Source organism: Tauraco erythrolophus, chromosome 4 (genome assembly GCF_009769465.1).
Source record: "Tauraco erythrolophus isolate bTauEry1 chromosome 4, bTauEry1.pri, whole genome shotgun sequence".
NCBI lineage: Eukaryota > Metazoa > Chordata > Aves > Musophagiformes > Musophagidae > Tauraco > Tauraco erythrolophus.
In genome coordinates, this window is record NC_141468.1 from 4,190,182 (window position 1) to 4,259,450 (window position 69,269).

At 48.7% G+C, this 69,269-nt stretch overlaps 2 protein-coding genes and 1 non-coding gene across 8 annotated transcripts in view; all 3 read left to right on the forward strand.

The window, feature by feature from the left end:
* The first annotated feature begins 289 nt into the window (after positions 1-289).
* On the forward strand, positions 290-16,141 carry RBM17 (RNA binding motif protein 17). Of its 2 annotated transcripts, none has more exons than XM_086610566.1 (12): positions 290-328; positions 2,920-3,060; positions 4,608-4,724; positions 5,652-5,818; positions 7,721-7,818; positions 8,798-8,854; positions 10,552-10,693; positions 13,157-13,308; positions 14,031-14,104; positions 14,462-14,560; positions 14,888-14,960; positions 15,105-16,141. In XM_086610566.1, the coding sequence occupies exons 2-12, from the start codon at positions 2,938-2,940 to the stop codon at positions 15,206-15,208; spliced, it is 1,206 nt and encodes a 401-aa protein (XP_086466692.1). In that variant the 5' UTR covers positions 290-328; positions 2,920-2,937; the 3' UTR covers positions 15,209-16,141. The 2 variants fall into 2 exon arrangements, with proteins under 2 accessions (XP_086466692.1, XP_086466693.1); XM_086610567.1 differs by having other exon boundaries at positions 7,724-7,818.
* A 1,581-nt stretch (positions 16,142-17,722) lies between these two features.
* Positions 17,723-17,794, forward strand: TRNAP-AGG (transfer RNA proline (anticodon AGG)). Its single transcript has one exon. It is a non-coding gene; the product is annotated as a tRNA-Pro (tRNA).
* Positions 17,795-54,851: 37,057 nt separating this feature from the next.
* Positions 54,852-69,269, forward strand: part of PFKFB3 (6-phosphofructo-2-kinase/fructose-2,6-biphosphatase 3) — a 19,231-nt gene continuing 4,813 nt past the window's right edge. For 3 of the 5 annotated variants that reach the window (XM_086609747.1, XM_086609750.1, XM_086609748.1), the window contains exons 1-13: positions 54,852-54,964; positions 60,575-60,700; positions 61,027-61,123; positions 61,599-61,665; positions 61,820-61,894; positions 62,200-62,256; positions 64,052-64,176; positions 64,945-65,152; positions 66,095-66,241; positions 66,615-66,719; positions 67,173-67,302; positions 67,510-67,572; positions 67,743-67,807. In XM_086609747.1, the coding sequence (XP_086465873.1) occupies positions 54,886-54,964; positions 60,575-60,700; positions 61,027-61,123; positions 61,599-61,665; positions 61,820-61,894; positions 62,200-62,256; positions 64,052-64,176; positions 64,945-65,152; positions 66,095-66,241; positions 66,615-66,719; positions 67,173-67,302; positions 67,510-67,572; positions 67,743-67,807 (1,344 nt within the window). In that variant the 5' untranslated portion in view covers positions 54,852-54,885. Of the gene's footprint in view, positions 54,965-60,574; positions 60,701-61,026; positions 61,124-61,598; positions 61,666-61,819; positions 61,895-62,199; positions 62,257-64,051; positions 64,177-64,944; positions 65,153-66,094; positions 66,242-66,614; positions 66,720-67,172; positions 67,303-67,509; positions 67,573-67,742; positions 67,890-69,269 lie in introns of all 5 variants that reach the window. The other 2 variants (XM_086609746.1, XM_086609749.1) reach the window with 2 other exon arrangements.

Here is a 69,269-nt window from a genome sequence, read left to right on the forward strand (position 1 = left end):
GGCCCCGCTGCAACACGCCGGTCAGAGGGGGCTCAGCTGCGGGTCTGACACCTTAATCAGGGCCGCAAGTGCAGGGGGCAGTCAGGGACGCGAACGATCCCTCCATTCCCGCCTTCTCGGGATCGGAGCCCCCTCGTCCCGCCCGTGGGGCCGCCCCTCAGCGCCGCAGCGGCGGCAGGACCGGCGGCCGCAGCGCGCCGCTAGGGGGCGGTACGGCGGCGGCGCCGCGGGGCGGGCGGGCCGCAGTGCGCAGGCGCGGCCGCCGCCGGGGGCGGCCCTTCCCGGCTGCCTCAGCGGCCGGCTCATGGCGGCGGCGGCGCCGTGACGGGTGAGCGGCGGGCCCCGGCTGGCCGCGCCTTCCCGGGGAGGCCGCCTCGGGCGCCGCGGGGGTACGGGGAGGCGGGGCGGAGCGGGAGGCGGGCGACTGTCTCCCCTCAGAGGGATCCGGGCCCGCGTGGGGAGTGCGGGAGGCTCAGGGCCCCTCAGCCCCCGCCGCGCGGCCCGGCTGCGCCCCAGGCCTCGGCCCCTCCGTGGCCGCAGGCACGGAAACAACAGCCCGCTCTTTCTGTCGGCGTGCTTACAGCCCGCCCGCTGCGCTCCCTCGCTTCTCCCCCGCTGTGGTGCCCTCCCTTCCCCGCCAGGCGCGCGGAGTCCCCTTCCCGCGGTGGCAGCACCCCCCCTGCGCCCCTACGCGCAGCATAACGTCCGCCGAGTGCATCCTGTCTGCCCTAGGACAGCTGCGCTGCCGCCGCATTAACTCTACTCCCTTGTGGCGGGTGGGAGTTGGTGTAGTGCCTCGTCCTCGTCCTGTCCCCGTGTGCATTACAGCGTTCCCCTGTATGTCTCATTCCTTCTACCCGTGTGCGTTATAATCCCCAGTGAATGCCATTTCCTCCGTTTTCTTGCCCTTAACTCTGTTCTGCTGAGCTTTGGTTGTTCGTGTTCCACTGCAGGATTAAATTGTTGGGGTTTTTAAAAATTTTTTCCAGCGCAGGGCCACAAAGATGATGAAGGGAGTGGAGCATCTCCCTTATGAGGAAAGGCTGAGGGAGCTGGGTCTCTTTAGCTTGGAGAAAAGGAGACTGAGGGGGGACCTCATTAATGTTTATAAATATGTAAAGAGTGGCTGTCATAAGGACGAAGCCAGGCTCTTCTCAGTGGCACCCAATGATGGGACAAGGGGAAATGGATATAAGCTGGAACATAGGAAGATCCGCTTAAACATGAGGAAGAACTTCTTCCCAGTAAGGGGAACAGAACACTGGAACAGGCTGCCCAGAGAGGCTGTGGAGTCTCCTTCTCTGCAGATGTTCCAAACCCGCCTGGACACGTTCTTGTGTGATCTGATCTAGGTGGTCCTGCTCCGGCAGGGGGATTGGACTAGCTGATCCTTTGAGGTCCCTTCCAATCCCTGACATTCTGTGTAATTCTGCTGTCTGCTGAATCCGAGGCTTTTTCCACAGGTTTAAATGAATATAAGTTATATCCATAGCAGCAGTCATATCCTATGTGTTAGGCAGGTTCCCTTAAATATAAGTCTTTGTCAAATCTGTGGGATCAAGATCGCGCTGATGAGTCTATAAGCTTTCTCTGCAGACTGTTAATCAGTCAGGTTTGATCCCACAGTCAATTAAGAAGTTAACATTTTGGGGTGAAGGTGCTGTAATCCAGGCCTGTCAGAGACTAAATAAAGAGTTTACAGGTTGTTCTGCAGGTGACAGACCTCTCATTACATGTGGATTTTCTCTTCCAGTCCTGTCAGATGCAATATCAGACAAAGTGATACTTTGAAAGTCATGTTATTGATGTTGTTACCTAGCTAATTTTATCTATATATCTGTGTATGCATGTATGAATTCAGTGTATTTGAGAGGCTTTTAAATGTCGTGGAAATAGTCAATAATACCCTGACAAGTATATTTAGTAGAAGAAAGATATTGCTTTACAATGATGCAGAAAATAGTCTAATTTAAGAAGATGGTTGAAGTGTTGGTGTGTCTGTGCAGACAGTTTTTAAGATCAGCAGAGACAGTAATTCCTCTGTGTTTGATTCGCAAGTCTGGGGGCTTGTGTGATACATAACACTGAATTTCTTTGTGAACCTGAAAATACCAGCATAGTCCACACCATAACTTCTTCAAAGACTGAAATGATTACTATATAATGCTCCAAATGTAATTTTGGGAAGTTTCCAACACCTGTTAACACTTGAACAGTATTCATTACCTTCCAAAGTTACTTCTATACAGCCTTGCTGTAGTTCTGTGTATCTCCTGCTAGCCAGAAAAAACGTCATTACTTTGAATTTTCTCTGACTTCGGAAAAAAAGATGATAAAAACATGGTATAGAAACACCTAGAATCATAGAATGGTTTGGGTTGGAAGGGACCTCAAAGATCACCTAGTTCCAACCCCCTGCCATGGGCAGGGACACCCTCCACTACACCAGGTTGCTCAAAGCCTCATCCAGCCTGGCCTGGAACACTTCCAGGGATGGAGCAGCCACAACTTCTCTGGGCAACCTGTTCCACTGCCTCACCACCCTCACAGTGAAAAATTTCTTCCTTATATCTAATCTAAATCTGTCCTCTTTCAGTTTAAATCCATTGCCCTTGTCCTATCACTACACGCCCTTGTAAAAAGTCCCTCTCCAGCTTTCCTGTAGCCCTCTTTAAGTACTGGAAGGCTGCAACCAGATCACCCCGGAGCCTTCTCTTCTCCAGGCTGAACAGCCCCAACTTTCTCAGCCTGTCTCCATAGCAGAGGTGCTCCAGCCCTCGGATCATCTTCGTGCCCTCCTCTGGACCTGCTCCAGCAGCTCCATATCCTTGTGCTGGGGACTCGAGATGCAAACTAGTCGCAGATAAACCCTGGACATAGGTTTGTTCTGTAATCTGGATTTTACCTTTTGTCTTTTAGTTTTAAACTGAAGAGAAAATGTCACTTTACGATGACTTGGGAGTTGAGACCAGTGATTCCAAAACAGAAGGCTGGTCCAAAAACTTCAAATTGCTGCAGTCTCAACTGCAAGTGAAGAAGGCAGCTCTCACACAAGCAAAGGTATCGTCACTTTGTATTTTTGCTTTCTGTTATTCGAACTTCTTTTGTGTTCGGAGCACTGAGGTAAGTTTGTGCCCTTAAAATACCGTTTTGGGGTAATTTTGCTGCAATTTGTCTATGAGTTTGTAGTGAGGAGCCTAGCAAAACTGAGGGGGGAAAAGGCAAGGTGCGTGTTTCTTGAAGTCTGTTAGAGGGAGTCGTGCAAAATTTGAACTGAATTAGGAACTGATGTGCACACGACAAGCCTCAAATCTTTTAACTAGTAAAGCCAAAAACTGATCTTCAAATCTAGCTTTTTTAAAGAGATTAAGCATTTTGTTGTGGTGGTGTTGTTTTTTTTTAAGTAAATAAGGGTCACACTGTGATTGATACTGGCAGTAGCGACTGTTGGTCATTCTTGGCATTTTGCATTGGTTGTTGTTTACGTGTTTACATAATTTTATGCTTGCTGTTTAAAAGGCTTTTGGTGCTAAAGTGCACATTGTCGTGCACTAGGAATTTTTGCAGAAACCATTTCCATTGTACATGAAATGGAGGAAGAGTGCAAGCTGATTACTTTAAGCTTAAACTGTGGCAGAGCCGTGTTGTCTTTCTACGTCTACAGTGTTTCACCCTTTTTCTTTAAGCAGTGTTGATATTTTGGTTCAGGCAGGACACATATGGGCTCTTTGTGGTATGTAGATTCTAAAGAAAGTTTACTTAATTAAAAGAAGTAGTAGGACAGATACGGAATACTTTCGTAGGTACAGCATTTTTTCACTCCTGATTTGTGCTGCTAAAATTGAGGGCAGGATTTGGTTGGTAATTGGAACTGCCTGCGTGAATGAAATCTAAATGGCTGCTGTATTAGTGATATTTTTTGTCTATGTAACTGATGTGCAGCGTGTGCATAGACTAATTGAAGAATAGAACAGAATTAGAAAGTTCAGAGTTCAGAAGAGATGGAATACATTATATCATTTGATAAAATATGAAGAACAGTAGATCTTCGTAATGAGTCTGAGGCCCTTTTTAAAAAAAAAACACTCGGTTCAAACCCATCTGAAGAGGTGGTCTGAGCTTTCATTGTGTGTTTCTGGTCCTAGTCCAACTGGAGGACCATTCACCTACCACTGTGTGTTCCAGCGCATGCACAAGCAAAGTCTGATCTCTCCTGCTTAAAACCAGGAAGGTGTGTACTGGTTTCCACTGGTTTCGCTGAAGTGTTCTTTGAAATATTGCATCAGATCTGTATTTGTGTAGCAGCTCTTTAACCATAGCTGGCCAGCATCTGTCTCAGAAACGAGCGGACTTTGCCGCTGCTAAAATATGCCATAAACCAAGTTATCCACATCAAAGTTAATCAGAAATGTTGAGAATTACTGTGTGTTGATAAATTGAAGAGAAATGATACATTGAGCTTTGCACAGTGAAGAATTTGAGACAGTGGTTTTCATCCCTGGAAAAAAAAAAAATGGAGATACCAGTTGCAAGTAAAGCAAGCTGCTTTTTAGAAGACTCTTTGGGTATCTTATTTTTAGACATTTTGTGTTTTGGTGTTTTTTCAGAGTCAGAGAACAAAACAGACAACAGTCCTTGCTCCAGTTATTGACCTGAAACGAGGTAGCTCTTCCGATGAGAGACAGATCGTGGACACACCACCTCATGTAGCAGCTGGCTTAAAGGTAAGACCAAGACAGCTAAAAAGTCCAGCTGTTAACAGATGTTTTGTAATTGGAGTTCTTTGTCTTCGGCGTGTATATTTTCATTGTCTTTTCTAGTGGTCAAAGCAGTGACAGTTTTCTGAAATTGATTTCCTCTGCTTAGAGGTTCTTTAATTAATGAATGTTTCAGCTTTATAGAGACTTCCATGTTATACAACATGGTATTACCAAGATTAATGTGCAGATTAATTAATTTTTAAAGTAAAACAGTATTCCTAGTGTATTTCTCCTGGACAGCTCCACGGTGCTCTGCAAGACAGCAGTTAGGTCAGGTAAGCAATGAATGTAATTGTAATTGCAGCAGTGTTGGAACTGGACCTGTATAACAATCAACTTAAAAATAAAAGCCACCTAACCTTTTAAAATGGATTTCTGGTGGTAAGGAATCAAAAGAAACCTTCTCCCTGAAACTTTTTCAAAGGTGATGGTTCCGAAATGTTTCTTTCAGATGAGAGCAGAACAGTGTGTGTACCTCTGCCAGTATTATATCAGTAGCAGGTGATGGCAGAGACTGATGAGATTGTGTGGGAGGACCCCTTGCAGATGGTTGCAACAGCAAAATACCAGAATACCTCTAATAATGAATTCATGGGTTTTGAAAAAATCTTGTCCGTGCTGATGTGCTGCTGCTTTGTATTTGGCAGGAGGAGTGGGTGGGGTGATTCTCCATGGAGAAATTTGAGACAGTGGGAGACTGAGTGAAATGTTAGTTTTAATAAAGCAAAGATTTCTTTTATTCTCAGTGGGGTTAGGATATTACCTGCTGTTACAGGAGTCAGGAATTGAGTTTCGTGGTGTTGGGAGTGAGAAGGAAGTGTTAAACTCTTGATGTGCAACTGGATGCTGTTTTCAGATCTCAGCTGAAAAAATTCCTTTTTCTTTCGTAAGGATCCCGTCCCTAGTGGCTTTTCTGCGGGAGATGTGTTGATTCCTTTGGCGGATGAGTATGATCCCATGTTCCCAAACGACTATGAAAAAGTGGTAAAACGTCAGCGAGAGGAACGACAGAGGCAGCGTGAGCTGGAGAGGCAAAAGGAGATTGAAGAGAGAGAAAAGTAAGGCTCTTGTTCAAACTCATGACATGCTGACTGCTAGATAACAGAAAAATTGATTTATTTAGTTACAGCCCTCTAAATGATTTCAGGGAAGTCCTTAAAAGGTTTTGGGAGGAATACTGTATGCTTGTAGAAGCAAGTGCAGTGTTTTAATGAATATGTTTTAATGGTCTCTCTAAAATCACCTAACAGTGCAGAAATTACAGGATTTATCAGCTTTGCAGCCTCTTTGGCTGAAAGACGTGTCAAGTTTTCCTACATTTACTTTATTTCATCAGTAGCAGCAGGGTTTGGGTGCTTCATGCATTGTTACCAGACTCTGACCTCGAAGGTATTTTAGAGCATTTGTTGTCGGTGTAACATGACTGCAGAAATACTTTTCAACACTCAATTATAAACCCTGGTTTCTGCTTTTCAGTGCTCCAGACTGATACAGGGGTATGTTTCGGTTTTAAAAATGTAGCGAATGCAGCCTTTGGGAGGCATAGTTGTATTTTCTTTTTTAATGTTCTGCATTCGGTTTAAGTAAGTTAATTGTGTATATATTGCTCCTTTGTCTCTGAATGAAAGAAAATGCTGCTTAATTACCTTAATGCCCTTTCTCTGGAATAAGAAGTCTCTCTAAGCGTATTAAAGATTCTGTGTCCTGTTGAAATAGGTGGTAAAGCATCTGCCAGCCAGGCAGTAAGGTTATATCTGCTTATTTTAAGTGAAATTAATAAGCCAGTTTCCTCATGTTACGAATCATCCAAAGTCTATGGCATTACAAGAGGGCTTTTCTGTTGCCCTGTTTAGATTGTGGAAAGTAATATCGAGTCATTTGGACTTCTCTGTCTTCTCTCAGTTACATCTTCATTGTTTAGTGGAGAAGGAATGCCTGAGGCTCTGTCTCACTTCAACTAGAGCGCAGGATCTCAGCAATCCGAGCTGTCCTTCCCACAGCTCCAGCATCCACTGCTGTTTAGTCATGTTTCTACTTTTGTGCGGGCCAAGAGGGTAGTCTTTATATACAAAATTAGAGTAAGGAAGTGAAAAATACATAATACATCCTGATTTAAAACTGGGGAAGCGATCTCAGTCAAACCTGCATCACGTGTGCTGTGTGATACCCTGGGTGTGTACACAGGCCTACGTTTGTTCTAAATTCACAGTGTAGGGATTCCGAAGTTGGGTCTGGTTCCACTGTAGTGCTGATTGTAGCGTCTTGTAGCATAGTTTTGATGACTGTACTGGCAATGAGATCGGATTTATGCCCCAAGCTGTACTCTGGACTTTTTGGGAAAAACACTTTCCCTCTTTTTTAAAGTATGAAAATGAGTAATTTCATGATCACAGTAAATAACAGTTGGAGTGCAAACAGTTCTTGAAGCATTTCTCACCTAAATTTTAAAAGTTTTAATAGACTTGCTTGAATCGTATTTTGATTACCAAGGTAGCTTCTCAAGAATCTGCTGTTTAAGCGTGATGATTATTCATTTTATTTAATTGATTGAGTAAATGATATTCTACTGTGTCGCCTGTGATGGGGAATTTAAGAGGGATTCTGTTCAAAGCAGGGTGATTCATTAACATCTCTATTACCTTCTTATCCATACCTTCCAACACCTCTTCCATTGTAGTCACTCCATTGCTGTAGCCAGTTTGGACTAGATTTATTCAGATGCTTCCTCATTTCCATACATTCTCCTCGGAAGTGGAAAATGATCTTGATTTGGCTTCGCTTCCCTGAGGATGAAAGCAAAGAAACAAAAAGTAAAGGTGTTTACTTACACCTTCATGGAAAACATTGTAAAATGCCAATTAGAATGTAGCAGTGTAGTTCACACTGCGAAGATGGTATCACAAATTAAAGCAAAGAGTTAACTTCGGTGGTTTCTTATCCTAACTTACTCTGTCTCCTAGAAGGCGTAAAGACAGACATGAAGCCAGTGGTTTTTCAAGAAGACCAGATCCAGATTCTGACGAAGATGAAGACTATGAAAGGGAGAGACGGAAAAGAAGTAAGGGGGGAGCTGTTGATGTTTTTGATGGGGAAAGACAAGAAAAAAAAGGGGAAGGGGAATTCACAATCTTATTCCTGTTCCATGGATTCTGTATTTCTCCGTTCTCAGCTGAGAAGTATACTGTTATTTCTAAGCCTTTAGAATAAATCTGGCATTTTATGACATCGTCACTGTTGTAGTGCAGAAAACTTCTTTCCATGGAGGCAGATGGCAGCTGAATTATTTATGGAAAGACCTCTTCTTTACATTAGTTTGTAGTTACCTGGTTTAAGTTTCTGCATGGTGTAGGTTCCAGGAAAGGGGTGAGGCATGAGATAAAATCAGGCTATGATCACTGCTGAGTTGTCACTGTTAAAGCTCACCATTCCTGCATTTGTTATTTGAATGCCCTTAGAACTAGTTAGAAGATGTGGATCTGGGTGATGACATACGTCTTTGCATAAATAAAATTCAACTTTAGTCTCTTTCAGCAATAAAGTTACAGTAAATAATTCAGGTTTGTTATTTTAAAAAAGAAAAGTTCTTACAGGGGACATTTAAAATATTTGCTCTGCCTTGGAAGTTTGGGACTACGTTAGAGTATTGCTTGTTAAAATATGGAAGGGGCTTTGTACTTTACAAAAGTGTAGTTAATCTTGAACAGAGTATCTTTTTTGGTTAGCTTGAGCAGTTTGGGAAGTGAAAGTTTGTTTCACTGTAGTCTTTGATGTTGAAATCCTGTGAAATATGTTTATGATGAACACAATATGGCGTACATCATTGCAGTTTGATGTTGTCTCCCTTGGTGTGCTTTTCATTCATTTCTAGTTTACCACTGTTGAAACTTCTCAGGCTGTCTCCTGCTGCTTTTCTGCTGACAGAGAAGTGTGTTAGGAATTGGCTGGTAAGGAGCCAGCAGCTGTGTTAAGATTCAGTGAACCTGTTCCAAGCAACAGAACCTAATCTAGGAATGTGGTGTTTTCCATTTTGCTCCTAGGTATGGGAGGAGCTGCCATTGCACCACCCACTTCTCTTGTCGAGAAGGACAAGGAACGTAAGTACACCAAAATCCTGTTCCCTAAATTTGCAGCAGAAGAACTTGCAGTAGTTGTTTGTGGATGGGGGGAAGCTGTGGGGAGCCTGTGACGTTACTGTGCTTCACATCTCTGTTCTAAAGGATTCTTTCTGTCCTGCTGGAGAAGTGGTTTGGCAAACTGGTCTCTCGTAACCGTGTTCAGTTACTCGTTTCTGATGTGAAAGAAGAAATGTTGCAGACAGGTTTCTCTGGGTACAGTAGAAACCTGCACAGCATGGAAAGGGAATTTTTCCACTACTCTTTGCTTTAGGAGGTACTTTATGATTATCTTTTCTGAAGGGGTCGTGCAGTACAGACAGACTTTTTTAAGTTTTTGAGGGACACAGTATCTGCTAAAGAGATGTGTACGCACTAGGGTTTCTTTTGGTGAAGACAGCGTTGCTTTAAGATAGCAATTACCCACTAGATGGCATAATCTTGCTAGAAAAACAAGTGTTTGGATTTTTTTTGCTTGTCTAATTGTCTTTCATTTTAAAATTAAAACAATGAACAGCATGTTGTGTATGTCATTAAAAAATAAAGAGAAAAAAGAATCCTAACACACACAAACTTTCCTTTGGGAGTTCTTATTTTATTTATGAGAAGATTCAAATGAAAAAAAAAAGCAGCATCTTGGTGGAGTAGGTAAATGATATAATGGTAAAAGCATTTGAAGCGTGTAAACATTAAAAGCAAAGAGATTTCTTTGATTAAATGATTAAGAGTGATTGAGCAGTGTCAAGGAGAAGTAAATATAGGCTGGAAGTGGTATAGATGTCCTGAGGGGAAGAGCTTTCAAAACATGACGTGGTCTCATAAGGAACCCTTTGTACAGCTTGTTACGTGATGCTCAAAACTCGGCTGGAAAAACCTGAGAAAATATTGCTGTAGCAGAACTCCCATAGTCCAGTCCATCTGCTGCTTAAACAAGGATTTTTTTTTTTTTAGTTTTTCCCCGCTTGTGACATCCCCAAACTTCATGTCTGACACTTTGCTTAGTAAGATACAAGTACTGGTTCACAAGAAAATAATGTAAAATGAAGTCAGTTTTAAAGTCATTAAGTACATTCAAAAGTGTATTCTGCATGTTTAGTGTTCTGCAGGCTGTTTTTATATTTTGCTGTTTGATTTGTCAGTGGAAGGAAGTTTTAATAATCTAATCAGTATGATTGAGATACAGATATGGAGACAGATACATCTCCATCCCCCAGGAGAAGCTGCAGCTCAGAAATTGTCAGTGAAATCTCTTAAGATTGTGTAAATACTTTGCTTCGAGTTGCATCCATTCCTTTTAATAGACTGATTTCTCTTTTGTGTGAACGTACAGTGTACTTTTCTTCACAGACCTCAAGCCCCAAGCTGTGTCCATTGATCCATTTTGATTGATCAATTTTGATTGATCCATTTCCATTGATCCAACTCAAGTCTTGTTTCTGAGAGAGAGATGAGGGGATGTTAAGGCAGCATGTGCAAAGGAAACATTCTTCTGATTTGGATTTATGTGGAAGACTTTTTTATTTGTAGTTTATTAGTATTAAAGCAGAAGAAAGTATAACTGGCAGATGAGCTGTCTGTAAATGAGTTAGATTGAAGGCATAGTACTCTAGTGTTCGTAATAAGTAGGTAGCTCCTCCAAAGTATTTTCTGGAAAAAGCAAATGTCTCTGTTTTCTTCAGCTGTAGCATCATTTCCGTATGAAGAGGAGTCAAGACCTCGGGCACCATCTTCCAAAGCAGCTATTCCTCCTCCAGTGTATGATGAGCCAGAAAGACCACGTTCCCCCACGGGACCTAGCAACTCTTTCCTCGCTAACATGGGGTAAATGATTGACTTGTGCACATTTTGTGGCAAAAGGCGTTAGAAAGGGCTGGAAACCAAAAGTTAAAATAGTTTGTCAGTAGAGAAGAACACGACCCACTGCATGTGTGTGGTTAGTGTGAGTGCATGTAGTCCTAACTGGCAAGACACAGAAAAATCAGTGGATTTACTCAATTGAGAGAAATATGTTTGAGGTGGTTGCATTCAGGGCTGTGCTTTTAAGCAACTTCTGAAGCCGCATTCCGAGTGTTTATGGCTTGTAGAAGCCAAGCTAATGTAGTATACAGGAAAACACAAATGGCATGTTAATTCCTCTAGGTTTATTTTCCAGCTCTGTCTTAAATTTGCTACATACCAGCGCAAATAATTTCAGCTCTGCTTTGTTTGTTCAAAAATTCCAAGTGTATTTGAATGAATGTAGCAGATGTGGCTGCAAATCTGTCCATTTACTTTTCTGCCTTGGATTAGCTTTGTGTGTAATGCTTGTGTTACTACTGTGGCAACGAAGTGAAGTCGAATTTATAGTTAAAAACAGCTTGAAAGGTGTAGTTGTTAGCTATGGTCCTCTGACCAGTCGCATTGGGTGTTGTGGAAACGCAGCCTCAAAACTGTATGCAGGATGAACACAGACATAGAAGTGTAGTTTATTACGCTATTACACTGCGTTTCCATTATGGAAACGTTTTTTATACATCTTTTTGATAAAAAACTTTTTTACATTATCCACAAAAAGGATAGCCAAACTTAGAACTGTTGGACCAGTTTATGTGTTGTTACCACGTCCAGTTAGCAATGCCCTGGGGCCTTCACTTCATGGAAGGAAGTGCTAAAAATATGACCTGACCTGCTGTACTTTGACTACACAATTGGCTACTGTTAATTCTGTGACGTAGTGTTTTAACTTGTCAGGGTCACGTAGCCAGACTTCTCGGCCTTTTTTGACGTGTCTTTATATGTTTTATGTAACATGCTTAGAAAACAGTCATGTAGTCACTGGTCTTGTGTTTTCTGTGTAATCTTATGTGCCTGTTGATAAAATGGAGGTGACAGTGGAGAATATTTGCTGTGGTTTAAACCTGATATACCATGGTACATTTTTTGTGTCTTGATCAATTTTGAGACCCCACCTGGAATAATGCATTCAGCTCTGGAGTCCCCAACACAAGAAGGACATGGAACTGCTGGAGCAGGTCCAGAGGAGGCCATGAAGGTGATCCGAGGACTGGAGCACCTCTGCTATGGAGACAGGCTGAGAGAGTTGGGGCTGTTCAGCCTGGAGAAGAGAAGGCTCCGGGGAGACCTTCCAGCAGCCTTCCAGTACCTAAAGGGGACCTACAGGAAAGCTGGAGAGGGACTTTTTACAAGGATGTGTAGTGATAAGACAAGGGGCAATGACTTTAAACTGAAAGAGGGGAGATTTAGATTAGATCTAAGGAAGAAATTTTTCTCTCTATGAGGGTGGTGAGGCACTGCAACAGGTTGCCCAGAGAAGTTGTGGCTGCCCCATCCCTGGCAGTGTTCAAGGCCAGGTAGGATGAGGCTTTGAGCAACCTGGTGTAGTGGAGGGTTTCCCTGCCCATGGCAGGGGGGTTGGAACTAGATGATCTTTGAGGTCCCTTCCAACCCAAACGATTCCATGATTCTATGTAGCTATAGTCTCCAAAGAAATGCCACACGTGTAGGTGTATTTTGATTCTGAATATTAACTCAGTGGGAATTTCAAAACCTGTCAGTGGAGGTGCTTTTTGTAAGGTACTTATAAAAAAAGGTACCTTTAAACAGCTTGGGGACTTTATTGCCTCAAATACCTTCTTGTAAAATTCAGAAAGATGAGACATGTTTATATTAATACTGAGGCTATTTAGATTTGTTACAAGAAAGGTTAGCAAAGCCACATACTCTGGAGCTTACGCCAGGTCTGAACTAGTGAATAGTGGAATGTGATCTAATGTGGGAAATAGATCGTTCTACATCTGCCATTTCTCTCCAGCTTTTGATACCAACCACTGACAAAGATAAGAATCTGCACTAAGTAGACCTTGGTCTAATCTGTTTTGTGATTTACTACCAGCAGCCTGATCTAGTGAAAGATGTCCCTGACCATGGCAGAAGAGTTGGGCTAGCTGATCTTTAAACACCTCTTCCAACTCAGACCATTCTGTAGAGTGTACGATGCTGACTTGCACTGCTAATGGAAGTTGGATTGTCTTTGTAAAAGTATGAACAATTTTATTTAGTCAACTTCTCTGACAGCTCTTCTATCTGTAATTCAGGGGTAACGTTTTTCATCTTCACAGGGTGCTGTGAAATTGCTAGGCTGTAGAGTCATGTAGATGCTCTTATGTTTTCAGTCTTTGTGTAACAACGTTTTAGGAGGTAGAATATTTGAGCACCCGGAAGAAATGCAATGCTAATGTTTTGTGGAAGAAACCTTTACTAACTGATGCTTTTTTCTCTTTGCAGTGGGACAGTAGCTCATAAAATCATGCAGAAGTATGGTTTCAGAGAGGGCCAGGGGCTGGGAAAGCATGAACAGGGGCTGAGCACAGCACTGTCAGTAGAGAAAACGAGCAAGAGGGGTGGCAAGATCATCGTCGGCGATTCTACAGAGAAAGGTAATTTTGTCCTACACTGATCAGTTTGTGAAAAATGGTCAGGGAAAAATAACAGTTCGGGCTCAGTGGAAGCTGCTGGATTTTTTATTTACCGTCTGCCATTGCAGAAAAAGCTAGTAAAGAGTTGGAAGAATGACTTGCATTCTTTCTTGTGGAAATTTCTTTTTAATCTTTCTTTAAAATGGTCCTCTATTATTTTTTTTTGGCTCATCCTCCCTTTCCTCCATCAGCTGTCCTCCTTTAATGTTTGGCAGGCTCTTCAAGGAGTGATCCTGCTCTGCTCCTGCTGGCTTTCCTCCCTATCATGTCCTTTAGACATTGCTCTTATTTTCCTGCTGTCGTCTGATCTAGAGACAACATCTAGGCTTACTAGAACAGCACCTCTGCCTGAGCACAAGTGTTGGAAGTCAGGAGACCTGATTTTTAGTTCTTAGGGAATCTGGTACAATTCTGAAGTTGTGAATGATTTCCCTCAAAGAAATAGTACGTTGCCAGCGTTCTAGCTTAATTCTCATTCTGTAGAAGTTATTTTTCTGCTTATTGTCCTTCCAAGTAGCTATGAGTTCTGAAGGACTGTTCCTCACCAATATGAAACTTACGTTTTTGTGGCTTTTATTCCATTGTTTGGTAAGAGAAAGATTCTGATAAAAGCCACTGTATAAGATTTAATTGAGTTTTAATCTTAAATTAATCCGTGATTCCCTGTTCTATCTCCCTGGCAGAAACGGGCAAGAAAGCGGATTCAAACCCATTGACTGAGATACTGAAGTGCCCGACTAAAGTGGTCTTACTAAGGGTAAGTTGAGAGTCAGGGAACATGTCGTGGTATTCACAGCGTACCTGACAGATTCCTTAAACCTCTGTTCCTATTACAATGACTCTGTACAGCTGGAACAGTTTCGGCCAGCAACTGCATGGTGCTTTGTGTTGTGGAGAAAATATGTGTCTTCCTGAGATACAGTCACAACTTGTGACTCAACACTATTTTAGGTTATCCAGTTACCTTGTCTCAGTGCTAGGGAACTGTCTGCTCCTGTCACTGGTGAACAGAAGCTTAAAGTAGTCATGGTCGCCGTTGCACACCATGATTTATCTACATAATCGTCTGTTCAGACTACATCCAGTGAGGTGGGTTTGTTGTTTTAACTTTCAGAACATGGTGGGAGCTGGGGAGGTGGATGAAGATCTGGAAGTTGAAACTAAGGAGGAATGTGAGAAATACGGCAAGGTTGGGAAGTGCGTCATCTTTGAGGTAAGAGAGAATCTGTCTCTCTCTGTGGCTGCTCTGAAAGTGAACTGGACACTTGTCTCCCTCAGGACTGGCTTGTTACTGCCTTGGAGAAGGGGCATGGATGAGAAGATCTCACAGGGTCCTTTGCTGTGTTGTGATTCTGTATTTTCCATAGCTGTGAGATGAAAACTTTTAATGTCAGAAACTAAGCAAAAATCCGGGTGTTGTGCTTTTGGAACCTTTTTAGTGTCTTCTTTTCACTACTTTTGTGAAGAACAGCAGTTTAAAACAGTATTTTTGCTACTTTTCTAATTACTTCTGGGTTTGAGGTGTTCTCTTTTGTTTCAGATTCCTGGTGCCCCTGATGATGAAGCTGTAAGAATATTTTTAGAGTTTGAACGGGTCGAATCTGCCATCAAAGGTAGGATGCTAAATTATGTTCTGTGAACCTCAGAGTTGCTTTTGTAGAGAGATTAAGCAGTCTCACTGATTAGACTGTTTGGCTAAATAAATGTTTATCTTACTGAATTGCTGCTTGCTGACCTGCTCTTGGTTTCAATTCCAGCTGTTGTGGATCTAAATGGAAGATACTTTGGAGGCCGAGTCGTGAAGGCTTGTTTCTACAACCTGGACAAGTTCAGAGTACTGGATCTGGCAGAGCAAGTTTGATTTTTGAAAATCTAGCTCGAGGTGTCACTGTTTTGGCAATCATGTTTTCAGCAGTAGGCTGGGAATACAGAAGAGAAAAGTAACTTTCCTAGCAAACTGGAAACAAGCCTCATTGAATGGATTTTTCACATTCGTTGTGACTTTACGTTTTTTGTAATATAAAGCCCTTTGAAAGTAAGATTCACGTCTGTGTGTTTGAATTGCACAATTCTGCTTATTGCTCTGGGGATCCTGTTTTTTTTGAGCTTTCAGATGACTGTTCTTTTGAAAACCCACTGCTGAGGAGATGCTTTGTCTGTATTCCTGCTTTCCTTGTTCTGGTGCTTCATCATGGAGTCCCTGTGCTGCATCCACAATAAGTGGGAAGCTTTGGAAAAGAACTATGTGCTATCGTGCTTCTCTTCCCTGATGGTATCTCTCAGAGTTACAGCCTTGCTCTCGTAAGTCCTCCGTCTGCCTGCCGGAGTGATTTGGAGTCATTGGACAGCTGGCAGCTAGTTTGTTCTCTCCTGACTCCAGGACAATACTTTCTATGCCAGAGCGGAGACTAAAGTAACAAGGAATGAGTCTGTTTTTCTTCTCAAATCCAAAGAACATACACATTTAACCCAGGGAAATGGAAGGAGGAAGGAATTTAAAAGGCTTAGCCATTGGAATCAGAACGAGTGGACTGTTAAGGAGCTCTGTGCTGTCAGGCAGTCTGCTAGAAATATCCAGGGTTAACTGATTACAGGTTGTTGTTGAAATACTATAGGTAGAACTGAGGGAAACTCATTCTTGTACCTAGCCAGCTACCAGATTCTCACTTCCTCTTAGCGTCACACGTAGGTAACTAACTTTTTGTTTAATTCATTCAAACCTGGCATCTGCGCTCTCTGTATATATTTCTATAGTTGAGGTCAAATTGGGCTTTTGGGGTTTTTTTTTTGAGAAGGAGTGCCTGTTGAAGTTTTGGAAGTAGGAGGTGAGGGAAGAAAATTCTCATGAAAATCTGAAGAGTTGACAAGTTAAACTACTAAACACTACAACATTTTTTTTTTATCTGTTGTAAAATAATACATAGTGCTCTACTCCTGATTTTGGTTGGTTTTTGTTTGTCGTGTCACAGTGGGTGACAAGGAGTTGGCAAGAGGTGGCCATGCAACGATGGCAGTTGTCTCTGTGCTCCACTGCGCCTAGAATTGTGCAGATACTAAAATGGAAGTGAGCTCTGAGGGCATTTTCGCTGTTTGAAAGCTGATGCTGGATGTCTTTTTCCTGTTATACACATGTATTGGGGGGAGGGGGTGTAGACCTGTAGTTGATCAACGCTGTGAATATCTCCAGGTATTGCCCCTAATTATTAAGTTTTGCCTGCAGATCTATATGACAAACCCTTGATCCTGTGTTTTGCTTATTTTGTCCGCTTGTGTTCCACCAACCTCTGTACAAACATTTGCTTGTAAAACAGAAAACAATTTTTTTTAAAAAAAAAACTTGTATTTTACCTACTGTGTGTTGACTTTCTTACTGTCCTCTTCTGTTGCACAAGGCTTTCCCACAGCGTCGGTCCCTTCTGCACCACGTGTGCTGCTGTTGGCAAGAGTTGTAACCCACCCTTAAAAAACCTCACTGCAGCAGAGGTGAAGAACTGGCCTGACTAACACTAAAACCACAGGACTTGGGGCAATAACAGAATCTGTTACTGGTTCTGCTGGTAGTTCTCTCTTTGACCTTGAGCAGTGCTTTAAGGCCCTTGTTAATATGTAATAAAACAAAGAAGTTAACCTAATAGAAGCAAATCTGTGCTAATTCATAAAAGTCGAACAATTTGAGTGGAATGCTGTAGAAAGTTCATCAGTGCTAAGATTTAGTATAATCTGAACTAGCTGGAAATACCACTTGGCTTTAAACAATGTGATTTATTTATGGCTCTTATTTCAGCAAATACTAGGTGGTCCTGCTCCGGCAGGGGGATTGGATTAGATGATCCTTTGAGGTCCCTTCCGATCCCTGACATTCTGTGATGCTGCTGTTGTGAGTGACTAGCTGTAAGCACTTCCCGAGGTATACAGGCTGGTTTTTCTGTCTTCTAATCAGCTGTTACGCTGTTTTCTCCGTAATATCAGCTTCCGAGCTTTGAGTTGGATGTCTTCCATTTCCTGAGAAACTGGCAAGTTTGGAACCCTGTAGTTCTAAAAACCCTTACTGTGATTGAAGACTGCTCAGGCTTTCTCAGGTATGGCTGTATCTCGCATGCCTTGAAAAACTTGGTTCTGAATTTACTGCCCTACTTCCTTCCTACTCCAGAAACTTGTTACTGACTTATTTCTATTTCTAGTAGTTACTTAAATTACTTTTTATTTAACACCTCCAGCTCTTCCTGCTTACACATCCGTGTTTTTTTCCCTTCCGTGATTCATCAGTGCCCTCTCAAAAGGCTCAGCAGCACTTAATCTGGGGTTCTTCATTGCAGCTACCAAGTTTTACTTGGTTGTTTGTCTTTTTGTACTTAAACTTCCAAATTTTGCCAGTGGCTCGTTGGTCTAGGGGTATGATTCTCGCTTAGGGTGCGAGAGGTCCCGGGTTCAAATCCCGGACGAGCCCAAGTTTTTGGTGCATCTCAACAAAGAGGCAGTCAGGCAGAAACGCCAGGAGGCCTGCATGGATGAACAGGGAGCTCCTGGACAAACTCATGCTCGAGAGGGAGGCCTACAGAGGGTGGAAGCAAGGACAGTAAGGAAGCCTGGGAGGAATACAGAGAAATGGTCTGAGCAACCAGAGATCAGGTTAGGAAAGCTAAAGCCCTGATGGAGTTAAATCTGGCCTGGGGCATCAAGGGCAACAAGAAAAACTTCTATAGGTAGGTCAGTGATAAAAGGAGGAGTAGGGAAAATGTGGGCCCTCTCCCGAAGGAAATAGGGACCCACCCTGGATCAGGGGAAGAGTGTGAGGATTCCTCCCTGTGGAGAGGAAGGAGCGGCAGAAACAGCATGTGATGAACTGACCGCAACCCCCATTCCCCGTCCCCTGCACTGCTGGGGAAGGCAGGGACGTAGAGAAACGGGGAGTGAAGTTGAGCCTGGGACGAAGGGCGGGGTGGGGGGAAGGTGTTTTAAGATTTGGGTTTATTTCGTATGATCCTATTCTGATTTGATTGGTAATAAATTAAACTAATTTCCCCAAGTCGAGTCTGTTTTGCCCATGACAGTAATTGCTGAGTGATCTCTCCCTGTCCATATCTCAACCCACGAGTCTTTTGCTGTATTTTCTCTCCCCTGCCCAGTTGAGGAGGGGAGTGACAGAGCAGCTTTGGTGGGCACCTGACATCCAGCCAAGGTCAACCCACCACAATATTTTTCAAGCCTGATTTCCTAAAGTTAAGCTTTAATTCTATGTTTTAAGTACCCGTGTAAATACTCTGATTCTCTAATGTGCTGAATAACTGAATCTCCTCTCGGGCTAAGTACAGACTGTTCGTTACTTCTGGGAATCTGGATCAGATGCCTATTTAAGAGAGGTTTGGCCCTGTCTCAGCAAGCTGAGAGGGACGTGTAGGACGTGTCAGCCCGGAGCTGATTGAGGTGTCCCTAGTCCAAGTCCATTATCACTGTCCCTGAAGCCTTAAGAACAGGAATTTGCATAGTGGCATAACTGTTCGCTGCTTCATTCTCTTCCTAATTTGTAAAACCAGCTGCTATTTTAACAGCAGGAAGTATTGACTTGATGCTTCAGTAGTTGTTGTAAGTCTGACGTTTCATTCCTGAGTGGTAACAGCTGTTTCAGAATCCATCATTACACAGAATCATCATGGAATCACAGAATGGTTTGGGTTGGAAGAAACCTTCAAGATCATCTAGTTCCACTCCCCTTGCCATGGGCAGGGACACCTTTCACGAGATGATGTTGCTCAAAGCCTCATCCAACCTGGCCTTGAACACTGCCAGGGATGGGGCATCCACAACTTCTCTGGGCAACCTGTTCCAGTGCCTCACCACCCTCATTGTAAAAAATTTCTTCCTTAGATCTAATCAAAATCTCCCCTCTTTCAGTTTAAAGCCATTGCCCCTTGTCCTATCACTACATGTCCTTATAAAAAGTCCCTCTCCAGCTTTATTTAGATTATGATTGTATTTTCTTACGTGCACTCTTCTGTGCTTAACCCATTTCAGCTGCCAGTTTACCACTTGCCTACTTGGTGCCACACTAAAGAAACCTGATGAGATGGAGCTCGCAGGGGACACTTTTAATATTATTATGGACAAAATCTAAGCTTGCTTTGCCAGTATTACATGAAAGGTCAGAGGTGAACTTGCTGTCTGAACAGCCGTACCAAGAGGGAGGGAGGCAGGTATGAAAAGTGTCTTGCCCAAGGTCGTGCAGAAAGTTGATTGGAGCGTTGGGATTACACCATGTTGTCCTGTACTTGCAACCGCGCAACCAAATCCCACGTTCCTGGTGGAGCTGCCTTTTATTTTAGCAACAGAAAATGGTTACGTGCTCTTACCCTTGAACTTTGGACTCTAAAGTGAATTCAGCTGAGGAGGAGATGTAATTTGTGTGCTGCAGCCTGTGTGAGCACTTGCCTTTTGAGGTGCTTATCTGAAATCAAGCTCCTGTGGTAGGTTTGTCGGAGCGTGTCAGGGTATTATTACCCTTCTGTGCAGGAGAAAATGTGCATTGTAACTCCACATGATTTTCGTAAGCTAGAAGGAAAAATATGGAAGGCTTCAAAGAGGTTCTTAAACTTCTTAAATCTTGCTCTGCAAGCAAAAATCTAACAAGGGAGAACTTTCTGTCCTTCCAGTGCTTAGTGTAAGAGGCCTGAGCAAGACTCAGATTCCTCCCGTGTTAAATTAAATTAAATCTCATGCTCATGCTCATGCCTGAGACTGTTTCTCCCCAGGTGCAGGACTTTGCACTTCTCATTGAGCTTCATGATGTTCCTGTCAGCCCATTTCTCCAGCCTGTCCAGGTCCCTCTGGGTGGCAGCATGACCCTCTGGAGTATCAGCCACTCCTCCCAGGTTGGTGCCATCTGCAAACTTGCTGAGGGTACACTGTGCACCACCATCCAGATCATTAATGGAGATGTTAAACAGGACTGGACCCAGCATAGACCCCTGGAATACACCAGTAGTTACTGGCATCCAGTTAGACTTCACGCCACTGACCACCACCTTCTGGGATCAGCCGTTCAGCCAGTTTTCAATCTACCTCACTGTCTGCTCATCCAGCCCATACTTCAACAGCTCCTACATGCAGAGGATCTTGTGGGAGACAATGTTGGAAAGCCTTACAGAAGTCCAGGTAAACACTATCTGCTGCTCTCCCATTGTCTCCCAGACCAGCCATTCCATTGTAGAAGGTCATCGAGTTGGCCAAGCACAACTTCCCCTGGTGAATCCGTGCTGACTACTGCTAAAGATTTTCTTGTCCTTCATGAAAACAGTTTCCAGGATTAGCTGCTCCATAAAATTAAAAATAAATGAAAACTCTCTAAAAATTGGAAAAGAGCAAGAGCATCCATCTGCTTACAGATGCATCTGGCAATGATATGTTCCTGAACAGCTACAAGACTATAAGCCTTCTTTCCCCATCAAAGCAAGAGCTGCTTGTGACTGGGGAGAACTTATGATGTTGCTTACAAACACCATCTGTACCAGTAAGTGCTGGAGGTAATGTGGTAATGATTGACTCCTCAGGAGAATTCATGCCTTTAGGTGATGAGGCAGTTGTCCTTAAGAGAGGAGTAGGGATGGATTGTGTTAGCAGTCTGTTAATTTGCTGTCAGCTGAGTGATGAGAGTGCACAGCCTGTCTGCAACTGGAGGGTTTATTTGCTACTTTGAGAACTCCTGTGTTTTTTCAGGTGCTGTTTGGATTTCTAAACCTTATGTTTCCGTTTCTGTATGGAAGGACACCCTCCAAGAGAGACAGGCACTGTGGTGGGTTGTCACATCACCACTTCTCGAACCACCCACTGACCAGACTCCGGGTATTTCTTGGTGGCAGTCAGCACCTGAGTTGGGGTTTCACCCCTGTGCCAGAGGAAAGAATTGAGCTTTTGTGAAATTCTGGATCTGTCAGCCCGGAGATTTGGCTTTCTGCTATGCTGAGCTGTGGAGGAGGTGGGTTTTTCATAGGTGGGCTTGGGAATTACTTTTTGAGAATAGCCCCTGGGCTTGGGAATTTTTTTGGTGTGTCCTATTGGCAAGACTTCTGATAAAGGACTTCCCTCTTGCCCCATGATGCTGAAGATTTTATTCTCACTGCATAGCAGTTCAAGAGCCATCCCAGAGCCTTCATCATCTGATCAGTTTGGCTTATGCGAAACTTCATTATTTTTCTCGTGTCCTCAGGGCCTTCCCTCTCCTTTGAAACCCCATGGACTTCCAGAAATGTGAAGGCTTTAAGTTAGTGCTGGATTAAACCCATCGACAGGGAGGCACTGATGGACTGACCCCTTACAGCATGTTCCTCCACAATATGGTGGAGACTACGAGACAGCAGAAATGCACAGTGGTCCTTTTATCTGCTCTGTGAATACAGGCTTCTGCTGTCCAAGTGTGATAGTTTGATGTCGGGGAGGGGGTTCTGGTGGCAAGAGAGAGGATTTGCTCCCTGTGCCACCAGATTGGACTCCCATCCCCCTTGGAGTTGAGCCAATCAGCGCCTCTGCGAATTGCCCTATTTAAGTTGGGACAAAGGAACTGGAAAAGGTGCCTTTGCCCAGGAGAGAGGAGAAGGGAGGAGGGCGCTGCCCCCGCTCCCCGGTGCCCGGCCAGGGGGCTGCCCGCGCCGGGCCGGCGCCATGCGCTCAAGATGGTGGTGACGGAGCCGCTTGGGGAACTCGGGGAGCACCCCACTCCTGGGGTGCCCGCTAGGCCAAGTTCACCCAGAGAGGACTGAGAGCTGAGAGGAACAGCCACACAGACACCAGGTCAGTGAAGATGGAGCGGGACGAGGTGCCGGAGCTGAGTTTCCCTGCAACCGGTGGCGAGACGGCAGGTGGCCCCCCTGCAGCCAGGGATGGACTCGGTGGAGCAGAGACCCACTCGCGGCCCGTGGAGAAGCCACGTTGGAGAAGAGATGCCTGAGCCTGAGAGAGGTCATGGAGCAGGGGATGCACGACAAGGCAGAGAGGCATCTAGAGTCCGTGGGACAACCCACGCCGGAGTGAGTCGCCACAACTCCCTAAGAATCCGAGGCTGCGGTAAAGCCCATACTGGAGTGATCCGATGGGGAAGGATTGCATCCTGCGGGTAGGACTCCCACTGGAGAAGTCTGTGGATTTTTCCTCGTGAGTAGGGGATCCACTGGAGCAAGGGAAAATGGTGTAAGGACTCCTCCTCCTTTAAGAAAGGAGCGGCAGGAACAACATGGGATGAACTGACCTGCACTCCCCCATTCCCTGTTCCTCTGTGCTGCTGGGGGAGGAGGTAGAGCCGGAAAGAAAAGGAAAGGGGGGTGGGGAGGTGTTGTTTCTAAGATCTGGCCTTGTTTTCTTGTTATCCTCTCAAGTAACCGTTTTTGTTTCCCTTTGTCCTTTTTAAGTAACTGTTAATAAATTGTTTTGTTTTAAGAAAGCCAAGTCTGTTTTGCCCGGGACCATGGTTGGTGGGTGCTCCCTCTGTTCTTGTCTCCACCCTCAGTCCTTTTATTATATATTTCTCCTCTCCACTTCACAGGGCAAGGAGTGAGAGAGCGGTCGTGTGGAGTTCAGTCGCCGGATCAGCCTAAACCCACGACACCAAGACTCCAGCACTGGTTTCTCCTGAATCTTGTACAACAGAACCAGACTTTTTTGGGAGAGCTCATCTTAAAACATGAATATTTTATTCTGTGTTGCTTCATATTGCAGCACCACCCACGAGCAAGTCTGGTGCTGTGTGACCGTGGAAGAACAAAGCAATTCCTGCAGAATGTTGCTCATGCATCACCACCAGCTTCCGGTTATCAGCTGTAGAAGGGACTTCTGTGAAGTCCAGCTGGAGATGGTCAGGCAGCTCCTGGCAGGATGCAGGATGCTTGACTGGACGTTCAGTATGTGAACCCCATCTCTGTCCTTCTTTGGCCCAAAACTGCATTTCAGGCAGGTGTTTTTCACCTGTGATGTAGTTTACTGGATAAATACATCTGCTTTTCCTTTTTATGAATGTTGGCTTGCTGCGGTGTTCTGGAGAAACAACTGTTTGAGCTGAGGAGGTCGGAGTGCTGGTGCCCAGAGTAATGCATGAGAGATGTTTCTGGACATTTTAGAGTGCTGGTGGATTGAGTAACTGGTCCGTGTGTGAGAGGAGACAGATCTCACAGGAAGGCTCATCTGTGCCTGTTACACATTTGCAGAGTGAGCGTGAAAATGAACCTTTTCCTCGAAGAACTGCAGTGACGTTTTATGCAGCATAGAGGTTGAAAGGATTTTAGCCTGGAGAAGAGGAGGCTGAGGGGAGACCTGATTACAGCCTACAAATACTTGAGACGGGATGGTGGGGAGGTAGGGCAAGGGCTCTTTACATTAGTGTTGGGTGATAGAACAAGAGGAAATGGGTACAAGCTTAGTCAGGGGAGATTCAGGTTGGATGTTAGGAAGTATTTCTTCTCTGAAAGGGTTGTCAGCCACTGGAATAGGCTGCCCCGGGAGGTGGTTGAGTCCCCATCCCTGGATGTGTTTAAGAAAAGGGTGGATGATCTACTTAGGGATATCATTTAATGGGGGATTAGGGACGGTTGGACTGGATGATCTCTAAGGTCTTTTCCAAACTAGAAATCTATGAAAATCTATGAAATCTATGATTTTTCAAGGATGCAAAAACCGGCAATTATATGAGTTGCTTGTAAAGTCAGCCAGCTCCAGAATCTACATGACTTAACCCCTGGGCAGCTCTAGATGTAATCATAGATATCCCTGTCTTGTGTTAGGAGTAACAAATGAGTAGCTGCTCCTTTCTCCTCCTTGCTGAAGGATCTGTGAACTCTGAAACTTTCTTTACATGAGCATTTAGGATGGTAATATTGCCTTTCTTTTTCGGCAGGGCAGTGGGTTAGATGTGCTGTTTGCTTTGAATGTCCAGGAAGAAATTTCTCACTCTGAGGGTGGTGAGGCACTGGAACAGGTTGCCCAGAGAAACTGTGGCTGCCCCATCCCTGGAAGTGTTCAAGGCCAGGTTGGATGAGGTTTTGGGCAACCTGGTGTAGTGGAGGGTGTCCCTGCCCATGGCAGGGGGGTTGGAACTAGATGATCTTTGAGGTCCCTTCCAGCCCAAACCATTCTGTGATTCCATGATTCTGTGCAACTCAGCAAATTAGTGGCAAGGAGGAGAAAATGGAGTAGAATCATATGTCAGTTGCTCTTCCCCTATCCATCAATGCTGTAACCTCATCATAGAAGGCCACCAAATTAGTCAGGCAGGATTTGCCCTTAGTGAAGCCATGTTGGCTGTCGCCAATCACCTCCTTATTTCCATGTCCCTTAGCATAGTCGCCAGGAGGATCTGCTCCATGATCTTGCTAAGCACAGAGGTGAAGTCTGCAGGACTTCTAACTGCTGGAAAAAAAGGTGAGCAAACCTGAAGTCTTCCACTTTTATGTTCCTCAAGAGAAAGAAACAAATGACAGAGTCCCTGTGCAAATGCGATCCTGTCGTGAGCTGTGCTCTTTTAGCGATCTCGCTGCCTGTTTCAGGTGGGGCTGGGCCTTACTGGTGGCTTTCTGTACACAGGAGCAAGCAAAACCACAGCTTTCCATATCAGTAAGCAAAGTCGTACTGGAACGGGGGAAAAAATGGATGTTGAGGTGGAGAAAGCTGCAGTGGGAGAGCAGAGGGATGAAAGCCAAAGAAACCATTGCAGTTAATTGGAGAAGGGATAGCGTGTATACTTCTGCAGATTTGTCCTCTCATATCTGCTTTCTCTTGGTTTCTGATCCCTGCTGAGCTCATAATTACGGCTTTATGGTGTTTCCTTTCTTTTCCTTTTCTTTTTAGCATCAGGAAATAGGGAAATCCCAAAGCACAGGAATTCATGCTGCGTTTCATTCTTGGTAACATAGAAATGCAAGAGCACAACTTGTGTCTTATATCCAGACAGTGTTGGCACACCCTAAGCTTTCAGCCCCATAGATGTGGGCAGCAGGTCATGGAGGACCTGCGGTGGATCATAGAATCACAGAATGCTTTGGGTTGGAAGGGACCTCAAAGATCATCTAGTTCCAACCCCCCTGCCATGGGCAGGGAAACCCTCCACTACACCAGGTTGCCCAAAGCCTCATCCAGCCTGGCCTTGAACACTTCCAGGGATGGACAACCTGTTCCAGTGCTTCACCACCCTCACAGTGAAAAATTTCTTCCTTATATCCAATCTAAATCTGTCCTCTTTCAGTTCAAATCCATTGCCCCTTGTCCTATCACTACACATCCTTGTAAAAAGTCCTTCCCCAGCTTTCCTGTAGGCCCCCTTTAAGTACTGGAAGGCTGCTATAAGATCACCCTGGAGCCTTCTCTTCTCCAGGCTGAACAGTCCCAACTCTCTCAGCCTGTCTCCGTAGCACAGGTGCTCCAGCCCTTGGATCATCTTCGTGGCCCTCCTAGACTCGCTCTAACAGCTCCATGTCCTTCTTGTGTTGGGGACTCCAGAACTGAATGCAGTATTCCAGGTGGGGTCTCACGAGACCTGAGTAGAGGGGCAGAATCACCTCCCTCGACCTGCTGGCAACACTTCTTTTGATGCAGCCCAGGATACGCTTGGATCAATGCACGGATTCCGTAGATGTGATCCCAGAGACGTTTATTGCAATTTACAAGCAGAATGAATTGATGATTCTTCCAGCCACGGTGTGTCCACGCGCCCTTTGCTTAGTTATGACTGGTTTCTATCAGTAGTGGACACACCTGTTTTAGCTTTACTGTTGACTACGCCTTAAAAACATTATTTTCTATCTGCCAAGCTAAATGTCAGCTTCTCGCACTCCCCATGCCAGCTTCCCACACTCCGTTTTCCTTTTTATCAGCATTCTCTCTTTATCGGTGTTTCCCAACTCGTCAAGAACACAGGCTTAAATCATCAAGGTCAAACCCCAACTGTAACTGTGTGTATGATTCCACAGGGACCGAAGCTCTGCTCCCACCGGACCGTGTCTCCTGTGCAGGACACCCCGCTGCCCAGCTTCGGCGGGCCCGAGGGCTGCTGCTCACCTGCCCATCTCCCAGCAGCCGTAGTGCACGCTCCCCAGCACTGCACTTGGCTTTCAAGATAAACCAGCTAAGGTTGGGGATGGATGCTTTAAGCGGCACGTGCTTAAAGCCCAAGACAGCCTCAGCTATGTGGAAAACAGGATCTTTCCCAGGAAGATGACTAACTCTTCCCTTGCTTCTCTCCTCCTTTTTATTCCTCCTTTTTTTTTTTCCAAAGCAGTTTCTAAGCATCTTGCCACTTCATAGCCCTTGAGTTGTTTTTCCTCTCCCCGTCTCTAAGGCGTGATCTCTAGCCTCCACTTGAGAGCTTGCAGCAAGCCAACAGCTCAGGAATCCATGTGGTCCTGCCAAGACAAAGGTCTTCAACTCATCACAGGTTTCTCCACCTTTTGCCGCCGGCAGAAAGCTGGGTAGCTCTTTTTGGACTTCGCCGCTTCGAACTCGGAAAACCCGTATAGTAACTGTGAACCAAAACTCAAATGATACTCTAGCAAAACACACAAAGCTCCTCCAGCACCCGCTCCTCTGGTGAGGCTGGGAAGACAAAACCAGTGGGTTTTGTGTCATTTGAGGCACTTCAGGAAAATGCTGGGACTCTGCGGTTGTAGCGATGCAGGGTTGTCACTGGGAGAGGATATGGGCTGGAGCAATTCCCGATGACTCTTCTTCCCTCTGTGTAGGAGAGAGAGATGTACTCCTCCAGCAAAATTTACACACCTTTCTGGTGAAGTAATCAAATGGCAAAGAAATACACTCAAACCAGGATTCAGGTGTTTGCTTCAAGAGCAAATTTAAGAGGAAGATCCGGGAGTGTGCAGCCCATCTCCCTGTGCCTCACCAGTTAAAACACTGCCCATCTTCCCATATGACACAACACAGTCGCTTCTTCAGATGCTGTCCCAGAAGGACCACGTTCACCTGCAAGGGCTCAGCTCTTCTGAGCAAGGCAGGAATTTAGGGCTAATAAGCAAATCAAGTAAGTCCTGAAAATATCTCCAGCCATCGCAGTGCTATCCGTGTATTTCCTCCCTCTTTCTTCACTTCGCTTTCTACCTGATGATTTCAAAGTGTTTTGATTAGTTTTATTTCTATCCAGGAGGTTGCTTTATTCACGGGCAAAGCCTCATGGTCTTTGTTTTTTCTGCAGTGTTTTTGGAGGCAAAGCTTGGAGAGCATAAAATCCTGGCAACTTCAGGCTACTGTAAGTTCTAATATTAAAAAAGTCACGATGTTGGCATCATAAAATCAATACATACATATATTTTCTGATTAAAAAAAAAGTATATATTTAACTGCATGTCAAGGATTTGCCTCACCAAGACTATGTGAAATAGAATTGATTATTTGTTGCTCTGAATGCATCAGGAGGAGGATGGAGATATTTATCTGAATGTGACATTTTCTCTTCAGTGCCAGGTGGGTACATTGTATCAGTTCAAAGCCCTGGAAATCAATGGAAAGGGAAGACCGACTTTCTTACATGGGAAGAGCAAAATCACATTTAGAAACCTGCTCGAGCAGGCAGCTGCAGAAAAGCCACCAAGGTGGTAGGTAGGACATGGAGCTGCTGGAGCAGGTCCAGAGAAGGACCATAAAGATGATCCAAGGACTGGAGCATCTCTGCCATGGAGACAGGCGGAGAGAGCAGGGGTTGTTCAGCCTGGAGAAGAGAAGGCTCCGGGGTGATCTTATTGCAGCTTTCCTGTACTTAAAGGGGGCCTACAGGAAAGTTGGAGAGGGACTTTTTACAAGGGTGTGTAGTGATAGGACAAGGGGCAATGGATTTAAACTGAAAGAGGGGAGATTTAGATTGGATATAAGGAAGAAATTTTTCACTGTGAGGGTGGTGAGGCACTGGACCAGGTTGCCCAGAGAAGTTGTGGATGCCCCATCCCTGGAAGTGTTCAAGGCCAGGTTGGATAAGGCTTTGAGCAACCTGGTGTAGTGGAGGGTTTCCCTGCCCATGGCAGGGGGGTTGGAACTAGATGATCTTTGAGGTCCCTTCCAACCCAAACCATTCTATGATTCTGTGATTCTACCTGACAGTGGGTGGTGCTGCTACAGTAATTACTGGATGCACATCACTCCTGGGAAATGCTGTCCAGTTCCTTGCATCGCTCCTGGTTCATTCTCTCCAAAAGCTGATGACCGTGTGCAAGAGAGGAGACCAGGACCCAGAGCTGTGCAAGGGACCAAGAGCACCTGGTCCTAAGTCTTTGACCTGCATCTCTCTAATCCAATCTTGTCTCGACACCTTTACAGAGCCCCTAATCTTCGTGATATGAAGATGCCAGCTCTAATGCCAGAGGTGAGCAAGAAGTAATCTGTCTAGGTCAGGCTGCGGTGTACGTGGCGTTTGGCTGGAAAGTTTCCAGAAGCTCATCGTTGCCAGTCCCTGATGCATCTTAAGCCCTGATGACCTGGTTCTGCTGCCCGCTCTCCCAGCAGAAATGGTATTGCCTTGTGCTAGCAAGAGGCCACAAGCCTCTTTGCAACTTTCCCTTCTGCTGAACTTGCAAGGCCGAAGCATCAGGCTTGCGATCAACGCGCGGGGAGAGCTCGCCGTGCGAAAGGGAGCTGGGTGCCAGGTGTCTTTGGCTGCTGGGGCGTGGGAGGATTAGCAAAGGCTTCAAAAACGTGGGCACGGGCTGAAAACAGAAGCCTCGGGGCTATAAACAACTCGCTGGTGGTCAGTGGCTGGTTGCTGAAGTGCAACCAAAGAGCTGCGCGGTGGGCTAAGGGGGCTGATGCTGCCCGGGAAAGCAGCACCTTCAAGCATCGTGTAATCCAGGGGTTGAGGTCAGAGGCTAAGAGCCTGCCTGGGCACTCAAACATCTTATAAAAGGACAAAATAGGATTATGCAAGCCTGATCGATCGTGTAAGCACAGTCCATGCCATACCCAGCGCCAGCAATTACAAGCACCATCGTCTTTCTTGGGTTTGTGCCATGCGAGCCGTTCAAAATGTTATAAATATTTTAAACGAGCTGTTTGCATTATTATTTGTTTGTAGAGTACAATGTCCTCGCAGAGAAGATCCTCAGGACCGATTTTCAGGCTGAAACGACTGCGTGGCTCCAGCCCAAGAAAAGCACTGACGTCCCTGTCTCGCAGACTGCTACCACCCGTTATCTCACCGTACCACTAACTGGAAAGGGAGGTCGGCTCAGTACTGATTTCCTGGCTGGCTGATCACTGATAGGAAGGTCCATTCCTCCCTGTATAGGTAAAGACATCTCTGCTTCTCTTAGGTATGTGCAGAAATGCTGAGCAGCTTAGCCCAGAAGGGCATCCAATCTCCCATGCCCCTTGATACAAAGCCTGTTTTGGTGCAAGACTGGGAAGGTAAGTTACATCTCCATTTTGGCCAAACAGAGGTTTTTTCTGGGGTTAAGGATGAAGTTGAGGGCTGCAGGCCCTGAGGCCTCTCTGCGTCCCCGACCAGGTGATGGAAGCACCTTAACGGGGACCTTAACCACCAGCCTCTAATACAGGACCTGATTGCACCTACAATGCTCTAATAAACCAGGAAGTTTCTGGAGCTCAACTGACAGTGTCCAGGAAAGATCAATGCTGCCAAAAAAAACCAACCGAGGAGTCAGGCACCTTCTGAGATATGCAGGCACTGAGCAGGATGTTATGGACAGTAAATTTGGGCACGACCATCCTAACGTGGATTTTGATGGACAAGATGCCCAAGCTCATTACTGGCTCTAACCCTGAGTATATTGCACTATGTTTCTTTTGCCAAGCCTTGGAATCATGCACTGGAAATATTCTTCCAGAGATGAACTGCTGATCCACATTTATCCCAGGCAGTAAAACTGTAAATATCTGGTTTTGTGTTTTATAGATTCGGAGGCTCATCACTTCAAGGAGCAGCACTTGTTTGATGGATTACAGTACTGGGTTAGAGTTGGGCTCCCGTTCCTGCTGGGGGTGGATCAGCAGAGCTCCTGGGTGGTAGACGGAGGGAACGGGGCCAACAACTAGGGGGAAAAAAGTTTTAACAGCAAGATGACAGCATGTCCTCCCCAATGCCCTGGGGTTCCACGATGGTTGGAGACATGACGTTAGGTCAAGCTGCCAACCCTCACAGGAGGTGCCTGTGCCTGCTCCAGCCTGCCTGGGGCCAGATGCTGCACAGGGACCATCATGGGTAGATGCTGGCTCTGCTCTCTTGGGCTCCCTGAGCAAGCCAGGGCAGCGCCAGGTTCTCCTCCCTCTTCCTTTAGTTGCTCCTCATTTCTCAGCCATGAGCTGTGCCAGGATGGATGCAAGGAGCAGCCACGGCCATGCGGTGCAAGAGCCTGTGCATGGAGCTGGGCTCAGCAGCCTCCAGCAAGGGGTGGAAGGAGCCTGAAGAACATGAGAAGGGCTTAACAGGCTGTGGAGTAGCATCAGGGCTTGCTGAACTGCCTCTAGAAAGCGCTGGTGGCTGCTGCTGGGTAATGCAATGAAAGGCAGGTTGCTGTCGTGCCGCCCTGGCCTCAGGCGTGGCTGGGGTGTCCTTCTCCTGCACGTGGGTGTCGGGCCATGTGGAGCGAAGAAGGGCTCTCCTTTACCTGCTGGGCTATGTCTGGCAGCGGCACGTGGACGTCTAGCCCAGCTGCCTTGAGTTTTCCCAACCTGCGGCCCTTTAGGGTTGCTAAATGTTCTGGCAAATTCCATTTTTGGATGACTTTTTCCCCAAGAAAAGTGTTGCCTGCTCAATTTGCCTGGGCAGAGACCCAACCCCAGCGTGTCCTGCCATGTTCATTGAGGACAGGGTAGAAACCAGCTACTGTAACTGGTTCCAGTTGCTGGAAGGAAGCCCAACAGCCCATGCCACCAGATCTTCCATGCTTTTGTCCTTCACGTGGTGCTGAGGCTCAGGGACATCTCTGTGTGCAGCAGCCATTCCTCTCAGAGCAGGGCAGAGGCAGCAATGCCTCATGACACACTGATGTCCCTGTCACCCCTGCTGGAGTTACAGCTCTCATAACAGAGCCTGGGGGACACTTTTTTGGAGTGTTCCTCACCCACTGGCTTGCAAGAAGTTTCTTCACGGGGTTTAAGCCAAACCTGGAAGACTCTGCACTGGAGCAGATGAAGAGCACCCACCTTGACCATCATGATGGGCTGGATGGAGCTGGAGCCTACAGTAGACGGGCAGGGAGGCTTTATACCACCATGGCCACCAGCACAGGGATGATTTGAGGAAGGTCTTGGTGACTCCAGGAGGGAGGAACAGTTCTGCAGGGAGCAAAGACACAGCAGAGAGCTCATGGTATCACTGTTAACCACCAAGACAGAAGGACTGGGTCCAGTCCTGCAGAGATTAAGGAGTTTCTCTTGAACCAGCTCCAAGCCAATGCCTCTTTCTGCCTCTAGGGAGGGCAGTAAAAGAACCACAGTGAAAATAAACAACTGTCCCAGAGAATGCTCCACCTTCACCTCCTGCTACAACCTGAGCTGCAGGTTGAATGGTAGAGATTAAGTCACACAGACTGAATTGTGCTCCAAAACTCTGAGCTCAGCTCATGGCTCATCCCAGTCCTGTGCCGGCTGTCCCTGCAATGATCCCAGGAGAGGGGGATTTGCACATCCTCAGCATGGGGGTTAGCACGGCCAGATCTGAAGCTCCAATTGCCTCAGCCTTGGATAGTCCAGCCTGTGCAAGGGCAGACAGGAGATGCTAAGTGGGGGGATCTGAGTTTCTGGCTCCCTGGTGTTGGAAGCAGTTGAGTTTTCCCAGCTGGGCCCAGTGCCACCACACAGGAGACTGGCAGAGGTGATGTGGGAGGCCAAAATCCCATTATCATAGAATCACAGAATGGTTTGGGTTAGAAGGGACCTTAAAGATCATCTAGTTCCAACCCCCCTGCCATGGGCAGGGACACCTTCCACTAGATCAGGTTGCTCAAAGCCTCATCCAACCTGGCCTTGAACACTTCCAGGGATGGGGCAGCCACAACTCCTCTGGGCAACCTGGTCCAGTGCCTCACCACCCTTATTGTAAAAAATTTCTTCTTTAAATCTAATCAAAATGTACCTTCTTCCAGTTTAAAGCCATTGCCCTTTGTCCTATCACTACACACCCTTGTAAAAAGTCCCTCTCCAGATTTCTTGTATCCCCTTTAAGTACTGGAAGGCTGCTGAAAGGTCTCCCAGGAGCCTTCTCTTCTCCAGGCTACACAACCCCAACTCTCTCAGCCTGTCTCCATAGCAGAAGTGCTCCAGCCCTCACATTATTTTTGTGGCTTCTTCTGGACCTGCTCCAACAGCTCCATGTCCTTCTTATGTTGGGGACCCCAGAGCTGAACGCAGCACTGCAGATGGGGTCTCACGAGAGCAGAGCAGAGGGGCAGAATCCCCTCCCTTGACCCGCTGGCCACGCTGCTTTGGATGCAGCCCAGGACACGGTTGGCTTTCTGGGCTGCCAGGACGTTGCCGGCTCATGGTGAGCTTCTCATCACCCAACACCCCAAGTCCTTCTCCTCAGGGCTGCTCTCAATCCATTCTCCACCCAGCCTGTACTTGTGCTTGGGATTGCCCCGACCCATGTGCAGGACCTTGCACTTGGCCTCGTGGAACTTCATGAGGTTCATTATCCCACCCCACATCCATTACACTCAGTTCTGTACTAGTGCTACCAGGAAAAAAAAAAAAAAACACAAACAACAAAAAAAAACAAACCCAAAACCCCAAAAAAACACAAAACAAACAGTTCCCAGCGCCTTCCACCCCTTTCTAAGCCCACCAGCTCCCTGTCCTGTCCCTGTCACCTCCCTCCCAGCCTTGCTCTCTCCGGGAAACTAAGGGTTAAAAGCTCGGAAATCGCAAGAACTTCCTCCTTTCTGCAGTGCCTGCCTCCAAATGACGCTGGTTTCTGCCGGGCTTTGCCCAAATATGTCCGTTTCCTTCTAAAAGAAGAAGGAGAAGGAAGGAAGAAAACAAAATAAAGAAGAAATATATATTTCTATATATCAGAGTAAGGCAGCCCCGACTGCGGAGCCCCGGGGTCCGAGCGCAGCCCTGCCTCCCGCCCGCCCCATGCCGTTCCGCAAAGGTAGGGGGCTGGATTGGGTGGGGGGCAGCACCCCAGGGGCTCCCCTGGCCGGGGGCGGGGGTGGGAGGACGTGGGGGACCGGGGTTGGGGTCGCGCCCCGTTCGCTTCCTCCTTGCAGGGGTGGGAGATGGGAGCAGCGGCTTTGCTGCACCGGTGGCTTTCGGGGAGGAGGATGGGGGAGACCCCACGATGCTGGGGGGGTTGGTGGGGGGGTGGGTGGGGGGTAGAAATGCAGCTTGCAAAGGGTAACTGTCTCCCCTCCGCCTTCCCTTGGTGGGGAGGGGGTTTCGGCTCTCTGCTCCGGGGGAATAAACTGCTCTGGGTGGTGCAAGGGCTGATGGGGGGGTTATGGGCAGGGGGGTGCTGCTGGGGGTTGTTTTGGGCGATGGAGGCTGAGAACTGGCAACCTTCATGCGTTTGTGGCAATTCTTGGGAGATGCCCGGCAGTTGGGATGTGCTGTTGGGAGCCTGGGCGGAGAGGTTGGGGAGGTAAACGGCTTTTGGGAGGGGTACCCCACTGGGCAGCCTTCTTTCGTGCCATGGTGCTCTCCAATCTGCACCCCAAACTGTCTCTTTCCCCACAAAACTCCATCCCACCAGATGGCAGAAATCGCCCCCTTGCCATCCCCAGCTTGGTGGTGTGAGGCAAGAAGGACCCAGCCTACGAGACCTAGAGCCCTGATGGCTGCTCCTGTGCTGCCCCACGGGTGGACGGATGAACTTTCCATCCTCTCTGGCCTGCTGTGAAGCAGAAACCCTTAATGTCACCTCCTGGTCACCCCAACAGCTCTGTGTCCAAGTGGGATGTCATAGTGTGGGCATGGTGGGGCACAGAGCGAGATGCTCGTGGTGGCTCCATGTCCTAGCAGCTCTATTGGGAGGACTAACAGAGGGGAAGAAGTCTTCTCCAGGATACTCAAAAGCCAGGGGCAGCAGGGTTAAGTTGGGATGTGCAAGGACACGGGAAGAAGAAGTTGCTGCTCAGCATCTAACCCAGATGCTTTGCCAAATCAGGTTGGTTTCTCCGGAGTGGTGGGTACCTGGTGCCACGTCGGGGGCGGGTGATGCTGGGGCAGGGGCAGAGGGTACCACTGCGCGGATGTTACACGTGGGGGCTGGCATGGCGTGCAAGGGCAGCATGAAGTTTGACAGAGGGTTGGATTTGTGTTTCCTCACCTCTGCCTGCTCTGGGGAGGATGTTTCGGGCGTGCGGCAGTTTGCCCGCAGTGATGCTCACAGAGCCTGTGATCTGGGGCGCGGAGATTTATGTTGCCTTTTAAGGCTGAGCGAAGCGTGATGTGGTTCACGCCCTCGCATCTTGACAGCACAGCAGACTTCAGGTCTTGATTGAATTTTAGGTGATAAACGGATTCGTTTAGAGCAGAAGGAGAGATGCTGGGGGTGGGCGGTTGGAGGAAAGAGGGGCACATCAACTTTTAAAAGCGCTGAGTTGAGGGTGAGCACGGAGAGCTGGGAGGGGGGAGCTTCCCACGTTGGAGGGCAGCTCGCGTGGCCCCACCACAGCCTCTGCACAGATCCCAGCGATAGAAACGATGGGCAGGTCTCCAGCATTTGGGGACACATGGTGGGTTTGCAGTAATCAGGATGTATTTCCATGCAGTCTTGCCCAGCACACCTGATTTGGGGGGGACCTATTTGTTGGGGCATCGTGCCGTGCTTGCCATCACTGCTAGATACCTGGGGCACAGCTGACCTGCAAGTCCTTGGGACCTTGCTACGTGCAGTTAGGTTCTGCAACCGTTGTGTCACCCTCGCAGCCGTACCTCCTCTACAAACTTCCTCTAGAGGTCAACCTTGAATTGACAGAGTAGCTTCTAGCAGCTCCCTGCATCAGCTTGCACCTCCACCTTGGGAAGGTCCAACCTGACACAGAGGCCAGCGTGGACAGGTTTTGTCCATCACTTGTGCACATGCATGCTCAGCTCATGCTGGAGACCCTGCCAAGGACCCCTTCTTTTTGCAAATGGAGACTGTAGGACTTGCTTAAACTAGAACAGACTGTGAGTTTGGCCATACCAGCACTTGTAGAGGTTCTCTGTAAGGCCTGGCTGCAGTCTGTGTAGATGTGACCCCAGCCAAGAGCATCTCGTTGGGTTGGTGGGACCCCGTGTCACCAGCTGTGCCTAGAGCCCTGCTCAGTGACTGCAGCTGGGCTGCCTGGGCTTCCCATGGGCACACCTACAAGCCACCAGGCAGGAGGGTTGTGGAGAGCACGGTCTTCTGGCTGCACTTCAAAGCTGCACGGGAAGTTGTGCATATCCTTAGTTTGCAGGAGAGTGGGGCATGAACATATTTTCCCTGTAGTTCAACTCAATGCATTAAAAATGCTTGCTGAAGGTGGTGGCCTCAGCCTGATGGGAGGCAGGATGCCTGCCCGATCCTCCCAGAGGAGAACTAGGACTCCAGCCAGCTCAGCAAGGAGGCTGAACCTTTCCTTTGGGAGCTTTCTGGGAGTAGTGTCTCAGCCCAGGGCTTGCTCACCATCACCCCAGGTCCAGGGTGCAAAGAGGAGGCTCTGCTGCTCTGCCAACCCCGGGTAGCTTGAGGCTGTGGAGGCTTTGGGATGTGCATTTCGGAGGCCTTGAGCTGTCTTTGCACACCCCTGAGTGTGGAAATGGAGTCAGCTGGGGAGTAAAATGCAAACTGCCTAGCTCTGCCATCTTCATACCACTTACAGCTTTGGCATCACTTTGCTGGATCTCCCTGACAAGTCTGTGCTAAATCCTCGTTGCCTTGGCTCTCCTCTGCCTGCTTTCTCCCTGGCCATCGTAGCCAGTGGCATTGCCCCAGGACCCACACTTCATGTCTGTACAACAGTTGCCATTTAGCCAACCTCAAGGCATTTGGCAGTTTCAGATATTAGAGAAAGGAATTTCTAGCAGAGATGCTGGAGGACAGCTGGAAGGAAGGAGCTTATGGCAGGAATTACTCTCTCACAGCATCACCGCATCAGCGCTGGAGAAAGTCCTGATCTCCAAGCGATGCCGCTGCCCTGGCAAAGCCCCATCCGTGGCTACAGCTCTACTGGCAGGAGGTGCTGGGAGCTTTCACCTAAAATGCCCTTCGCCTCGCCTGAAAAATGTGATTTAATTGCTGCGGCTGACGAGAAGAAGCCTGGGAGCGGAGCGCGCAGGTGATAAGCAGCCAGGATATTGCCGGAGCGGGGGATGTTTGTCATTTGTCAAAGGACAAAAGAAGTCTTGGTGGTGTTGCTGGCAGGGAAGGAGCTGGAGATAAGACTGAAAGTCATTGAGCAGAGATCAAACCCGTGATGCTGGGAGCAAGTGGCTCCGCAGGTTATGGGCACAGCCATGGGCAAGTTGGCAAGGGCATGACAGATGCGTGGTGCGAGGTACTTCCCAGCTGAAACAACAAAATAAATGCATGGCACCGTGAATATATATGTTTATGGATGTATATAAAGGTGTAGGTTGGCTTCGAGCTGCTGGATGAGGGGACCTGCTGGGTGTTTCTTGGATCACCAGTCATCAGGGCATGTTACTGCTCGTGTGAGCAAAGGATCCTGCATGGCGAGAGGGCAGATTCTGGAGTGCTTGGTGTAGATTTTATCTGTTTATTATTTTCTCTGGGACCACTGAGGAGCATCATGTTGGTGGCAGAGGTGGGCCTGGATGGACGTAGACTGTGGTTTGGAGAGGCCATGGTGGATGCCATGTCCCTGCAAAGGGGCTCTGCTGACAACAGCAACACCGGTGCAACCCCAGGCAGAGGTAGAGCTTGGACATCTGCAGCCATCTGTGCTGAGCAGACTGTCTTTGCAGGATAGATGAGAAGAGCTCAATAGATTAGAAGAGCCATGAGCACGATGGGCCAGCATTGGATCTTGTGCAGCACCTGGAGGAGCAGCTGCAGCTTGTAGAGGCAAGAGGAGAACTAGGGACACTGGAAAAAGCACGAGCACAGGGGTCAGGGGTGGTCCTGAGGGATCTGCAGCTGAAACTTGAGCTCTGTCCTTCCTTCGCTGGGCTGTCAATGGGAAAGCAAGCAGTGCCTCATGGTCGCTGAAGATGAGTTGGATTAAACATCTCTTTCCAGGCTGAGAGTGATCTGGTGGGCATCCTTGGATGTGTCGCATGGGGTGAGATGGCTCTCACCTTCCTTAGCTCTCCAGAGTGAGGTGCACAGCATAATCCAGATGTCCAGGTCACCCCAGGAGGCAATGAATGGGCAGGCTCAGAGGAGGGTGCTTTGATGATGGATAGGTTCAATGGCCCCAGTGGCAACCTCTCCATCGCCATTGACCTCAAGGAGAGCCAGATACTGAGGTCCAAGCTGGCAGCATGTAGCTGAGATGAATGCGACCTCAGGGCTAGGAAGGGGCTGGAGGAGCTGAGCACCCACCATGCATCAGGGAGCATGAGGTTTGAAAAACCAGCCCTAATCTTCCCAGGGTCCTTCCTCCCCACATCACACTTATGTCCACAAGGACCTATTCAGTCACCATCAGCCAGGTTGTTTGGACATCTTGGAGGCTCTATAATGGCAACCCCCAAATCCAGCCCTTGGGATGCTTGCAGGGCACAGAGCTGCTCTGCAAAGAGACCTCACTGTATGTCGCATCTACTGACCCCACTGCAGATATGTTGTGTTCTGTGTCCCTCAACCCTCACGTCCCAGCCACCAGGGCGGGTTTATCTGCATGGAGGTTTGAAGTATCCCACAACACTGGGTGGAGAAGAGCACCTGGTGGACCTGCACAAAGCCCTGCTGATGGCCACCGTCCCGTGGCTCCTCTCTGCCAGTGGCCATCAGAGCAATCTCCTGCGAGCAGCAGCTATGCAAAGGTGGCAGAAGTTATTACATAGCTGGAAAAGTGATAACAGGAGTTGTTTTGGCAAGACAAACACCGTGGTGAGGAGTTGAGGAGGCGATTTCTGCCACCAAGCACTGCAATTTCCAGCCGCGTGGTGGGAGGAGTGGGTAGACAGCCCGGTCACTGTAACAATACTGCTCTTTATTGAGCCTTCTCCCTCTCTGTTTGCAGAAGTTGTGACGTTTTCTGGTCTCGTTTCTGCTCGCCGAGGTCAAGGAGGCTCTTGTTAGCAGGAGCAGAGGTGCCTTTTGCACGTGAGCACGAAGGGAAAGGGCAGGATGGCGCCGCATCCCGGTGTCAGTATTTCTGCTGCGTGTCCCCTTCTCTATCGAGCGCTTCCTTGGCATCACAATTCCTGCAGATAGCCGGATTGTGACGTCCTCTGATGGGAAACGGTCTGCTTTTGCGGAGTGATGACAGCTGAGGGTGGAGATTCGCCTTTCTGCAGCTTTTTGGTGTCAAAAGGGATGATTTGGTCACTCGGAGCTGCTTCCCGGCTCGCTGGCGATGCCCTGCGAATCCACGCGCTGCTGCGTTTGCTGGTCATGTCATCCGTCGCTCCTCGATGTCCTGCTTTCCCAGCAGGCTCGGAAAACTTTCTATCCAGCGCTTCCCATCAAAGGCACCAGGCGGGATTTACGAGCACTGATGAGCGATGCCTCCAAGTGACACAGACAGGGAGAAGCCGAGCGGGGAGTCGGGAGCTGTTTGGGAAGGGGGGGGGTTCCTTCTCGCCACAGCTCCTTGCGGGGGCTGTCCCGATGATGGTGACGGTGACGGCGACGACGTGGGCGTCCGCTCGCAGCCGTCTGCTCAAAGGGCAGGAGGAAACGTGCGGCAGAGCTGGCCCCAGCTCTCCTGACTCACCAGCTCGTGCCTGAGTCAAACCATCGCCTTGTTTGCAACAAACACCTTTCCTGGAAGGCTGGAACCCCCCCGCAATGTCCTGCTTTGGCCTTTTTTGCCAGAGTATTTTCCTTCTGTCTCATGGTTTCCTTTCATTCCCTTTCGCCTCGCTGGCCACTTGAGTGAAACACGAGTAAATGACCCAAAGGAGCAGGTGTCTGTCCCCCCATCACACCTGTCCCAGCATGTCCCTGCTCCCTGCAGCTCCAAAAAAGCATTTGGTGAGCATGACCTCTCCACTGCCTCTTTGACATTACGCTTTCTTTAGCATTTAGACCACTCATGGAGAGCTTTTAAATGGGTTTAAGGAGCCACTGTGCCCAAATCATACAATCATAGAATCATGGAATGGTTTGGGTTGGAAGGGACCTCAAAGATCATCCAGTTCCAATCCCCCTGCCATGGACAGGGACACCCTCCACTACACCAGGTTGCTCAAAGCCTCATCCAACCTGGCCTTGAACACTTCCAGGGATGAGGCAGCCACAAAGTTGTGTTCCCAGTGGTGCTCATGGGGTTGTGCACAACCAAGCAGAAAAGCCCACTACATCTTGTGGTGCTGGTGCAGAGGAGGACACACCACGCTATGGTGGGGAGGTGGGATGCCCTTCGCTGCCACTAGCTGGAGGTGGGACCACCACCCAACTTGGAACTCGGATAAGAGCCTTGTAAAGGGTTATGTGCTGCTCTGGGGGAGTTGTAAGGTCCAGTGGGAGATTTGGGACACGCTCTGCATCTTGAGCACTCCACAGAAACCAGGTGGTGGGAAGAGATGAGTTGTTACGGACTCTCAGGCTTCCTGAGTCTGGGAATTGAAACCACGTAAAGATGCAGTCGCCGATAGCATCTCCTCATCTCCTAACCTGGGAGCAGGCAGACGTGCCTGTAACCCGCCTTCCCAGGGCCAGCAACCCACCAAGCAACTCGGGATGCTGGAAAAACCCTCCTTTTGATGTCCTGCCTCCCTCCTACTCCTTTGCTCTATTTACATGGCAAGCAGGCATCGGCATGACCCCGGTGCTTTCCATCCATGCCACCAGCTGAAGATCAGGCTTGGTGGCCACGTTACATAGGAAAAGCCCAGCTGGCTGGACTTGGCCCATGAAGAAGGGTCCAACCCTGCCGTAGGAAGCACAGTGTGGGCTTGGGCTTCACCCCAGCACTCAGATCACACCACCAACACCCCCCGGGGCCACTTCTCCACCTGGCATCCCACCATCTCCGACATTCCCTTTGCCATCAGGAGCCCGTGCTGGCGGGGCGGCCGGCACGCCGAACCCTTCCCTAACACACCCTCAACGATGGAGAAATCCATCTCGGCGTACGACGACTCCGAAGGCTTTAAATCAGATGACCACGGGATTTTCGTGGAGGGACGTGGGAGGATTTCAAAACCAGGAGCCGGCGAGGCGTGATCCCTGTTCGCCAGGTGCGTGCGTGCACACACGCACACGCAGCCACGCGCGTCTCTGCAGGGCACCCCGTTTGTTTTTTTTTTCCCTGCATAACCACATCTCAAGGCTGAAAAAATAAAGGGATGGGGGACAGGCCCCGGTTGGGAGTCAAGATCAAACCTACACAAGCAGTTTCAAATTTCCCTTGTGTTTTCCCCTGGGGGATTCCGTGTCCTACCAAGAGGTATGAGGCTTTCCCTAATACCTGGGTGACTTTTCCCGTATCTACCTGAAATATTCCTTGCTGTAAAGGAATGCTGTTATTTTCTTCATAGCACCCTTTTTCAGACTGAAAGTTCTTCCCACGTTTTCCACCCGAGTTTTCTCCTTCCTGGAGTACAAAATCGCTCTCATTTTGTGCTTTCCCATATAGAATCATAGAATCATGGAATGGTTCAGGTTGGAAGGGACCTTCAAGATCATCTAGTTCCAACCCCCCTGCCATGGGCAGGGACACCCTCCACTACACCAGGTTGCTCAAAGCTTCATGCAGCCTGGCCTTGAACACTTCCAGGGATAGGGCAGCCACAACTTCTCTGGGCAACCTGTTCCAGTGCCTCACCACCCTCAGAGTGAAGAATTTTTTCCTTATATCCAATTGAAATCTCCCCTCTTCCAATTTAAAGCCATTGCCCCTTGTCCTATCACTATATACCCTTGTAAAAAGGGTATATATGCCATTCTGGAAACATCTCCTTGGTGTTGCTCACCCTGTCCTGTCCCAGATTAAACCTCTTCCCAAAAGCACGGGGCCTGGAGCAAGAAGTGCCCTTCCCTGGTGCTGAGGAACCAGCACCATCTGAGCCAGAAAGCCCAACCTTCTGCATTTCTTATACCACCCTCCTGCTAAAACATACTGGAAATGGGCTTTTCTTTTGTTTTTTCATTATTACTATTTTTTTCTTCAGGGGCATCAAGCTATTTGTCCAAAGTTGGCTCCTGAGATTTTTTTTTTATTCCCCCTCTCCCCAGTCCTTCAGCCCTCGTTGGAGGATTTCCAGGATTATCACTTGAGGTGAGGGAAACTGAGGCACAGGAGGGTGCAGCCAGCGATACGCTGGAGGCTGCTGTGTTTGTGGCTTTAGCTGCTCTGGTCTGCAGATCCAGCACTCTCTGCATCAAACCTGGCCGTGTCAGAGCACCCTGCGGTGTGTCCCCCACCTTGGGACATTTTGGTGTCCACCTCTGATCCAGACCTTACCGTAGGAGCTTCAAAATCAAGCCGTGTGGGTGGGAGCAGGGTGTTAAAACCCTGCCTGGGGAATTTTGGGTTGGATATCAGGGAAAGCTTTGCTCAAGCCCTGGAATAGGTTATTTGAGGGCAGGGTGAGGTGTCTGAGATGGACGAACTTGTTTACCCATTTATTCATTCCTTTTTGGCCACGTGGGCTCTCGGCAGCCCGGGAGGGACGATGGGGATGTAGGGTTGCCGGAGCACGTGCCGGACCCGGGAAGCAGCACGGGCTGTGCATGCCCCGTTCACATGCACGCCAGGAGGAAACGCTGCCAGCACCGGCACCGTCCCAGTCCCTCCCAGCAGCTGCCGCTTCTTCCGGAGACATGCGAAAGGGGCATGAGCAGCTATCGCCCGTGCCGGGAGGGGCTGCTGGGCTTTCCGGCTATTTCTAGGAGACCTGGAGAACAGCTGAGGCTGGTAAACAACAAGGGTAACACGCTGGGACGGGAGGTGTGTTTTTCTTCCCAGATCAAATTGGGCGTCATGCCTCCCGCACCCAGATCTGGCCACAAGCCCCAAGGAGGGGGACAACTTCCCAGTTTCAGTCTCTCCGGAGCCAGGATGCTCCAGCTGCTCCTGCTGAGGGATAAACAGGAGGATGGGTTGCACTACGCGTGTCTTGCTCGTGGGCTTGAAGGCAGGGAGTGAGTGTGCAGCCCGTGAAGATTGAATTATTCTGCTCCTAAAAATGCAGATGGGCACTGCCAGGTTATCCTGCACAGCTGGAGAATAAAGACTCTTTATTCACCGAGATAAATTTGTTTGGAGGAAACATGTCCTTTCATCCCAGGCGTGACCCAGGCGAGCATCCCACCTCGATGCCGATAGGAGACTCTAGCATGCCCAGGGCAGAAATTCGAGGTTTTGACTTGTTTTTTCTCTCACTCACTGATTTTCTTAGAAATCCTCCCTATTAGCAAGGGATTTCTAACAGGAACAGTAAGACACAGCTGAGGCTGTGATTTGGGCTTGGGCAGCCCGGTGAAGCCTCTCCACCCCTGGCACCTCGGGGTGCTGCCCGACTTTGTGCCAACACCAGTGCTCCGGGAATGGATCTGTGCTCGCGAAACAAATTAAAAAAATTTGCAAAAAAAATTTACAAATTTGAAAAAAAAAAAAAAAGGAAAAAAAGCTGTTTGGTTTTTTTTTTTTTTTTTTTTTTCCAGCCTGGGTCTGTTTCCCAGCTGGAGGGCTGGATCCTGTTCACAGCTGAGGACAAGAATGAGGCTTTGGGGTGGGAAGAGGGACTCAGAAGTGGCTTCAGTGGCAAAATCTCTGTGTTGTTGAACCGACCTGAGCAGGATGAGTCGAGACAGAAGAGACACCTGCCAGCAGTGATTTCAGTGTTTATTCTTTTCTCCAAGGTTGATTTGCCAAAGACAGGGAATGGATTTCCACCTCCTACCGGCTCTGAAGAACATGGACGTGGGGGAACGCAGTCAGCAAAGCCTTAGACATGAAATCACCTCTAGTTGCTGCCATGTTTCCCACCTCCTTGTTTTCATTTTGTAATTTTTGGGTGCAGCTGAGCTGCTCAGAGACTAACCCAAGTCAAACACATCGGCGCCGTAAATAGGAGAGCAATTTGATAAACCAGTAAATGGTTTATGGCTGCTGCAAAGGCAGCAATTTGGGCAACTGCTCAGTGGAGGACACGAGGGTGGGAAGAGGTCTTTTTTGGGGTATGGCGTTACCAGTTCACATTTTGGAAAACCCGTGGTTGCCTTTTCTGGTTTGGGCTGTTGGATGTCCTGCCGTGCCGTGCTTGCAGCGATGGGGTTGGGTGGCCTTGGCGACTAACGGCCCGGCTGCAAACAAGCCAAGCCAAGGCAATGTGGGATGAGGCTGGCGTGTGCCAGCGCCGAGTCTTAGTCACCTTGGTTCATCGATGACTGGCTCTGTCTGAATGCAAAAGGACCAGATTTTTGAGTAGCATCCGAAGGCAGCAGCGGCACGGGCTGCCAGGGATCGAGGCGGTTGCGTGTGCTCCTGCACGTGTCTGATGGAGCTGTGCTTGTCCAGGCGTGGAGGGCTGGATTGGACCCTGCGTGAGATGGGTTTTCAGGGCTATTTAGCTGGTCAGGTCTGGAATGAGCATCTGTGCTTAAGGCAGGACAGGGAACGGACACACAATGCATCTGTGCTCAGAGCATGTCCTGCGGATATGGGGAATTGCAGCTACGGTGACCCTCTGGTCACCCTTGCCTTCACCCCAAGCCCGTGCTGGTAGGATCCCCATTAGCCACAACTGCAGAAAGACCTTGCTTTTGCATAGCTGGCAGGTTTGGGAAATGCTCTGGGCTCCACCTATGCAAACCTCTGTAGGTCTCAGCACCCCGACGGGTACAGACTGTTACTCCCGTTCCTTCCACGCACGGCTTGGGAGACCCAAACATCCATCTGACCTATGAGGCGTCACAAGCACCTTCACCCAGCAGTGGGAACGACGTGCCCATCGCTGAGATGCCTTGGATTATCCAAGCCCAGGCGATAAATGCATAACATGAAGTGAAGGAAGGTCGTGCCTTGAGCCTGAGCCCAGCTCGCTCTTTATTGGGAAGTTGGCAGGAGAGCCTGCCCGGGAGTTGGGTGGCTGTCTGATCTCTTGTTGACTCAGGCCACTCTCTAGCAGTTGTTTTAATTCAGCCTGAGTGCTGGGTAAACAGCCGGACTGGGAAATGTGAAACCCTTGCTCTCATCTGGCCGTCGCCGCCGGCGTCAGCCCAGGGAGGTGCAAGCGGAGCAGCACGGACCCGCCGGCACGCTGCAGAGGAGCACGTGGGCATGGTGGGGATGAACACGTGAGGTGAGGCCATGTCTCCTGGAGTCATTTACTTGTTTTCCAAGGAATGAGGAGAAAAAATTGAGCCCTACTCGGGGCACGGAGTTTGTGCTGTGATTCCCTGATGAGCGGTGTTGCCAGAAATACGAAGCAGGCGCAATAAAAGTGGGTTTCCCCCTTTTCCATCGTATTCGTTGGGAATGACTCATGGTCAGTGGCCAATGTGTGTTTCCACCTGTGCCTTCCCTTCATGGCTCTGGCTCTCAGCTCAAGTAACAGCAGTTGTTCTGGGAGGAAACTGGGGCACTCCCCAGTGCTATGAAGCACATCTTCCCTTCTGATCCCTACGAAACTGCCAAGTACCCAAACATCAGTTTGCTGCTATACATTGAACACTGAGGCAGAAATCTAAACATTCAGCTGAATTTTGGTGTTTTTTTTTTTTTTTTCCTTTCCCCAAGGAGCTCTTAACAGCTTGTCATTGTGGGTTGGAAAACACAAATACATTTGAGAAAATATGTTGGCAGCAAGCTCTCCATATTGTTTCAACTTGTCCCAGAATTCCAGGGAAATTTCCCATTAATATTTTTCAGGTCTGATTGGAAAATACCAGGGAAAGAAGAAAAAAATTCTGTAGATATTTTTGGACAATTATAGCCTTTTTTTTTCCCCCAGCCAGATCTCCATGGCACAGAAAAGATTAAATGAAATGCACAAATTAAAAACATCTGCTAGGAATTAGATAGATGGAAATACTCGCCCTATAAGCAGAAAAAAAATTTTAAGAAAACCCTGATAAGGAAATCTGGTTATTTAACTTCTGCATTCCAGCAATCTGTGTGATCTGATTCCAGTGATTTGGCTCCAAAAATTGGTTAGGAGAGTTGTTAGGAAATTAGAGATCTGAAAGGTTACCTGGGGGAGGCTTTGACTATAGAGAGCTCCAGCAAGAGATATGGAAACTCAGACTGAATCCTGCAGCTGAAAAAAAGTCCTCCTAGAGATGTCTGCAGTGCGAAGGGCACAGCCTCAAGCACTCTTTCATCTCTTGATCGGTTTTGTTCCTGGTGCAGAGAATTCAGAAATCTTTGCCATCTCACGACGGCTTTTCAGTTGGTTGGTCCTTGGGCATTTTTCAGTGTAGTTGTGGACTTTCCTATTCTAAATTTCAACCCGTTGACCATACGGGCTTTCCCTCTTAGTTGTGTTTCACAGACCTCTTAAAAGCAGTCCCTGCAGGTCTCAGGTTTAAAACCACATGGCAACAGTCTGGAGAAGAGGGACACTTAGACCTCACCTCTTGATGCCTTGTGGTTTCCATTAGTTGAACGGAGAGGGGAACCCTTGGGGAGGCTGATCCAGGGAACAGCTCAACCAGAGGAGTGGTGTTGGTCCCAAAAGTGGTTCTCCTTGGAGGGGGTTGAGGTGCGTAGGACACTATTGGGCAACCATCACCCGCCATTACCTGTATCATCCCAGCCCTGTGAGGAAGCAGGGACCAGTGGGTTGTCGATATGGTAGACGTGCTCACGAGGGTGTGGGTGGAAAGATCCTCAGCACGTACGCGGTTTCGAAATGCATCTCCTCATCGAAGCTTTCCTCTTCCTCCCTACGTGGCACCATGGACTGAAACAAGAATTGTGTTTTGGGCCAGCTCGTGCTGGAGTGCACCAAGACATGCGTCGGATGGCTTTGGATGTAGACAGCATTGAGGTCTCCCTCCATGCTCACAGGCTACAAACACCTCCAGGACACATCTCATCCTGGTTTCCAAGCAATATCCACAGCGGGGCAGGTGAATGGCTCTGGGAGTGACCATTTCTCTCTGTGATTATAGAAGTGGTCAAAGGTGACCATCTCCCTGTAGACACCCAAAGTGACATAAATCCTTCCCAAAGACTACCCACAGCTTTGCTGCAGATGGAGGCAGATACAGCAGGAGCTGTGCAGGGCTGCAACGCTTCCTCCCTGCTCAGCATCCCCCAGGGAATGTTTCCATCTGAGCCTCCCAGGCGGTGCAGATCCTCCTGGGATGCTTCTTCATAGGATGGTGTTTTATCACCCTTGATCAAAAACCCCTGTATCAGGAGCCAAACTGATATTAGTGGGGGTTGACATCTGGGATAAAAAAATACCCTTTTTCTTAGGCTATGTTTAATCTGGTACATGCTGCTGCCTACAAGCACCTCCTCCTTGATCAGTAGCAATACAAATCACCACATTTTCTTCCCGAGAGCTTTGTGTTGTAGCTTCTTGCATTTCTTTGAAGAGATTCCTCGGCATCTCTCGGGTACCTGGCTTCATGACATCATTGCCTCCAACTCTTTAGAAGCCTCTTGGTCACCATGGCAATGCTGCGGTTGTCACTGGCCTGGGCTTGTTACATCACAAGGTGAGTCAGCCCCAGAATGAAAGGCCACAGCCTTTGCCATTGTTTGATTTAATAACCTGCAATGATGAGATAACGATCCAGGCTCTTAATGAAAGGTGGGTGTTAATAAGACGTTAGGAAATAGTTCAGTAGCAAAGTCCATGGGATGATGACAGGCTGCCATTTCCGGAGGGTGACCATCTTCCACCTTAAATGGGTTGAATAGACTCATCCATTGGGGGTTTCACATCCATCACTGAGGCCCTGCAGGCAGGAGACCAAGAGACCTGCATCCCAAAGGCACCGCTGGACTGGGAATTACGCTCTTCCTGAACACAACCAACTTCAACCACTGAGCGCCTCCACAGAAATGGCTCCCATAACAATCTGTCCGTAGAGAAGGGTTAGGATTTCAGCTCCTTCCCACTGGATTTCCAACATTCTGCATCGCTTTGCAGCACGGATTAGGTCCGGATCAGGTGTGAGCACATGCTTGTGTTTCTGCTGATTTATCGGGAGAAGGTACTACGGTAACAGGTCTATGCTGGCAGCAGCAGGACGGGTAATACCTGATGTGGCAGCTGGGACAGAGTAACTCTGTAAACACTCTTTTCTTTCAAACCAGCAGGATTTTTGTGCTGGATCGGTGCCTCGTTGCAGGTGGTTGTGGCATCTTGCTTAGGGACGGTGGTAACCTGGAGTCAAGTTTAATGTCTTGTGGATTGACACAGCCTAAATCAATCCCAGAACTCTCGGTGGGGAATATCACACCCTAAAATCACAGGGCAAATGGGGAGGTGTTCCTTTGGTGTAAATAAAAGTACCTGGGAGTAGGAGGCACAACCCAGTGTCAGGCTAACATGAATATTGGCTTCTCAGAGTCACTGACGGTGCCAAAACCTGAATTTTGGCTCTCTGACTGATCCGCACCCTTCAGCCCTTTCTGTTGGGGCCAAGCCTGAAATTTTGCAGCCACGTTTCATTTCAAGGAGAACCAGTATCAGATTCCTGAGACTGGAATATCCCCAACCTCTCACCATCTAATTACCATGTAACCACTTTTAAAAAGCCATATTTGTCTCTGCAACCTATGGAGTCAATTATCTTTATGATTTAGTCCATTTATGGGGTGAGTTTTGTTTTGTACTAGTAAGGTCAGGAACTTTCACAGGACATTACTCAATCCTCCTGGACCCGTTTCTGAGCAGACCTGCCAGCGTTGAGCAATGTCCCTGCTCCAATGGATGTTGCAGGTTCAGAACGTTATTTCCAACTTTTTTTTTTTTTTTGAGAGTTACAGGATGTAATTCTCCACAATTACAGAGGAAACCCCTTCTCTGGGATTTTAAATAAGAATGTTGGTCTGGGAGGCTCCTTTGGAGTCATCAGTCCTGGGAGGCTCCTTTGAGGTCATCAATTCTGGCTATTGGACACCCATCTTACACCTCCCCATATCTGGCCTTGAGCCTCACTGGGTCTTCCCACGGACCCTCCAAGACTTGAGCACAGTTGGGGGCACCCACCTCTCTCTGGAGATGATGGAGGGATCCTTGGGTGACTGTGCTTCTAATTTGGGGAATCGAGATAAAATCCAGGCTCTCATCCTTCTTTCTTTCCCATATTCATCATGGCCAAGCAATGTGTTTGCAGCTCTCCCAATTCCTTTCTTATCTACCTTTAACTCACCCGATTATTACCAAAATCTTGTAGTTAGGGCACAAATCTGCCAGCTCAAAAGAAACTAGGTTTGAACCCTCATCCTCCTGCTTGAAGGGCTCCTAAATGAAAAGGAATTTAAAAAAAAAATAATAATAATTTGCTTTTAGCAAGGCTGACGACGTATCACGACAGAGGGTTGACTTCAGGCAGGATTTACTGTCCCTGAAATAGTTTCTGTGTCGCACCGAGCGCGACGGCGACAGCACGCGGGGCGGCTCAGGGCAGAGGGCTGTGCAAAAACCGGCGTGTCCCCAAGCTTCCTGCATGGCTGTCGGTTAAATACAGCCAAAAAAAAAGCACTTAAAGCTCTTGGGAGCCTCTTTTTTGCCAGCGGACAGTGAAATGAATTTTTGGTTTTTAACGCCCGGGTAGCACCCACCGTCGCAAGCGAGGTCACGTGCGCAAGGGCTGAATTGTGCTGCCTGTTGCTGCAGCGTTGGGAAAAGTGGCCCCGCGCATTTCTGCAACCCCTTCGTGGCTTTTCCTGCATTTCAGCTCCTGGGAAAGGCCGGATCAGCTCCTGGGGTGGTGTTTGACCGGGGCTGATAGCAATGCCTCGTGCCTCTGCAGGGATTTCCCCCTCTCTGGCCCAGCACTTGTTTCTCAGTGTCGGAGGCTGAAGCTTTTTGACTTTTCCTCTTCGCTGCTTGCGGCTATTTTTAAGAAAAGCTTGCAGCCCTGAGCACGGGCTGTTCCCTGCACCCTGATCCTGCACCCTGGCCAGAGTTCTGCCCTCCCAGTTGCAGATCCCAGTCGGGAGCCCTCCTCTGATTTCAGGGGAAGGGACTGCGATCGTCCCCTCACCGCCGCAGGAAACCCTGCCTTCAAATGATGTCGTGAAAACGCGATTTTGCCCGATTTCTGTTCCTCTTCGGCCAGCAGCGGGGTTGGTGCTGCAGGTTGGATGCTGTTGAGGAGGAAAGGGAGTGTGTGATTGCGAGGGTGAGGAGGGGGTGAGCAAGAAATGAGGAAGGAAAAACCATCTCGTTAAGAGGAGAGAAGAGAAAAAGTTCTTTTTCATGGCAGAAACATCCCGATGCATTACAGGGGCTGATGCAGGAGCTCATGATGGTCCCTCCCCAGCAGCAGGGCTTGGGTGAGATGAAGAGAGGGAGCGGTGATATCCCGATGATACAGGTACAGTTGGCACTTCGCTCCTCGTTAATCTATTCTTGGAATTGAAGTACCTGCGAGGGGCGAGGGAGGTGATTGAAATGTGCAGGCACAAAGGACCAGCTGCCTCTCTGAGCCCAAACATTTATCATCAGCCTTTGCACAAACCCCCTCCTCCATAAGCCTGACCCTCAGCAGCTTTTCCAAACTTCGAGTACCTGCAAAGGATGCGCCGTCAGCAGCAAAACCAGCTCAGCATCCAGTGATGATCCAGAGAGGAGGAGGCAACCACCTGTTCTCCTCTCCCATATTTTTGAAAGCCCTTGATTCCCCTAAAGCATTGCAGACAATTTTCTCAGATTCTCCAGGATCCCACTGATTTTTTTTCAAAGAGCTTAGCGGGTTGTTTTGGTGTTTTGGTTTTTTTTTCCAATAAGTGAATAAATACCCCTGGGTCAGCCCAGAGGAATAATTTTCTCTGTTGCAAGAGGGTGTCATTAATGCACTAACAAGAATTCGGGCAGCTGCTGCCTGACTTTTGCAACCTCCCTCCCAGGGTAAGGGAGAACTGTTTGTGCCCGTGTCCCAGACTGGTAAACCGAGGCCGTGCTGGAAATCGCCACGGGTCAAGCCGTCCTGCTGTTAACCGAGCACACATATGGCTGCATCTTTGCGGTGATGTATGCACAGCTCCCAGCCACCCTCTCCAAATTTTGACTGTGCAAAAAGTTAGTGGGTGTAAGGTTGGACCACGCGACTCAGATCCCACCGGGCATCACGCACGCTGCATCCTGTCCCCTCCGTGCCACATCCTAAGGAGATGGTCCGTGTTGCACTGAACGTAGGCATGAATGTGACTCGTCTTGTCCTTCCAAGTTTTTTTTAGAGGGGGGGAAAAAATAAAAAGAGAAATAAAAAAGAAAAAGGAGGATGAATCACGGCTTAGCCAGAGTTGGGGCTCGCTGGAGCAATCGCTGTCATGGCCTGCATTTTGATGCTGGGGGAAGGGTGCCAGGGGAGGCTGGCTGGTGGCCCCTTGGTACCAGTAGGTTCTTCCAAAGGGGATGGGGAATTTAGTCCGGGATTGTGATTTTTGGGCTGCATCCAGCGCCTAATTCCACTCTTTGGGGTGGGTTGCTATGTCAGTTTGGTGAGATAGAAAAGGAGGAACTGAGGGGTTTTGGCTTTGATGTTTCAGAGTTTGCAACCTGTAAACCTTGTAAGAGACAGGTGTCCCATTCTCACAGAAATGTTTTTTTTTCACCTTTTTCTGCCATACTCCCCACCTTTGCGCTGCCCTCCCCTCTCCCACCCCTCTGGACCCGCCACCTCCATCCCTCGGATGCTCGAGGTCTTTTTTTTTTCCCCATTTATCACCAGGACCTTCAGATTTCGAGCCCTGGCATGACATTTATACCTCTGTCCCTTTGCACTTATTAAATCCCAACAGGTTCCTGCGATGAGGTAGGCAAGGCAGCACCTCTGGGTAACTTATTCCTCCCTCGGCATCTTTCGTCACCCGGCGAAGCGGAGGATACGGGACAGCATCGCCGGCCATCCCATGGCACGTTTACTAAAGGCATTTGACCCCGTCGGTGATTCAATTTCCCGAAAAATCGCTGAGCTAAGCACCCTGTGGGCTCCTTTCACAGCAGCTGTGAGCAACAGCTTATTTACTGGTCCAGGCTCTACTTACAGGGAGCTGTATTTTTACACAGCACAACTCGAGAGGGGAAAATAAACCCTCTCGGTGTGCCTAGTACCTAGTCCTGCCCACCACCCTCTCCCCGCGGTGAAAATGCCTTATAAATAGTAATGATGCGTCTTCCAGCTGACCTCGCTTGGAGCAGCTGGGTGCTCGTGCCTTTGAAAACCAGGCCATTTATTTAGGAGTTGAAGCTTTCCGCTCCAGTTATTTAGGAGGGGTTTTTTTTAAGCCAAGAATTACTAGGTGGATCTAATTTGAAGTGACTGTGATTTTGATTCAGGCAGGGTTTTGCTTTCAGGCTCCTTTCGATATTGTGAGGGTGGGGATTTTGGGAGAAGGAGAAGAGTGGTGGAGGGGTGAGCTGAGCTGCTGGAGGAAGGGGGATGCCCATACTCCTTGTCGTGTAACGTCACGGGAATTTTATTCCTTCTCCTGCCTTTGTGCTTTAGCTGGGAATTGAATTTTCATTGCCCTCCATGGGAAAAGGTCCAGGATTTTGAAAGAAAACCTCCTGCCCTTTCCCGAGGGTGGATTTTGTGCATGGTGATCCGGGGAGCACTGTCGTGTCTGACCCCCCTCCCCACCTTGGCTAGCCAGAGCACTCGCCGCTTCCCTCCCTCTACCTTCCCACATCCCAAATTTCTGACTCTTTTCCAGCTCCCTCGTAGTAGCTAATACTTTTTGTTTGTTTGTTTTTGTTTGCCTGTGAATATTTTTTTTCCCTGCGTAGGAGAGGGAAGGATTGTGCATTTTTTACTCCGTACATCTTGGCTCTGTGTAAGGAGATGGCCAAAAATAGGTTCTTTCTAGATCTGTTATAAAAAATATAAGCCTTTGCTTCTAGAGGAGGAAAAGCGACTATGGAACACAAAGTATCTGAGATGCTGCTTATCAGGCTTTACATTTTCAAGCAAAATTTGCTTTATTAAACCCCATCAAAACAGATATGCTCCAGCTCTTCCTAGCTATGATGTACTTCCACGTTTCCCCACTGTGGCACCTTTGCCACCCAGCATCCTGCCAAAAAGACATCCACCCCCTCCACCACTCCCACCCCCACCAAGCAGGATCTGCCCCATCACTGGGGCTGCGGCAGAGTAGGGGGAAGTTAAGCATAGAATCACAGAATCATAGAATGGTTTGGGCTGGAAGGGACCTCAAAGATCATCTAGTTCCAACCCCCCTGCCATGGGCAGGGACACCCTCCATTACACCAGGTTGCCCAAAGCCTCATCCAACCTGGCCTTGAACACTTCCAGAGATGGGGCAGCCACAACTTCTCTGGGCAACCTGTTCCAGTGCCTCACCACCCTCACAGTGAAAAATTTCTTCCTTATATCCAATCTAAATCTGCCCTCTTTCAGTTTAAAGCCATTGCCCCTTGTCCTATCACTACACGCCCTTGTCAAAAGTCCCTCTCCAGCTTTCCTGTAGCCCCTTTAGGTACTGGAAGGCTGCAATAAGGTCACCCCGGAGCCTTCTCTTCTCCAGGCTGAACAGCCCCAACTCTCTCAGCCTGGCATAATTACAATAAATTAATAAAATAACGAAAATCGTAAAATAAATCACTTGATAAATAATACAAGAGTAAAAATAATATGATTGTCTCCATTTGAGAGTGGGGCATTGCAGCAACCCGGCCACTGGATTAATAAGAAGTATAAATTTAATAAACTAATAAACTAATGAAAATCATAAAACAATTAAGATAATGAAATTATAAAGAAGAAGAGAATAAAAATAATGGGATGACATGGTCGTGCATCCCCGGGGAGCATCCCCAGCTTTGCAGCCGCTTCTTCACACCCCCACGAGAGCCGCTTTTTGCGGGGAGGGACGGATGAGCGCCGCGGGGGGGGGGGGGGGGTTTGGTGGTGCGGGGGTGTCTGAACCGCCGCCCCGGCGCCCGCCCGGGCGTTTTGCGCGTCCGCGGAGCGGGGCGGAGCGGCGGCCGCGGGCGGAGGCGGAGCCGCCGCTGCAGCCAGGGCATCCCCGGCGGGGGAGGCGGCCCGGCCCGGCCCGGCCCCGCCATGTGCGACGTGAGCGACGTGCGGGAGCGCAGACCCCGGCCCCCCGCCGCCCCCCGGCCCGCGGAGCGCCGCGGCCGGTGCCCCCGGGGCGGGGGGGTGCAAGGGGCGCGCGGGCAACTTCCCCCGTGGCACCGCAGTTTAGTTAATTTTTAGTTTATTTTGTTCATTTTTTGTCTTTTATTATTTAATTTTACTTTTTTTTTTTTTTAGTTTATTTCCTTTTTAATTTATATTTTTGTTTTTTTTTTATTTTATTCCATTTTCATTTCATTCCATTTTCATGTCATTCCATTTTTATTTCATTCCATTTTCATTTAATTCCGTTTTCGTTTCATTCCGTTTTCATTTCATTCCGTTTTCATTATTTTCCTGATTTTACCATTTTTCTTCTCCACCGATTTACATTTCCCTTCCCACATTTCATTCCCACTACGTTTTCTCTTAACTTCACCGTCTTTAACTTAGCGACCGCCTGCAATCAATGCCCCCCCACACCCCCCCGGCCGCTCCCCTCCCCCCCCCCCCCCCCGCCGGAGAACAAAAGCTCCCCGGGCGCAGCGGCGCCTCCTTTGTCCCCGCTGCAGTGCGGGGGGCCGGCGGTAGGCGGCAGCGCGAGCCTCGGTCCCCCCCCTCCCCGCCTCTCCGCCCTCCTCCTCCTCCTCCTCCTCCTCCTCCGCGGCCGCCCCCCCGGGAGGGCGGGAGCCGCCGGGGCCGCCCCTGTCGCGCTACAAATAGGCGGCGGCCGCCGCGGCCGCTTCATCGCGAGCGGAGCGACGCGCAGAGCAGCATCGCCAGCGGCATTTCCCTGATTTCCCTGCAGGAGCCGGGCAGGGCGAGCCCTTCCCCAGCTGCCTCGCGTTCGGATTTTTTTTTTTTTCCTCCTTTTTTAATTTTTTGCCTAAAAGAGTTTTTTGTGGTTTGGTTTTTTTTTTTTTTAAATCCTGATTTATTGCAAAATTAGCGGCAGGGCTCGCCCGCGCTCCTTCCAAGCACGCAGCAGCGGTGTTTCTGCCGTTCCTGCCGGCTTTGTGCCCTGAAGCCCTGTCCTTCCTCTTCCTCCTCCCCCTCCTCCGCCGTAAAGCCTTAACGAGACTCCGAGAAGCATCCGAAAGCGCCGCAACCGCTTGTTCAAACCACCTTCCAAAGCGACGACTGCGACAAAAAGCTATTTTTTATTATTATATATTTTTTCCCCTCCTTTTTTTTTTTTTTCTTCTCCTCCCTCCTCCCCCCGCAAAGGCATCAAGGTGGACGCGGAGCGCAAAAAGACCTTTGTTTTAAAAATGCCCATGGAGCTGACGCAAAGCCGCATCCAGAAGATTTGGCTTCCCAATGACAACCGCCCGGCTCTGCCCCGCCGCTGTGAGTACGGGCACCGCAGCATCCCCGTGGGGTGGGGTGGGAAGCAGCTCTCCTCCTGCGCACCCCGGGGGAGGGGGCTCTTTGCAACGCCCTCTCCCGCTCCTTTCCCATAATATCCATGCAGCATATCCCACCCCTTTCCTCCAGCATCATTCCCTGTATCCGCATCCCACCCGCTGCCATCCCGTGACTCACTTCCCAGCCCTGGGAGCTGGAGGAAGGTGCAGCCGTCACATGGCAGCTCCCCGGCCCCGCGGACCGGAGGATGCGGAGAGATGCTGGGACACGCGTGTCCCAATTTCCACCCACCGCCACCCCCTCCCTTCCCTCCTCCAGCCCTGGGATTAAAAGGGAAGGGAGCAGGTTGCTGACCTCGGCACTCGAGTACCAGCTTAGCTGAGATTTCCAGGGTCTCTGGCACCTTGCTCTGATATTTAGTAGTGATTTTTTTTTTTTTTTTTTTTTTTTTTTTTTTTGAGAGGGGGAGAGGAGGAAGCAGGATTAGGGCAATGGATTTGGGGGAAAAAGATCAATAGCCGCTTGAACTTTTACTACTTTACCCTGCTCTGTGCTTGGGATGAGATGGGAGGCAGGTGGAGGGGAGAGCAAAAAATTAATGCTGAAACTCCTGCGGTGATTTCCCTTCTTTTCAAAGCTCAGGGAGCATCCTGGGTGTTTAAAACCAACCTCTGAGCTTAAGTAATAATAAAAAAACTAGTCAAAGCAAACGCTTGGGTCATCCCGGTGTTACTCTAAACCAAATCGTGAATCACAGAATACAATCCTGGGGCTCAAGAGGCAGCTCTTTTCACTCGCCCAACAGCCAAACTGACAACCTGCCAGTTGTGCAACTCCACGTAACTCCAAATAAGCGTCGCAGGAATCCGCAGATCCGGGGCTGCGGAGAGCCTGGCAAAGGATGGAAGTGGCTGGGGCAGTTTGGGTGGCTCGGTCTTTCCGATGCTTTTCTCGAGCAGGCGTTTTTAAAGTCTCTTCGGACGTTTAATTTCCCTTGGCTGGAAAGTTTCCCCTTTTTTTAAAAAAAAAAAAAAAATTACTCTGTGAATTTGCCACGTGTTGTTGCCCCAGAGCTATGGGTCAGGCGTGCAGCGAGGGATGGTTGGACCCTATGGCAGATGTTTGCGTGGGGAGGTCGTGCTTGGCCAAGGGCAGCTCTGCAGCCAGGAGGAGAAATGGCTTTTAGCAACAGGCTGAACATCTGGGTTGCCACGGGGCTTTGCTTTTAGCGGGGCGAAATGTCGCCCGGCTTAATGCTTTGCAGATGGAGCTACTTAATTTGATTTTTCTCGAGGACTGACATCTTTGAAAGAAATCCCTCGTGTACGCGGAGCCTCCCTGTGTTTTGTTGTGTTTTTGTTTTTTTTTTTTTTTCCATTTCATTCACCTGGTTTCTCAGAGGAGAGAAATCCCCCTTGGCAGAGAAGAATTTTAATATATTAAGGCACCAAAGGGCTTGTTAATACAATATGTGGCTTGTAATTATTTTTTTTTCGCGGGTGGGAACAAGCCACGCTGGGCACTGTTCACTGCTCCATGGGAAGAGTGTCATTGGGCTTTTTTAGCTTGTTTTTTTTTTTTTTTTTTTAACTCAAGGTGGCTATTTTAGATATTTTTTTTTTTAAAAAAAGGTGGCTATTTTAAACTCGAGACGCTATTAATTCCTTGGCGGCAACAAAGAGCAAAGTCACAAAGCCGGGTGGGAATGGAGGTCCAAGGGAGAGGCGAGGCCGATGCGGTCCCCGGAGGGGGGGAAGGAGGGAGCAGGAGCATCCCTGGGAGCATCCTCGGAAAACCCGCCTGGCTCCTCCCTGCGCGTGAAATAATTATTCCGATTGTCCGCTTCCTCGCCAAGGGGAGGCTCGGAGGGATGCGGAGCGATGCCTTCATCTGGCCCTTGAACGGCGATCCATTAAATTGCTGTCAAGCTGCACGTCTCTCACGTAGGGGCTGGGAAAAGTCAAGTCGTCGCAGGCAGCTGGATGGGCAGAGCCAGGCGGGGGGGGGGGGGGGGGGGTGATGGGGTGGTGGAGATGCTCCAGGAGGAAGCATCCTTCCTCTTCCCCCGGCTCAGAGGATGATGGCATGTGAAAATACGCCAGGGATGTGCGTGCAAAAGCAGAGCTCAGGCGTCGGCGGGGCGATGCCGGTTGCACACGCGTGTGCGCGATGCGAAGGTGTCGGGGAATTGCAGCGGGGAAGGAGCTGGAAAAGGGGAATGTGAGAGTGATGTAGAACATGTGGCGTGGGGGAACACTTCTAACGAGGAGACAGTAAAATGCCTGAAGTGGGGAGATGACTATTTTGCCTAAGCTTTTATAGAAGCAAATTCCCTTCCTTCTTTGTTTGTTTTTTTTCCTTCCTCCCACTCCGGTGAAGCATGAGAGCGCATCAGCGCTGACTTTCTAGCAGAGAGAAGGCAGGAGTGACGAGCTGCTTCTCAATATCCTGATTGAGCCTTCCGAAAGTCATCCCTGACCTTGACTTACCTGGATAGATGTAGATAACAAGTAATGAATATGCATTGAAATCCCTGCTAGCTTTCCAGCGGCGGTGAAAAGAAATGATGAATTGGGTCTTTGTGAAGCACCAGGAGCAAAACACTGGTTTTTGTTTCATGCCTCCTGCAAAGTTTGCCCGGAGGCTTTTTGTGATTTAGCTAGGTTTGGGCTCAGGTTCCTGACCAAAAGTTGCCCTGGTATCTTAGGAAGTTCTTCCCAGGTCTGTAACCAGATGCTTTTTCACAGGTCCAAGGGGAACCTGGATCTTTCCTTTGGCAGCACACCGAATTGAGGAGAGATTCCTCAAATACAGGTGTTTTAACTCCTGCAGCACCCTTTGGAGGTGATGTGTGTGCACCCACACAGCACCAGCTCTGAGACTGTCTCAGCTGTCTGGAGCCAAAGGGACATGAACAGTACCCATCATTGTCACCGTCCTCTGAGAGCTATTATTTTAATGGCCCCAAATCCTCTTGGCTCTGCTCTTTGATATCCTTTGTCTGCTGGCAGGTAGGGAAAGGAGGAGTTTCTTCATTCAGGTATTATTCTTTCCCCCCTCCTTTATTTAATATGTTTGGGGTTTTTTTTTGGGAAAAAAAAGGACTTGCGCCCATAGGTTGGATGGGGATGTGAGATTGTTAGAGAGAAAAAAGTAATTTTTTTCTGATTATGTTGCCTAGCTGCCTTGGTATCTCAGCATGCAAAATCAGCGCTTGCTGCCAAAATCAGTGGGAGCAGGCCCGGGCTTTTGAAATGTGGCACCAGGGATGCAGGTTGCACAAAGGGAGTGAGCATAAGGGCAGCAGCAGCCTGAGGAATGTGGAATATTTGGGGGAAAAAAAAAAAATCTCTTTTGGGTAGTTTTCTCATCTCTTGTCTGCTGAGTCTGCTTTGGTGCCACAGCCAAGCAGATGATGGGAGGCTCTGCACTTCAGAGCACCAGTGCTGCAACTCTTCATTGTAGCCTTATTTCAGAAATCCCATGTGCTTTGCACGTGCTCTGTGTACCTCTTGGTTTGTTTACCCTTCCCACATCCCTGCTGAGAAAAATCTACCCCAACCCACCACCCCATCTCCATCCTGGGGGACCCCTTTGTATCCCCAAATCTCCCTGTCTCCATCCTGGGGGACCATCCCCAAATCTCCCTGTCTCCATTCTGGGGGACCCCCTTGCATCTCCAAATCTCCCTGTCTCCATCCTGTGGGACCCCTTCGCATCCCCATATCTCCCTGTCTTCATCCTGTGGGACCCCTTCGCATCCCCGTATCTCCCTGTCTCTGTCCTCGGGGACCCCTTCGCATCCCCAAATCTCCCTGTCTCTGTCCTCGGGGACCCCTTTGCATCCCCAAATCTCCCTGTCTCCATTCTGGGGGACCCCCTTGCATCCCCAAATCCGTCTGTCTCCATCCCGGGGACCCTCTCGCATCCCCAAATCGCTCCACCGACGTCTCCTGGTCCCACCTGCGGGCAGCTGGGACGGGAGCTCTCCACCCAGACCGTAATTAAGTGGCGTTTTTATGGCTCTTCCACCAGCCACTCGCTCCCTGCATTCCTTTCCCGTGAGGTCTCCGGCCTGGCTGGCTGGCAGGGTGGGTGAGATCCCCCGGAGGGTTTCGCCTATCGGGGCGGTCTCTGCCTTCGCCCCGAGGGCTCTTGGCGTGTCACGCCGGGGCAGCATGAAAGGCAGGCTGGCTAATCCAAATTCCATTAGGCATCGTTAAGATCTTCCTTTCTCGTATTTAAAGCGCTTGGCTCTGTGCCTGGGCCTTTCGGTGTGTGCAGCACCATGTGAGGAGCAATTCTGCAGGGCAAACCCTGGGCAGGAGCAGGGATGCTGCCACAGCTGGTCCAGATAGCCCCGACACATCCCGTGATGCTGCAACTGGGCTGTGGAGGACTAAATTCCCAAACTGCATTCCCAGTCCTGTAACCTCAGGAATTTCCTCCAAACCGAACCAGGAATTTGCTTTCTAAAGGATTTATGGGGGGAGAAGTGATTCACCTGGGCAGCCTGGCAGGGGGTTTGGCTGCATTTTGTCTGTGCCATTCGGGTGCATCGGAGAGGAGCTTCTCTTCGCTTGCCAAGTCATCACTAAGTGATGCCTCTGGATTTATTTCCAGCTGTTTGACATGGATTCTCTTCACAACAACAGCAAAACCACCCAGTTTAAAACAAATTTATGAGGAATAAGTTACTCTAATATATCTGCTTTTAAATGCCAGTGGTTCTGTAGTCCTCGAGCCCTGCTTGTCTTCAGGAAAAACAGTTACAGAATCACAGAATGGTTTGGGTTGGAGGGGACCTCAAAGATCATCTAATTCCAACCCCCCTGCCATGGACAGGGACACCCTCCACTACACCAGGTAGTTGGTTACATTTGCATGTGTATCAGCTAAAAAGCTAGCAAAAGTTTTTGGAAGATCTTGTCTGTGGTTGAAGATGTCGGTGCAGACCTGGTATTTCAGCACAGCAGCCATATCTGAAGCGCACTGCTGCAGGGACTGGACCAAAGCCCTTGGCCCTTCCCAGCTTTTTCACAGGACTGGCCAGACTGTGGGAATGGGAGGTTGTGTTTGCCTTGATTTTTTTTTTTTTGTTTGTTTGTTTTTTTTCAAATGGGGAAACTGAGGCACAGCGGTCCTGCAGGGAACCTGAGGCAGCTGCTGGTTCCTTGCCCATTTTACAGCCATCAGGATGTTCTCTTTGTGCCACAGCTGTCAGGCTGTGACACCTGTCCCCCTCATTTGGGTGGCACCAGGGTGAATTTGGGTCAGCATGGCTTAGCTGGGGCACTTGTCTCACTTGTGGGCAGCTGTGGAGCCATCCACCATGCCTCCTGCTCTGACATGTGCTCGTTCAGCAGATCCCATTGCAAAAACAAGTCAGTGGATTCGCCTGCTCAAGCTTTTGGTTGCCCAGGCTCATGAGAGGGATGCACAGGAGGTAGGGGGAGCAGAGGCTTTGGGTTTCCTCTAGCTGCTGAAGGACTTGGGGGAAGGTTGGGTCAAGAAGCAAGTGCCTTGTAGGGTTGATACAAGACGAGCTGGAGGATTAACAGCTGCTCGTGTTGTGCTTTCTCCTTCTTGTAGCCTGTGGGCCGCAGCTTGCCAATTCCCCCACCGTGATAGTGATGGTTGGCCTCCCAGCCCGTGGGAAGACCTACATCTCCAAGAAGCTGACTCGCTACCTCAACTGGATTGGTGTCCCAACAAAAGGTGAGACTTTCACTGGCTGCCTGGGCAAAGCACGGAATCTGGGTCCTTGGAAGATGCTCAAGGAGCTTAGTCCCTTGGGGACTGGCAGATTGTGGGGGATCTTTACACGATCCCATGGGCCAAATATCCATGTCCTCCCATTGCTTCTGCTGCAGCCCAGGTTCTCCTTCACTTTGAAGACCAAGGGATGTCCCTGAGCCTTTTGCTCTGAGGATGTCACCTCTTGGCCCATGGCTAGAAAGCATTATCTGCAGGAGCTGCACAGTTAAGTTGAGCTGTGCTGGTGCCTGCTCCTGGTTTTGATGGTCTTTGCCTTTCCCATGCAGTTTTCAATGTGGGGGAGTATCGCCGTGAGGCGGTGAAGCATTACAGCTCCTATGACTTCTTCCGCCCTGACAACGAGGAGGCCATGAAAGTCAGGAGGTAAGTGTGGTCACCACGTCTGTTCTTATACCCAGGTCCCAAATGGGTGGTGAAGCCCATGGCCGGCAGTGGGGTTGCCCAGCTTGTTTTGGGGGTGACAGACGGAAACTGGGCTCCAGCTTATGGTTTGCTGCAAAGAGCTGAAAACTGAAGTTGTCAGAGCTTGGTAGCTTTAGGGTCACCAACGCATCACCTCCAGGCTCAGTGATGTAGGGTATGAGGTCTGCCATGAGGTGTGGCCTTTGCTTCTTCATCCAGTGTTGCCTCTGCTGCAAAGACCAGTGTGCTGCTTGGCATGTGTGGCTCTTGTGTTTTTAGCAGACTGAGGATGTCTTTCCTAAGTGTCCCTGAGACAAGCGGGGAGGTGGCAAGGAGGAGCTGCAAAGCCCGCCCTCCTTTGCGAGGGGTCTGTGCTCTGGCTGCTGCAAGCATCTCCGAGGACATCGGGACCACGTGTCTTTCACCTCTTTTGCAGGCAATGTGCCCTGGCTGCCTTGAGGGATGTCAAGCTATACCTGACGGAGGAGGCTGGCCAGATTGCGGTAAGATCTGAGATGTGTTCCACAGGGTTTGGCAGCAGTCGTGGTCCCAAAGGCGCTGTGCCCTGTGCCGTTCGCTCTGCAGTTCCTTCTCTGAGGAAGGGCTCAGTAGGAGACCAGCTGCTCTTGGTGCTGATTGAAATCTTTGCTTTTAAAGGTTTTCGATGCCACCAATACCACGCGGGAGAGGAGAGGGATGATCCTAAACTTTGCCAAAGAAAATGGGTTCAAGGTTGGTACCATCAGGCTGCTGCCTGTATTGCATAGTCCACGTTAGCGTATCGTTGGTGTATCTTCTTTCATGAGCTTGTCCACATGATGGTCCTGTGTCAGGGAGATTTCACTGCTGGGTTGGATTAAAAATGTGAAACTCTTCCTTTATTCCCAATCCTGAGCCCCGGAGAAGGAAACGATGGGAGTGGGGCAGAGGGAGAGCTCTCCTGTCAAGGAGGGAAGAGGGCTGGGTTGAGCAAGGAGCTGGTTGAATGCTGCAAACCTTATTGCTGGCCTTCAGGTGAACTTTGTTTTGCTTTGCAGGTGTTCTTCATTGAATCCGTCTGCAATGATCCCACGGTAGTTGCCACCAATGTTAGGGTAAGCATGGAAACATCTTGCTTTTGTTTTCCCTCCTGGAGGATTTTCCACCTGTGCTCAGCTGATTTCTTGTCAGAATGTCTTGACCGAGTTGGTTGAGGATTAGGAGGTTTTTATCTTTTTATGATATGTTTGTCCTGGGATGAGACAGGAGCTTTTATCTCCCAGAGCCACCTGGAAGTAATGAAAATAAAAGTTGTTGTAGCCTTTCCCCAGCTCCCTTCTGTGCTCTCTGCATATCTGTTGATCTGTAACTTATGGACAGAAAGCATTCAGGATGCTTTGGCCCCCCCTCAAAGTCCCACTTTTTGGAAGTGATGGATGCAGTTAAGGGTTTAAATTCCATTGGCGAGCAGGCAGACTAAGTGTCTTCAGCCACATGCAGCTTCCCAAAATCTATTGGGCTCTGCTTTGAGAAGAAATGCAGCTCAGCTTAGAAACCTCCAAGAGATTTCTTCAGCTAGCTGAAGTCTTGGCTGGGAGAGCAGCATAAGGCATTGCTTCTCAACTACTTTGGGAGCTGCTGGATTTTTGATTTCCCACCAGCAGAAGAGCTCCTGTTAGGCTTGGCTAGGACAGGTAGATGTTATTTGGTCTACCTGGGCATGATTAGCTTGAATGAAAATGTCCTTTCCTCCACTGGGATCCGCTCCAGCCCTTATCTCCAGTTGTATGTCTGAACTTTGAGCCCATTTATGGTGTAAGTCTGTGAGAAGGGTTTTTGTTCTGCCCCTGGGACGGGCTCCACAAAGGATGCTGTGGTAGGGGCTAGAGCATGGCTTTTACTCCTGCTGTGAGCTGGTGTCCATTGCCAGCGATGAGCTTTTTGGGAGGTTGCACACAGCCTTGTCCATGATGCTAATAAAATGCTCAGTTTGCTCTATATTCTTTTTTCTTATTTTTCTTTTTTTTCCCCTCTCCTTTGCAACATCCTGAAGCTGGATTTTTTTTTTTTTTGAGGATTTAATCCCTTTCTTTGGAAACTAGCGGTTGAAGGGGGAGAAAATGAACTACTAGCTGAGTGTAGGTTTTTCTCCATGGGGCACTGCAGATGAATGGTGCTCTTAGTGCTGGGATCAGTGTGGAAAATATGCTGTGGGCCTGAGGTGCTGCCGTAGGTGTTGCTCGGTTACGTTATCCTGTTGGTTTTGGGATTGCTTGTGAAGTTACTAATGTGTAATGCTGCTGCTCAAACCCAAATCTTCAGGAAAAATAGCCTGTTAACAGTAGTTCAGGCAGAACTTAGTCCGTGAGAGTTCTGGATATTCACGTTGCCCGTTTCTGGCATCTTTCAGCCCAGTAGCTTGTAGCAAATAACCCCACAGAAAGGGGTTGAATGTTATCCTGCTGCCTCAGATGGTGGACAGCCAGGTTGACCTCTACCTCCTGGAGCTTTATTCATTCAAAAGGCCTGGGACAAGCATCGTGTCTAAGCTCATTCACTTTTCATTCTCTGCTCGAACTGTTTAAACCTAATACTTAAAAAAAGCCATAAAAAAAACGCTCAATTTTCCCACTGTGTTGGGTGGTGAGGTGCTACCCCAGTTCTTGGGAGAACGAGAGTGGACTGATATGCATCTGTACTGGTTATGTAATGGTTTATACCAGATTTTCTCCACCTTGTGCTTAGCTTTGGGTCTTGTTTGCTTCTTTTCTGTCCTATGACAAGTGATGACTGCAGAGTGGCTCAGCTGATAGCTGGGTCTTGACAGGACTTTGAAATGTGAGATGAGCATGGTCTGGCTTGGAAAGCCTCCTAACCTCTCCTTGGGATGTGTTTTCTCTCCTGCTGCAGCAAGTCAAATTGTCCAGCCCGGATTACCGGGACTGTAATTCGACCGATGCCATGGAGGACTTCATGAAGAGGATCAATTGTTACCAGGCCAGCTACCAGCCCCTCGACCCCGATGACTATGACCGGTAAGAGGCTTTGCTGACTTCTGAACTGGCTTGAATGCCTTTCTTCTCCCAGGAGAGGAGTAATAAAGCATGGAGCTGTATTTTGCTTAATCTTCAAATATATGATGGTGCTAGAATAATGTATGGCCAAACCTCATGATGAATTTGGCTTCTTCCTTGAAAATGCTGGTTTTTCCCCAGCCTTTTGCCAAGGAGCTGGGCACTGAAACCTTCCCAGGCTCTTCTGGGCTCATACACTGGTTGTGCAGGCCCAAATACAAAGGTTTTGGAAAAGCAGTTCAGTTTGAGTGTTTCCGAGGTGCTTTTGTCACCTCGGAAGGTGATTGCTTGAACAGGCTCAAACCACAAAGTTGAGCAAGCCCTGTGGTTTCCACCTAGTTGTCTGCCCTGGGAAGACCTTTGCTGTCCTGCATGACCATGTAGGCACCTCCCAGCCTTTCCACGGCTGACAAGTACGTCTGTGTGCCCTGCGTGGATTATCCTGGTCCTGCTGAGCTCTGTCCTGGGGAGGAACGTGCTCCCTGCTAGTCTTACTTAATCCTCTTTACTGCTGCAAGGAGGAATGGCGATTACACTGGTGTTAGCTCTCCATGAATCACTGTTACCTGTTGACTTCCCGTTGAAAATAGCCTGCAGGAAATCCTTTTAGCTTGGTGATTATGTTGACTGAGATACCTCACAAGACTGTTTTTTTTTTCAAGGATTGTGTTTCCTTCTTTCTGCTTTCCCCACTGGCAACCCCCCTCATCCTTGCTCTGCTTTTCCTAGGGAGCTTTCTCTCATCAAAGTCATCGATGTCGGCCGGCGATTCCTGGTCAACAGGGTTCAGGATCACATCCAGAGCAGGATTGTTTACTACCTGATGAATATCCATGTCCAGCCCCGTACCATTTATCTCTGTCGTCATGGTGAGAGTGAGTTCAACCTCAAGGGGAAGATTGGAGGTGACTCAGGCCTTTCCAACAGGGGCAAGAAGGTAAGAGGAAAAGGAATATTGCCTTATGGCTTCTAGGAGTGATTTGGCTGTAGGAGACGCTGTGCGTTGGGTTAAGTATATGTATGATGACAGCTGGGGTGTTCAGAGGATCCATCTATAGGGCTGGTTAAATTTGGGCTTGGGCATGGCCTCAAAACAAGACTTTCCAGTCATTGACATTGCATGTAGTTAGGAGTAAACAGAGGCTGGGCTGCAGAAATCTCTGGGAAAGAAAGGATATGAGTGTCTCTGTGGAATTGGTCAGACCTTGCACAGGCAGGGCAAGATGTAGGACTGCTGCCATCCTTCGGTAGGGATAGCCAACTCCGAGGGTGCTTTCGGATTGCTCAATACTTGATTCTTCAAAGACATGGTCAAACATGCTGCTTCAGGGAGGGTTAATAACTATTTTGGCTTGCTAGACCATTTTGAAGTCCAGATGGAGTCATCTGAGGTGTGACTATTATCAAGGACTACAGAATACATTGATTTAGCTCTATGACAAATAAGCAGAGCTGTGGTTAAGGGTGGCCAAGGATCTTCCACTGCATTGTAGCAGAGCCCAGGTTGTGGTGCTGTTTCTTGGATGTTGATGTTGTTCCTTGATGACATTAGGCTGCTGTTTTCTCCTCTGTTTCCTCTCTGTTCTTATACCTCTCGTAGCTTTTGGGGATCATGGAATCCTAGAATGGTTTGGATTGGAAGGGGACCGTAAAGATCATCTAGTTCCAACCTCCCTGCCATGGGCAGGGACACCTTCCACTAGATCAGGTTGCTCAATGGATCAATGCATGTGTGGCCACTCTTCACCTCAGAGCAGAAGGCTAATACAGCTGCTTATGGAAGGCAAAACTGGAGAAGGCATCATTTACTGGGAAGCAGGGAATAAGGCCTATTGGGAAGCTGTGGATCAGGACTCAACCTCTTTTTTGTGTCCCACAGTTTGCACTGGCACTGAACGAGTTTGTTGAAGAGCAGAACCTGAAGGACCTCAAAGTCTGGACCAGCCAACTAAAGAGGACAATCCAAACGGCAGAAGCTCTCCAACTGCCCTATGAGCAGTGGAAGGCCCTCAATGAAATAGATGCTGTAAGTATCTTTGATCGCAGTAGGAACCGCTGGATCATGCTGGTTGCCGCTTGACGGAGAGGGTGGTAGCACTGACCCTTTCACTTTTCTTTAAATCTTATCTTTTGTGGGGAGGTCCACCTTCTGAGGGAGAGAGTGGTACTTTCGCAGTACTCACAATTTGGCTTCTGGTATTAGCTCTACCTCGTGCTGATGCTTCAAGACGTTGGCTTGAATGAGCAGATTAAAAGATTTTTTTGCTTGGAACTGCTCCGCAGCTGACCACTCAGAGGTTTATAGACAATTGCTTTGGAGAAGGTCTTGCCTGTTGGGCGTGCTGATGCTTTTTGACTTGAGCATGTCTAGTAACCTCATGGATGTCCTGTTCTGGCAGGGTGTGTGTGAAGAAATGACATATGAAGAAATCAGGGAGCAGCATCCAGAGGAATTTGCTTTACGCGATCAGGATAAATATTACTACCGCTATCCTTCTGGAGAGGTAGGTTTGCAAGGAGACCTTCAGACATGTGGCTCTTAATTTAAACATGGCCTTCTTGTCTTCATGCTGTCCTCTACACTTGGAGCAGAGGAGCAGCAAGTGCTCCAAGAAACTAGAACCAAGATGAGTCAGGGCTCCCATTTTGCATTGAGCTCTTAGGAAACCATGGTACATGAAGATCTCATTGAGAAACATAATAATAGTCCCACTGACTTGATAGCAACCTAGTAGGATGGCCTCTTTCCCTTCTGACCAGAAGAAGTAGCTACATTCTAGAATAGTCTGAAGATGAGACTTTGTTGAACTTTGCTTGTTTTTAGCAGTAATTATGTTGGTTTAGTTTAGTCAAGGGCATGAAGTCAATAGAGGGACCAAGACAAGGACCACTATTTCTTGCGAGGTGCTTGTTTTCTTGATTCTATGCCATATCTCCCTTCCCTTCTTCTGTCTCAGTCCTACCAAGATCTGGTGCAGCGCCTAGAGCCGGTCATCATGGAGCTGGAGAGACAAGAGAACGTTCTTGTGATCTGTCACCAGGCTGTCATGCGCTGTCTCCTGGCATACTTTCTGGACAAGAGTGCGGGTGAGCTCCCTGTCCCTGGGAAGAGGATTGATACTGCTGGAGGAGGGATGATCGATAGCTCTAAGGAGATGAGAGATGTGGTCAGGTTCCTGAAGGGCCTGGAGTGTGTGTCTCTGATGTGGGATGGCCTTAGCTGTTGATGATGTCGTCTAAGGCTGTTTTTTGGAGAGGGGATGGGATAACCCTCTTGCTTTGCTTTCTCGGCAGATGAAATGCCCTACCTGAAATGTCCCCTTCACACAGTGTTGAAGCTGACCCCGGTGGCCTATGGTAAGTGGGGCCTTTCTACTAAACATGGCAAGGGGTTCGACTTGTACCTCCTCCTGAATCCAATCTGCCTCTGGGAGAAAAGCAGAGGTCTGGGACGGAGCACTCTGTAGCATCCTATGCCCATTGAGTTTGCTGATGGCCTCTCTGTCTCCTCGTGCTCCCTTCTGCAGGCTGCCGGGTGGAGTCCATCTCGCTGAACATCGAAGCCGTCAACACCCACAGAGAACAGCCAGAGGTGAGTGTTGCTTTTCCTCAGAGCCATCCCTTGGTGGCCCCCTCCTTTCCCCTACGGTCAGTTGGCAGTGAGGACACCAGGGGTGGGCATGGAGAGGTTGCTCAGCTGGATGCTCGCGAGTGCTGCTGAAGGGCTGGGGCATCAGATGGGTTCTTAATCTGCAAAGATGTGACCAGCTGAGGATTTTCCAAGGGAAAAGGACTGTTTCATGTGCCTGCTTCCCAGTGTGTTTGCCCAGATAAAAGCTGGCCCAGGGAAATCTCCTCCCCGGTCTCTGACTTTCACCTGTGTAGTCATCCGCTCATCTGAGCGGCAAAGGGAGCCACGGATGGAGAAGCTGGCATCTCCCAACTGGCTGGCAGAGCCTGGGCTCAACACCTTGCCCAACGTCTCCTGCCTTTGCATTTTTTTTTTCCCCTGGTGTGCCTATGGCTCTGTGGGGCTACCAGAGTGCCGTTCTGTAGGGTGGGAGGTGATGGCGCTGGGCTGGCGATGCTGTGGGGAGGAGACCCCTCGTGTGGAGGAAAACCCTCGTAAGGTTGGGTCTATCTGCCCCGTGCTCCACTGGGAGCTCAGAGGCCAAAACAGGGGACATCAGCTCGGTGTCAGGGCTGGACAGCTGCCCAAGGGGGACCCCAGAGACCCTGGCAGTCATCATGTCCTGGCTGCTGGGACATTTCCAACTTGTGCTGAGTGGTGATGGAGCCTGTCTGGATGTTGAATGGTCAGAGCTGTCCCCTTTTGGCCCACATCTCCTTTTCTTCACTTCCCAACCTCAGCAAGTGGCAGCATCTGAGCCGCCTTTCCCTCCTTGTGGCCATAGCAGGGGGGGAAGCCAGTCCTTCCCCTCCCCGCTGCAGGGACCATCGATGTCCTCCTCCACCAGCCTTGCTGGGGATGGCAGGAGAGTGGTGGGCTGCAGGTAGGATGGAGTGAGACACGTGGGAAGCGCTCAGGTCCCTCCGCTTGGCTGCGCCGGCTCCAGCCCTCCATCCCACCTGGCTTGAGTTGGAGTTTGGTGCGGTGCTGACCTTGGCTGGCTGCTCTGCCCCCACTTCCCAAATCTTCCTTATCAGCCCCGGGCTGGCTCGTCTTCCCTCTTCTTGCTTTCACCCCCCTCCCTGGGTTGGAGGGACCGGCTTCGAGGAGGAGACCGATGGGCACCTCTTTCTGTCGTGGCTTTTGATTAGGGTTGGGTTTTTTAGCAATCTGTATTCACTTTTTTGTGAGCAGAGGCTCAGGTGAGGAGAAAGTCTGTCTCGTTTCTGAGTACAGGGCCTTTTTGGGTTGTGTTTTTTTGGTTTCCTCCCCTTTTTGGGAAATGACGCTGCATTCTTGAACGTTTTGCATTAGGGTTTTATTTTTCGGTGTCCGGAGCCTTTCAGTTTATCCTTTGCACGTCGACAGCGATTGTGGGGGAAAAGCAGAGGCTGCTTTAAAGAAAAAAAAACAAAACCAAAAC

What these genes read in the sequence shown, in the direction of transcription:
- RBM17 (XM_086610566.1), top strand. Translation starts at nt 2,938, where the DNA reads ATGTCACTTTACGATGACTTGGGAGTTGAGACCAGTGATTCCAAAACA. An exon ending in CTAAAGTGGTCTTACTAAGG is followed by an intron (nt 14,105 to 14,461) that starts GTAAGTTGAGAG and finishes TTTAACTTTCAG; the next exon opens with AACATGGTGGGAGCTGGGGA. An exon ending in GGAAGTGCGTCATCTTTGAG is followed by an intron (nt 14,561 to 14,887) that starts GTAAGAGAGAAT and finishes CTTTTGTTTCAG; the next exon opens with ATTCCTGGTGCCCCTGATGA.